This window comes from Cryptomeria japonica, chromosome 2 (assembly GCF_030272615.1).
Source record: "Cryptomeria japonica chromosome 2, Sugi_1.0, whole genome shotgun sequence".
Classification (NCBI taxonomy): Eukaryota; Viridiplantae; Streptophyta; class Pinopsida; order Cupressales; family Cupressaceae; genus Cryptomeria; species Cryptomeria japonica.
This window is the reverse complement of record NC_081406.1, coordinates 168625814-168697902: the sequence shown is the minus strand read 5'-3', so window position 1 is coordinate 168697902 and position 72089 is coordinate 168625814. Positions and strand designations below refer to the sequence as shown.

The following is a 72089-nucleotide window of genomic DNA, read 5'->3' as shown; positions in this document are numbered from 1 at the left end:
TGAAGCACCCAAGGTGAAAGAAGTATACAGGAAAATGAAGAAACAACAAGCACAAAGGACACTTGAAACTATTGAGGAGGAATATACAAATTCTGAAGGTGAGAAGAAAGAGATGAGAGCCAGTGGGAAGAGATCCAAAGTAGTTGGATCTCCTACTGTGAAATCTGTAAAGCAACTGATAAGTAAACTCACTTTACTTGAAAGGATTCTGGAGAAAATAAGAAAGTATGGTATTTTGACTGATGTAAAGAGATATTATAACATTTTTGGTGAAGATGAGCAAATGCAAATTGAAGATACTATTGTTTGGTATATGAATAAGTACAACAAAGCATTGATTGAGGTACAAGGTTTGAAACCTGATTCTTTGTATGATAAATTGGAAGCAAGATGGAAAATTGCTATAAAGCAGGACAAAGAATTGATTGAATTTGTATTGATGCATCTACAACCGGAAACCTCTAGGGAGGACATTCAAGATATTATTTCTAAGACAAGACCATTATTCTTGACAAAGAAAAGGTTGACAAGATTATTGATTGGTGAATCTCAGTCTGTACATGCTGAAACTAAGCAAATTCTGAAGAAGTTTTTAGGACTTATTTCTGAAGAAGAAGAACCAAAGAGATTAAAGAGAGAAGATTTCCCTGACAATTTGAACATTGATGACATTATACCAGATGAGATTTTTATTGCCGACACAAATACTAAGCAAGATCCAATCAGTATCCCTGATGAAGAGACTGTGTTACCAAGAGCTACTTCAACTGGTACAGGTGAACAAAACAAAGATGTAGAGAAGAAAGATGAATAAAACATCGATGAAGAAATGACTAAGCCATCGGTGAATGATAATATACAAAACACTGAGCAACCAAAACAGTCAGATGCACAAGAGCCACTAGTAGTTTCACAAATATAAGATGTGCAAACTACTAGACCACTGGTGAAGGAAAAGGAGAAGGAAGAAGAGAAAGTTGAAGAGAAAGAAGAGGAGTATGAGAAGGATGCAGAGAAACACAAGGAGGAAGAAAAACAAAAGAGAGAGCATGAACAGAAAGTGACTCCCCAGTCACTTACATCAAAGAAGATCCTTGATTATGATGAGGATGATGACATAGTATCCATTCAAGGACCTATTAATATGGATATGTTGAGTCCTACTGAGTTGATGGAGATTGCATCTACTATGCAATCTAAGGCACAAAAAAAATTACGAAAGTACAGATAAAAGAAGCACAAACTATTCAAAGTGTTGTTGATATTCTATCCAATATATTACCGGAGACTAATATAGACAGTCTTCCTAATCCTATTGACAAACTGGAACAACTAGTCACAACAACAGGAGATCGAATGAAAAGCTTGGAGGAAGTTGCAATTAAGAATCTAGAAAAGGAATATGAGAAGAGAAGAATAGAACAATTAATGAAAGGAATTGTTAAAGATAGAGTAGGTCTTACTATCAACATGGACCTCATTAAAGAAGCCTTACAAACCAGAGGTAAAATCCTTTCCACTGTTGCAAACTTTTCATTATTTTGTGATGATCTTGAGAAGAAGAGGTAGGAAGCTCAACAGGAGGTAAAAGTTTTGAGTGAATCATTTAACCTCTTAAATGGTTCAACTATCAATTTTGGTAGATCGATAATTGAATTATAGTAGAGACTTAATGCTTATGAGGCTAAATGGGTGAAAAGGACAACTTCACTACAAGAGTTGCAAACATTATTAGATCCTAAGATAGATATTTTGCAAAGAGGCTACAAGGAGACTCAAGCAATTTTGGCTACACCAGGAATGAGCATACTTGATGCCACAGAGGAGCTTGCATCTTAGATCTAGACACATACTAAGATCACAGGAACACTTTTGGAGACTTGGCACAATGATTTGACACTTTTGAAGTCTAGTTTTGCAGATGTATTTCATAAGATGACATTGTAAAACATTTTTAACTCCTATATATATTTGGTAATGCAAATTTTGATATATATTGCATTTATCTTTTCATGTATTTTCTTACCATTGTCATTGTTGTCAAAGGGGGAGAAGTATTGGTTTGTTAAAATTTTGTAATAGCATGTAATTGCTAAGGGGGAGTTTTGTATGTATTTGAATTATGAGTCATAATTTTTGTAATGTGACACTTAGTCGACAAAATTTTTCCGAAGTGTTGCCATCAATGCCAAAGGGGGAGATTGTTGGCTTGATGATGATGTTTGACTTGTAATTTATGGATTGTATTGTGTTGTCATTGATGGAAACCATGTTTTTTCATTCATCTGAGTCATTTAGTCCAACCGGTAAAGCCTAACCGATAGAGGAGTCAGTTAAATAGTGAACTGGTAAACATGATAGCAAACCAGTAAACAAAGACAATGTTATGATCAAGTGATTGGTACAAAAGATTGGTGAAGAGTTAGATATTGTGGTTTAGAATGAATGTTTATGACATTGGCAAGAGTCTATGATACATTTCATCTGAGTCATTTAGTCCAACTGATAGAGGAGATAGTTAAATAGTGAATTGGTAAACATGATAGCAAACTGGTAAACAGAGACAGTGTTATGATCAAGCGATTGGTACAAAAGATTGGTGAAGAGTTAGATATTGCGGTTTAGAATGAATGTTTATGACATTGGCAAGAGTCTATGATCGAAACCGCATCAGCAGATTCAAAGTTTGGAGTGATTTATGATGTACTGAGTAGTCAATCAAGAAGAACAGTTAACTGGTAAAGTAGAGACACTTAGATCGGTAAACCAGTAGACTTAATGTTTTATTTTTATTTGTGGCCGATATAAGTAAAGCATGTTGAGAAACATTGACCAAATACATTGAACCTAGGAAATTGTTTCAAGCTTATTTTCCAACTTCACAGAGCTATTTATAAAAGGATGAATATTGTGTGATGATGTATCAGATGAAGGATCTAGAATGAGAGTTTGATTGTGCGGTTAAAGGTGAAGCTCTATATTGATGTTTACTTGGTGTTAGTTGCAGAACTAAAGTGGATCTAATCAGGCACAGAGGTGCTCTATACAGATCAACTACCTATTGTTTCCTACTAGTTGCAGCAGTCTAAATCCCTTAACTGGGTAGGTCCTAACAGGCTTGAATGTGTTGTTGGCATTTGCATGAAGATTGAATTAATGATATATATGTTGTCATTGATGTCAATTGAACCGGTAATGATATTGTTGATATTATTGTTAATATTGTTGTTGTAACCGGTAAGAAGAATTTGTGAGTTGTGAGGAGAACTAGTAACCAGTGTAATGGTATAAACCTTATCTATTGATGCAACCGGTAAACCCTACCTGTTGTTTTTTATAAACCCTAACCGATCAAGTTTAATGGTTATATTGGTTTATGATCTGATGATGAGCGGTAATGATTATGACACGTATGATTATTGTATGAAGACAATTTGAAGAGATTTTAGCAAGTTGTTGTAATGGTTTTTGTCTAGGGAATGAGCAAGTTGATTGCATCTAATGCAAAGCACGTGATGAGTTACTGAGATCGATGAAGCGGTGATCAAGGAGTGATCAAGGTTTTATTGATTGATGTGCAGAGATTGCTATGTAATCCAATGGTCATACTTGAACCAAATTTGTTTGTAATCTCGATGAGAATTAGGTTTTTTTTGTGTTACTGACCTAATTGATTTGTATTTAAGGTCGATGAAGTTGTTTTGTTTAGAGTTGGCAAGAGTTAGCAAAGAGATAGACACAGTTCAGTTGAGTGTGTGGTTGCCTAACCAGATGATGTATCTGCAATTTGAGTAAAGGTAGATAGGAGCATGAAATGGATCTGAACAAGCAAGTGTAGTGCTATTCAGACATATCAGCAAACTCCCATTGTTTTCTAACAATTACAGCAAAATTGAAATCCTCTAACCGGGTAAGCTCTAAAAAGCTTGGTGATATTCAAATCCTCTAACAAGGTGGTCCATTAGATTGGATTTTCAAATCCTCTACCGAGGTTACTCCTTACAGGGTATTGCTTCTAACAAGGCATTTGTATTCAATCCCTTAACCGAGTGATTCCTAGTGGGATCGGTTCTTAACAGGACTTTTTGTAAAGCTTTAACAGGCTAGGCTCCTAATAGGGCAAACTTCAGAAGAGTTCAAATATTATCTTGTGTTTCATCTCACCATGGTTTTTACCTATTTGGGTTTCCACGTCAAAAATATTTGTGTCAAGTGGTTATGTTTTCATGGTTGATTTACTTAACTACTTAACTATTTTTGATAAGTCATGATAACTGAAAGCATTGAGAAATGAAGAAGTTGTTTACTATTAAATTGTTGTAATAGACAACCGGTTTATCTTATGAGTTTTATCTTGACGGAGATTATTTCATTATTAGTTCTAAGTTTGCATTGAGAGATTAAATGGTGAAGTTTGTATCAGTTTTTCTATCTACTAATTCAGCCCCCCCTCTCAGTAGTTGATCGGATACTTATTCTTTCATCATATCATCAATTGGTATCAGAGCATATCAGGTCCTCTAAGGTCTAAGCCTAACAGCTTGAGGTAAGGATCTTATAGATCATGATGATAAAGGAAGGTCCAAAGTTTAATAGAGAGAAATACAGGATATGAAGTGACAGAACAAAAATTTATATCAAGAGTTTGGGAATCCAGTATTGGGAACATATCGATACTAAGTATGTTGCACCTACTAGGATATTGACTGATAATCAGAAGAAAGAGCAATAAGAAAATCATCAAGCATTGGAGGCTATTATCAGTTCTTTGTCTGATGTAGAATATGTAGATGTTCATGGTCTTGAAACTGCATATGAGGTATGGAAAAAACTTGAATAGATTTATAGCGGTGATGAACATGTTAATATTTCTAAAGAGGAGAGTTTAAGAGGAAAGTTTGATGACATGTGGATGGCTAAAGGTGAGAATATCCAGTAGCATGGTCAAAGGATAAAAGAGATAGTCGGTGAAATTAAGAGTGCAGGAGGCAAAGTGGAAGATTCTGCTTTGATCAATAAGGTACTGAGAACCCTGCTACTGATCTATGTTATTCAAGTTGTAGCTATTCAGGAGTTGAAGTCCATTGACAAAACTAAGGTAACTCTTGACTCCATCATTGGCAAGCTTACTGTTTTTGAATTAAATGGTTATGATGGTAGTGTACAGAAATTTGAGTCTACATTTAGAGCTTCTGCTTCTAACCCATTTGTAAGAAAAAGTAGAGATGCCAGTCATAGTTATGAATCTAGATCCAGTAGAGAAGCTGACAATGAAGACAGTTTGGTTGAGCTTGAAGAATTGTTGGCTAATCAATTGCCCAGAGGTACCAATAAATATAGAGGTAAATTACCTTTGAAATGTTTTGCATGCAACAAGATTGGACACATAGCTGCTAATTGTCCCAATGGAAATAATAAGTACAAGGGACAAGGCAAAAGAGATTGTCTTATTCTTGTTGATGGTGGTATCACTGATGAGGAATCTAAAGGTGATGCTAACGAAGGCATTGTGTTTGTAGCTATTAAAGAAGAGATGTCAGACCAAAAGGCATTAGTATCCAGGATGGATAACTCTAATGATTGGATTATTGATAGTGGTTGTTCACATCACATGACTGGTGATCAGAGCAAATTTCTTTCTTTGAAGGAATTTGATGGCAGAGTTGTAAAATTTGTTAATGACTCACCCTGCATGGTTAAAGGCAAGGGAACTATTTCTCTTAAAGGAAAGAGTAGTGCAGATGATGTCTACTAGGTTTAAGGTTTAAAGCACAATATTTTGAGTGTGGCACAACTCAATGATAGAGGATACCCTTTGGAATTTAAAAATGGTATGTGCAAGAGCTATGACAACAAAGGTAAACTAATTACAGCTGGGAAGAAAATTAAAGGTAACTTATTTCATCTTAATCCTAAAGTCAACAACTATTTAATTGTAAAGATAGATGATAGTTGGCTTTGGCATAGGAGATTTTGTCATATAAACTTTGATAACAATGTGAAAGTGAGTAAGTCCAAGACAGTGAGAGGTTTACCATAGTTAGACAAACTGATTAATGCTCTATGCAAAGAATGTCAGTTGGGAAAGATGACATCCTCAACTTTCAAGAGAAATTTTTTTTTAGCGGAACATTTGTTAGATTTGGTTCATACAGATCTTTGTGGACCAATAAGAACAAAAAGTATTCAAGGTGACAGATATTTTATGATCTTCACTGATGATTGCTCAAGGATGATGTGGGTCACATTATTGAAGGATAAGATTGAAGCTTTTAGTAAGTTCAAGGCATTCAGGACCTTAGCTGAGAAAGAGAGCAGTAAAAAGATAAATTATCTGAGGACAGATCAGGATGGTGAATTTGCTTATGAGGATTTCACTAGGTATTATGAAGAAAATGGTATCAAATGACAACTTTCCCCACCAAGGACACCACAATAGAATGGTTTCACGGAGAGAAACAACTGGTCAGTTATTGAAGCTTCTAGGATGATGTTGATACAAGGAGGTTTAGCGAAATTTTTTTGGAGAGAAGTTGTCAGCACAATAGTCTACACTATGAACTAGATTTTGGTAAAGAGAGGTAAGGACAAGACTCCTTATGAATATTGCTGTGGTAGATCACCTGATGTTAGTTATTTCAAAATATTTGGAAGCAAATGTTTTATTAAGAGAGGTGATTACATTACCAAATTTGAGGCTAAAAGTGATGAAGGTATATTTCTTGGATATTCCACCAAGAGTAAGGCCTACAAGTGTTTTAACAACCAAACACGGAGAATTGTTGAGAGTGCTGATGTTCGAGTGGATGAATTTCCTGAAGTCTCATAAGGAACTAGTTCAGACAAAAAGGATGAGGATCCTTGCATTTTGATTTTGGAACCAGAAACTGTTAAATTTGAAACCAACGAAGCAAATATTGATGTACAAGTCCAACCGGAACAAATAAATTTAGAAGAAGATGATGATAATGAAGAAGTTGAACCTGAAGATAATGATCATATTATTCCAAGATATATGAGACTGAATCACAATCCTGAACATATTATTGGGGATAAGGATGTTGGAGTACTAACTAGAAGAAGAATCAGAAAGAATTCTTGCATGATCTCCACTATTGAACTAAGATTTGCTAAGGAGGCATTTGGTGATGATCATTGGGTTAAAGCTGTGGAGGAAGAATTAGATCAAATTGAGAAGAACAACAATGGACCCTAGTACCCCAACTAGTAAATAAAAATGTGATAGAGACTAAGTGGGTTTTCAGGAACAAGTTGAATGAAGATGGTGTTGTGGTTTACAACAAACCCAGGCTAGTTTGCAAAGGTTATGCACAAGAGGAAGGAGAAGACTATGGTGAGACTTTTGCACCAATGGCAAGACTGGAAGGTGTCAGAACTTTACTTGCATTTGTAGCACACAAGAAGTTCAAGGTATACCGGATGGATGTTAAGTCAACATTTTTTAATGGGATACTTGAATAAGAAGTATACATTGAACAACCAGATGGTTATGCTTTGATTGATAAGAAAGACATGGTATGTAGATTGCATAAAGCTTTATATGGATTAAAGTAGGCACCTAGAGCATGGTATGAAAGGCTTCATACACATCAGATGAAGATTTCAGAACCTATAAAGATTTTATGAGATAATAAAAGTGCCATAAATATTTCTAAGAACCCTGTTTTGCATGCATGAAGCAAGCATATTGAATTGAAGTATCATTTCTTGAGGGAAAAAGTTCAAAGTAAAGATGTGATCTTAGAGCATGTTTCTACCAAGGAGCAGCTTGTGGATATTTTTACTAAACCTCTGCCTAAGACTACTTTTGAGTATCTTAGAAGTCAATTAGGGGTTGTCCCTCTTCATGAAGTCAGTTAAGTATGATGTATATTACATCAGTCCTGGAGCTACTTGTAGAATTTTACAGGAGGATTGGTGTAGAAGTGGATGTATTCCATAGGGGCAGCATCAAGTTGCAGATTGTTGATGCACAATGAAATTTGACATTACATGTTTTACTTTCAATTTGGCATTGTTGTCAAAGGGGGAGAAGAATTATGTGATAATGGGAAGGAGAACCAGCGACTAGCTAAAGACAGAGAGAGCAGGGTGAATACTTGGTAATGTAAGCCAGGATTCCTATTCACAATCATGCAACAATCAATGGTATTGATATTTGTATTGCCATCAATGCCAAAGGGGGAGATTGTTGGCATTTGCATGTAGATTGAAATAATGATATGTATGTTGTCATTGATGTCAATTGAACGGTAATGATATTGTTGATATTATTGTTAATATTGTTACTGTAACCGATAGGAAGAATTTGTGAGTTGTGAGGAGAACCGGTAACCGGTGTAATGGTATAAACCTTATCTATTGATGTAATTGATAAACCCTACATGTTGTTTTTGATAAACCTAACCGATCAGGTTTATTGGTTATATTGGTTTATGATCTGATGATGAGCGGTAATGATTATGACATGTATGATTATTGTATGAAGACAATTTGAAGAGATTTTGGCAAGTTGTTGTAATGATTTTTGTCTAGGGAATGAGAAAGTTTATTGCATCTAATGCAAAGCACGTGATGAGTTACTAAGATCGATGAAGCAGTGATCAAGGAGCGATCAAGGTTTTCTTGATTGATGTGCAAAGATTGCTAATTTTAGACCTATTTCTTTATGCAACATTATTTATAAGATTTTAATTAAGGTCATTTATTTAAGGTTGGCACCCATTATTCTAAAAATTATCTTAGAAGAGCAAGAGGATTTTGTTTCAACAGAAATGATAGAAGGAGCATTGATTTCTCACAAAGTCCTATATTCAAATTAATCCCACAAGATATTGACAAAGATAATAAAACTAGACCTTGTGAAGCCGTATGCTAAAGTTCATTGAAATTAATTGATGTAAGTTCTCAGACAATTTGGTTTCACTCTCAAATGATGCAAGTGGATTCTATATGTCCTTTAAGGAGATTTTTTTTAATTCTTCTTAATGGAAAAGCTTCAAGTTTCTTTAATTCTACCCAAGGTTTTCAACAAGGAGATCTTTTATCTCCTTTTTTATTTAGCATTCTAGTTGAAGCTCACAATCAAGCTATATCTACTTATCATTAAAATCATATCTAGAAAGGTTTATCAATTACTATAACTAACATTACAATCACACATTATTTCTTTGTTGATGATAATATTCTATTTGGGAAATAATCCTTAGTAGTGAAAAAAGTAATCAAAGCAATTTTATTAAAATGTACTTCAGTTTTAAGATAATAGGTAAATTCAACAAAGTCAAAGATATTTTCCAACTCTTCATCTTTGATTTCAAACCAAATCCTCCATATTTCAGGTTTTATATGGGACAATCTTCCATGCTCGTATTTAGGAATCCCTTTTTTTTGTAGGAGCAAATAATAATTCCCTTAGGAATGAAATTTCAAACAGTTTTCAAAATAGAATATCTTCTTGGAAATAGTGATGGTTCTCTCTAGTAGGAAGAATAACAATGATCAAGGTTGTGCTTTGTCAAATGAGATTTTTTAGTTATTGAAGAATGAGGTGATACAGTAGTGGATTTTGGAGTTTTCATATTTTAGCAAATTATTTATAGTTAATTATGATGCTAATAGTAATGTATATGGGGAAGTTTTAACTCAAGAAGGAATACCCATTTTCACATGAATTTTTAAAGGATAAACAAAATTTTGTCTATGTTAATTATGCCATCAAAGTAGCCTTTAAAGTAAAAAATGATATGATTCTAGAGTGAGAAATTGTTATCCAAAGCAATGTTTTGGGAACCTAGAAAAGGTAGAGCATATAAAGAAATTTTGTAATGTTATAAATTTCGTTATGAATCATGTCCACCATCCCCTAATATTCCAATATCAATATTAAGGCTTGAGCAAAAGAAAACAAGGAAATTCTATCCAAAATGCAATGTAAAGGTTAACATCAAAAAGTGGTTGTTGTTTTTGCTTTCATTTTGTATTCCTCCTCTTTTATGGACGTGTGTCTTCCTTTTAAGGATCTTATTCTAAAAAATGTCTCTAGGTTAGTAATTTCCTCCCACATAGTAGTGATTGAGTTATTTGATATGTAATTTCCTATGAATGTTGAGGATCTACTTCCCTTATGATTTTGATATTTTTCTACCATTTATAATCTAATATTTCACTAGCTTTTGTAATATATATAGGCATTTTTCCTTTAATCTTTAAAAAAAGGCAAATTATGTTGGAATCAGAGTTCAAGGACTCGCCTGGATTTGCTAGGACTTGGTGAGTCCCAGGTCGAGTGACCCTAGGAAAGTCCTAGGGGCTTAGACCTAGACTCAATGAATCCTGGGCGAGTCAAACTGAGTCCTTGGACTCGGTGACTCGGCTTGGACCCAGTGAGTCCTAATGCTAGGACTTGGTCGACGACAATCGATACATAAATAAAACAAAAATCATTTTAAATGATGTTTTAAATTCATTTTTTTTCACTTATATTTGCTTCTAATCTATAAAAGTCATCTCATTTCATTCTATTGAAAAAATAGGAGAAGAGTGAGTCGTGAGGAAAAATAGAAGTGCATAGTAGGGCAACCGACAAGGAGGAGGAGAAAATTTTCTTCAATAAATCACATTGGGGTAGCATAATACTTGCATTTGGTGCATCAAGAGATTGTTAGAGAGGATTGGAAAGAGGTTGCATTTCATTTCAACCTTTTTCTAAGAGGTAAGATTGATTTTTTTTGTTTTTTTTGTTGTTTTAGAAGAAAAATTTACATTATTATTTTTTAAACATTTGTATTCATTTCTTTCAAAGAAATTAGCAAACCCTACCATGCAGATTTTTATTTTCAAAACATAAAGAAATCTGTAAACCCTATAATGTACATTTGTTTTTTCAATATTTAAAATAAAATGTACATTGTAGAGTATGTTGATTTCTTTATGTTTTGAAAAAAAAAATAATCTACATGGTAGTGTTTGATGATTTCTTTGAAAGAAAATGAATACAAATTCTATTACATTGTTTTTTGTTTCAAAATATTGCTATTACTTTTTTTTTGTATTAATTTATAATTTAACAATGCACAAATATTTTTTTTTTTGTAATTGTGTCTTATTACAACAATCTTCAACTTTTGAAAATCATATTTTTCACAATGTCTAATTCCACTCCTACTCATAGAACAATCCCAGGTAGGAGAGATCCAACTTGGAAACATAATGAATATTTTCCCAGGCAAAAAATGAGAGAGGCAAAATGTAAATATTGCAAAATAATCTTTCATGGAGACATAAATAGATTGAAATACCACATTGTTGGCATATGTGGTCATGATGATGACCCTTGCACACTAGCACATCCTAAGGCTATTCATGAGTGCCAAGTGCAAATAGAGATATTTGAGGCTTAAAAAGAAATGAAGAAGAGACAAAGGGATGAATTGGCTAGCATCAGTTCAAGTTGTGTTGGAGATGCTTCTTTCATGCCTCCATATCATCCTAGTGTGAGTGTTAGTGCCACTGCTACTATTTCTATTATTGGTAGTGCCAGTGGTAGTGGGAGTGCAAGCATTGGTCCTATAACTCATAAATATAGGATGGATTCATATTTTTAGCCACACACTACTCCTGGTGCCCTGGATTCACTTGAGATTATGGGTTGGAACAAGGAGGTACATGATAAGGCTAAATGAGCAATTGGGAGATTTTGATACTGGTGCAATATTCTGGATGTAGGAGCATCCCCAGTCTATGAGAAATTTTGCATCAACCAAAAATATGTTGGCAATTGACACTCATCCAGTGACTTTTGACAGTTGCTTATTGGTCTAGGGTTGTCATTTATGGAAACTCTTCTTTAAGATTTGAGTCAGTGGTCGTGATTTCTCTTATTCAGAAGTAGGAGTTAACCGATAGGCAGTTAATCGGTAATTCAGGGCTAGCTCAATAATATTTTGGTCTGGAAAGATTTTTGATGATTGCAGTGACTTTGGTGGTTGATTTTGTATTCTTGGTGAATGGGAAGATCCTTAGGAAGCATGTGATCATACTCTTTTGGTTCGATGTTATGTTTTGTTAGAGACTGAAGCCGACTTGAAGCTACACGTTACACTTATTTGAAGCCGGCTTGAAGGAGATTATTTTTGTTAAGACCGGATATATAAGATTGATTTGGCAATTAGTTTTAGGTGTATTACTATTGTGGCAATCAGTTTTGGTGTGATTGAGCATAATTTCATGTGCACATTTGGTTCACAGATAATCCAGTAGTTGATTGAGGCAAAATAAAGTATTTGCAGAGCGAGTACAGTTAGAGATCTAGTGCTTAATAGAAACTTATTCATGCATTGTTGGATGCTACTTAAGAGTTCATTTTATTGCATTTCCTTATTGTAATACAATTGTAAGTTAGTGAGACTTCCCTGAAGGTTGTAGCCTTCCGGGTTATTGTAATTGAGAAGTGAGCTCTATGCAGTGAGCCTAAATGCATGTGCATTCCCCATCTATGTAATATTTATGTACTCCTAGCCATAGTATATGAATATTGTGGGGTCCAACCCCACCATGGTTTTTCCCTTTTTGGGTTTCCATGGAAAAATTACGGTGTTGTGGATCTATGGTTGATTTATTGCTTGCTTGTGTTCTTTACTATTATACATTGCTAATCGGTGGATAAAGAATAAGTTTGTGGATTTGATTTCAGATAGATCATTGATTCACCCCCCCTCTCAGTGATCCATGATTCTAATAATTGGTATCAGATCCTAGTTCCTTTGAGGAAGCTTAATCACTTGAGGAATATTCGAGAGATTGATTCAATGGATTCTGGTTTTTAGAGACAACTCAATGTGGTACTTGAGGATCTTGATGCAGCTAGAAATGAGATATGTACCTTGAAGAAGAACTTGAATGTTGTTGATGATTTCATTAATGACCTGAAGGATCAAGCAAGCATCTATAGAGAAAAGAGGAAGGAATTAATGGACAAGTTGAAGGAGAAAGAAGATTAGATCATGGAATACTAGGATAAAGCTAATGAAGTTAACAAGATTGAGAGAGAGAATGTTGCTTTGAAGAATGAGATGCAATCCATTGTGGTGAGGCTAACTAAGGAGATTGAGGACTGAAAGAAGAATGAAGAGAATCTGGCATAGTCATTGAAGGAAAGAGCTAATGAATGCTTTAGTCTTACCTATGACAATGATCAGTTGAAGCTTGAGTTGACACAATCAAGGAATAATGGTCAAGAACTTGAAAGACATATTGCTACCTTGAGGGATGAACTTGCTACTACCAATGAATACAAAGACAAATTCAAAGCTAGTTCAAGAAGGTTTGATGAGATGCTGGAAAGTCAGAGACATGGAAAGGATATGAAAGGTCTAGGATTTTAGAAAGGTGAATCCTCTAGATCTAGACAAGGCAATGTAAAACCTAATCAGAAGAAGGGCAAGAATCCCCTGGTAAGACAACATAATGCTCATAAATTCAATGTTAGATGCTTTACTTGCAATAAGTTTGGTCATATGGAAAATCAATGTATAAGTAGGATGAATAATGGAATGATGAACAGTAACAATGTGATGAACAACATGAATAATGTTTCTACCTTTATTGGTCAGTGTTTCATATACAACAAATTTGGTCATAAGTCAAATATGTGTAGAGCAGTAATGAATAACTTCCAAAATAAGAGATGCTATGCTTGTGGAATGTTTGGACATATTTCTAATCAGTGTAGGACAAGACCAAATCAAATGAACTTCAAACCTATGCAGAATAATTTTGTTTGCAGAGAATGCAACAAAATCAGTCACATTGCAATGTACTACATAAGTAAGAATAGTGCCCCGGTAGACAAAAATAAATCAGATGAAAAGGGAAAAGCAAAATTAGAAGAGATCAGAGATCAGCATAAGAAGATGTGGGTAAAGAAAGTTGAATCTAAGATAGATAATGGATCTGTACCTAAATCTAGTGTAGAATCCTCATTTGGTAACTAGGGCTTTTGGCCTTAGGGGGAGGAAAATTCATGCAAAGCTTCCAGTACCCCTTGATGAGATCCATAGTCGATGGATTACATATGGCAGGAATTGAATTTTAGTTGATATCCAAGATTCAGATGGCTGATTTCGGCATCTGGTAGTTAAACAGGGCATTCAGTTGGATATCTAAAGTGCATTTATTTCAAAGTAAAATTAGGGTTTGCAAAGTTAAAAGGGAAAATAAGAGAGTTATACTTCACTTTGTGAATAGATTTTTCAAGCTACAAAACAAGGCAATCAATATTTCTAGGCAATCAAAGAGCTAAAAGCGATCTGGCAAGTGATCTAGGGCATTCGATAGTCAGTTGAGGTATTTATCGAAGAGCATTTCTAAGCTTCAATTTCTAAAAATTTAAAATGACATCCTCTTCTTCCATTGCAACACCATGGTTGTTGAGGTCAAGGATAGAACCCATCTCGTGTTTAAGAATAATCCTTACAAATCCATGGAGGTCAACCTGGTTGGAGCTTTCTCTTCCATTCCACATGAAGTTTTGCATGTAGAGGATATAAGGCCTTATATTCACTATGAGATCGAAGAAACCAGCACTGAAGATATTTTGGATCTTTATACTGACAATATTATGGATGAAATTGGTAACGTTAAGACAAAGTTTGTGCAGTTGCAAAGAAAGGGTTTCACCCAGTTCATGAACTTTTTGTCATTTGATGAAAATGAATTGGTGAGGTATGTGTTGAGCATAATTCATGCAGAGTTTATATGGCTAGATCAGCCCTATAAGACCACTCCAGAGTAAATTAGGGCGGTAAATTGTTTGAATCAAACCGGTGACAAGCTAGGGCTTTGGAATGTCACAAACCATATGGTCGACAAGTTAACCAGTGCAAAATTTGATGGGTGTTTGATGAATATCAACACAATCAAGGATGATGATATAAAGTTTGTTGTGATGGTCATTGGTTATAAGGTATATCATTCTAACCGACTGAATTCAGTATCTGGTACAACCATCCATGCAGCATATTGAATGCTTAAAGAAGATGCTCGTTATGATCTGTGTAGTGTTGTGTTGGAGGAATTAATGATAAATTTAAAGAAAATTAAGCAAGAGAAAAAGCATGTCTTCAAATTTGGTTCCATGGTTATTTGTTTGGCACTTTACTTCTTGAATCAGATTCCTGAAACCGATAGAGTGTAGTGGGCTTTTGACAGACCGATGGCCCAATAGATAAAGAAGGGTCTTGATAATCTTGGGAATAGGGAAATTAAAATGTTGCATTGAGGGATTTCTTAAAGACTTTCTAGGACAAGATGAAGAAGAGGCTCAGAATCTTCAAGGAAATTGTCAAGAAATATGAGGGGACAATCTGTTTTATGGTGAATAAAGATGAATGTCTCATGGAGGTAGTTGAACCTTGTATCGTGTGGATGATCCCTATGGGCTATAAGGTTGATGCAAGAACTTTAGATACCTATGCACAATACCTATTGAATGCTTTGGTAGACTCCAAAGCAAAAAGCTTCGGAACTTGCAAAGAAAAATCCATGGAACTTCACACCAAGTTTACTGAACCAGCAAGGAAAAGGAAGGTGGCTAAGATAGTGGAGTAAATCCTCATTGAGGAAGGTCTCCCAAGAGAAATTCAGAGCTCCAGTCAAAGAAAAGGTGATAGGGTCTTCTCCTGCTTCGGTGAAGACACCTTTGGCTGAATCAGAACCCTCTAGTTCATCTGTTAAGGGCAAAGGTGTTTTGAGAAAGAAGCAAAAACCCTAGAGAGAGTATGTTGCAATTTCCCTGGTGGCATCTAAAACTAAGTTAGATGCAAACATTCCAATGGTCCCTAAGAAAGGAGAATTTGCAAGGGTGATCTGGAAACCTCAACCGGGTGCTAAGAAGAAAGGGCTAAAGGAGAAGAAGACAAATTCTGATCCTATTCCACTAAGCAAGCCTAAGCAAGGAACAAATATATAAAATTTGATTTGGATGAGGTAGTTGAATCCGGTAAGATGGATACCACCCAAACCAAGTATCGTATTATTTCTCCTTTGTCTACTCAAGAGTTAATTGATGAAATCATTAAAGATGGAAATTTGAAGAACATTTATATATATTATGGGAATTTAGATGATAAGGATAAAAGGAAGATGGAAGAAGAAGTAGTTTGGTAAATGGATGTATTTAGTAAAGCATAAATTGAATTAAAAAAATGTCTTCTGAAAGATCCGTATAGCCTAATTGATGCTAGAAGAAAATTTGCAAGTCAGATGGATAGTGAAATAAAGGAAAGTGAATTGGTCAATCAGTGCACCAGTATCACTATTGAAGAAATAGATAGACTAATTTTGCAAGAAAATAAAAAGGAATTTAGGAGAAAACATAGAGTCAATAGCCTAATGGTTGGCAGAATAGAGTAAATAAGGAGAGAAACCATTGAAATCTGGAAAAAGTTTCTCACTAAGAACCGGCTAGTAGATTTGGATTCACATGATGTAACCACTCAGTCAGAGAATCCTCTAGTGCATGATGTAAATAAGGAGGAAGACACTCAGGATGTTGCAGAGCAACAAATTTTGGATTTTATAGAGGTTGAGGCAGAGGATGGTGCACCAAGTGGTGACACCAGTGCACAAGAGGCACCCATAGAGGATAAAGGTAAAGTAGGGACGGAGGCTAAGAAAAAGGAAGAGGAAAAACATGAGGAACAAATCAAAGGGAAATAAAAAATAACAGAAACTCCAATCCTTATGGCAATTAACACTTCAAAAATTCAAAGCCAAGGGATTTTTCCTCAATTTAACATTAGTTTTGACAAGCCCTTCAATCAAATGTCTCTAGCAGAAAGGATGACTTTTGTTGTTGCTCTCTAAGCTCAAGCTAGTTAAGAGTTAGCGCAATCTGAATCAAAAGAGAAGGAACTCATTGAGAAAATAGTTTTAGTTTTGGAACAGGTGGTACAAGAACTACAACTCAATGTTGATACCAGTTCATCTGGTAAGCTTCAACACCTAATAGATAACATATCTTCTCAATTTGATTCTTTGACCAAGGCATCAACTAGGCAAGCTACAAAGAAATTCAAAGATGCCAAAGTACAAACATTTTTGTAAATGATTAGCAATGATAAGGCCAATCTTGATAAATAATTAAAACTAATTATTGGGGCCTTAATGGAAGGTGGTAAGATTTATAAGTCTTATCTAGTATTGAAATTTTTTTCCACTAAAATAGACAAGCAAATAGATAATTGCAGAAATCAGTTAGCTTAGATTTCTAAGACTTATTACCCTACGACTAACTTAACCGACAATATTGAAGGACAAATTTTGACTATTAAGGAGCAGATTAGAAATTTTGAGAAAGAGAAGGAGAAAATGGTTAGGCAGATAGGTGAACTCCGGAACCTAATCGGTCCCTGGTTAGACACCTTAGTGTACCATAAGATGGACTATATTCAAAATATGTATCAGGAGACTCCAACTGAGATTGCGGCAATACAATTTCATGCTTATGTTTTGAATGGTTTTGATTCAATTTCAGAGAAATTATGGGCAGGTTGGAACACCTATTTTGGGTTCCTTAAGGTTGCATATGCAGATGTACTTAAATATGTATAGATCTAATCACCCGATGTGTATACATCTATAGAATATTTTGTTGCATGCCCTATCTTTGGCATTGTTGTCAAAGGGGGAGAGATAAGGTGAAAAATGTACAGGATGGTTGTGTATGGAGTGTATAGTTCAGTGATGCAGATTTTTGGAATGTTGATCTAAGGGGGAGGCTTAAAATTCTTTTTGATCTGGTGTACAAGTTTCACAGGCTTCAACACTTAGCCATTTTTCACGAGTGTTGCCATCAAAGCCAAAGGGGGAGATTGTTGGCAATTTGACACTCATCTAGTTACTTTCAATAATTTCTTATTGGTTTAGGGTTGTCATTGATGACAACTCTTCCTGGAGATTCAATTCAGCGGTCATGATTTCTCTTATCCGGAAGCAAGAGTTAACCGGTAGGCAGTTAACTAGTAATTCAGGGATATCTTAGTAATTTTTTGGTCCGGAAATATTTACATTGTTTGTGGTGACTTTGGTGGTTAATTTTGTGTTCTCGGTGAATGGGAAGATCCTTAGGAAGCATGTGATCATACTCTTTTGGTTTGGTGCTATGTTTTGTTAGAGATTGAAGCCGACTTGAAGCTACATCTTATACTTCTTTGAAGCCAACTTGAAGGAGATTATTTTTGTTAAGACAAGATAGATAAGATTGATTTGGCGATTGTTTTTGGTGTATTACTGTTGTGGCGATCAATTTTGGTGTGATTGAGCAGTTTCACATGTGCATTTGGTTCACAGATAATCCGTTAGATGACTGAGGCAAAAATAGAGTATTTGCAAAGTGAGTGTAGTCAAAGATCTAGTGCTTAACTGGAACTCATTCATGCATTGTTGGATTCTACTTCAGAGTTCATTTTATTGCATTTCCTCATTGTAATCAAATTGTAAGTCAGTGAGACTTCCCTAAAGGTTGTAGCCTTTTGGGTCATCGTAATTGAGCAGTTAGCTCTAGGCAGTGAGCTTGAATGCATGTACATTACCCATCTACATAATATTTATGTACTCCTGGCCATAGTATATGAATATTGTGGGTTCCAACCCCACTGTGGTTTTTCCCTTTTCGGGCTTCCACGTAGAAATTCTGGTGTTGTGAATCTGTGGTTTATTTATTGCTTGCTTGTGTTCTTTACTGTTATACATTGCTAACTAGTGGATAATGAATAAGTTTGTGGATTTGATTTTTGGTAGATCACTGATTCACCCCCCCTCTCAGTGATCCATGATTCTAACAAAATATTTGTTTTAGTTTTGTTCCTATTCAATTCTATGTTGAAATTTCAGTGTTTCTGTTAGCATTTTCTGGTAGTTGTTCATTTTCCATTGCGGATCAGATTTATGACTTCCCAACATGTTCTCGTTCCTTATCGCAGACTTTCCATTCATTTAGATTCATTTTCAGTAAGTTATTCCTTCTGGAGTGTCTATTTCTTGGTTCGTGGAGGAGTTTGATTTTATTGGTTAGTTGGAGATTTCTTCTCTTGTGGAGTGATTTCTTGACTTGTAGATCTAATTGGTTCCTTGCATGTTTTTCTTTGGCCCTTGGTAGACCTTCCTTGGTGGCCCGCACTTCATTCTTGTTCTTAGTAGAGGAGATCTTCACATTTTGGTTCTGACCTATACTACACATTTTATTTTCCTATCTTGGAGAATCCGATCTTTTGTGGTTGACCTAGATATGTTCCAGATGATATATATATTGTTGTAGTTGATCCTTTGATAGATATGGAAGTAGTATTAGGATATTGATTCATGATTTGTAATTAGGACACCTCTTGGAGGTTCAAATGGATTGTATTCTGGAATGTATTCAGTGACTAGGTCTATAACCTTGTATGTTTACCAGATGTTGCCAGATAATTTATGATGAATCTATGATGTTGCAGATGTCTGATATTGTATTTTCTATGTTGTATTATTAATTTTGTTGTATTACTCTTGCTACATGACCTGGATTGTTCTCTTTGAGGACCCTCTAAATCATGGTTGTGTCAGATGGTATTAGAGCTAGTTGCAAACCTTGAGGCATTCCTTTGGGTGAACATATCATCGATTTAAGGCAGGCTGCAAGTGTGTTCAATAGATCACCAATGAAGAGGAAATTGGAACCTTTTAGTCAGACCGTCGAGTTGAGGTAGTTGCACTAGATCATAGGAGGAGATGTTGCCAAGAAGGATGAACCCAAGAAGGGTAGAGCAGATGATGGAGGATTTCAAAAATGAGATGAGGAATGAGATCTGGAAGGTATTGGCTGGTTTGCGAAGGAATCCAAAATTTGAAGAAGAGTATGAAGAGGTTGGGGAAGAGCTGGAGGTCAAAGAGGGTGAAGGCTTGACATATGAGAGAGAAGATAGGTTTCTTAGAGCAATGGCACAAGTGAGTAAAGTTCATAAAGTTGAAGTTTCTAACTTTTCCAATACCTTGAATCCGGGAGATCTGATTGGTTGGATTGGGGAATTGGAGGAATACTTTGAGTTTGGAGATATTAGAGATACGTAGAGGGTTAGGTTAGCACAAACTAAGTTGAAAGGGCATGCTTCTTTATGGTGGAAAGAGTTGCAGAAAGATAGAGTGGAGAATGGTGAAATGAAAATCCCTTGGTGGAGGAATATGGTTGCAAGATTTAAATTTAAATTCATTCTAGGAGACTATGAGTTATAATTGTTCAAGAAGTTGAAGAAATTTCTGATGTAGGAGCATCCCTAGTCTACAAGCAATCTTGCATCAACCAAAAATATTTGTTATAGTTTTGTTCCTATTTACTTCTGTGTTGCAGTTTCAATGTTTATGTCAGCATTTTTAGGTAGTTGTTCATTTTCCATTGTGGATCATATTTATGGCTTCCTGACATGTTCTTGTTCCTTATCCTAGACTTGCAGTTCATCTGGATTCATTTTTGGCAAGTTATTCCTTCTGAAGTGTCTATTTCTTGGTTCCTAAAGCAGTTTGAGCTTATCAGTTAGTTGAGTTTTCTTCTCTTGCAGAGTGATTTCTTGACTTGCGGATCTAATTGGCACCTTGCATATCGTTCTTTGCCCTTAGCCAACATTCCTTGGTATTTCACACCTCATTCTTGTTCTTGGTGGAGGATATCTTCACTTTTTGGGTCTAACCTATATTACACGTTTCATTTTCTTGTCTTGGAGAATGTGATCTTTTGTGGCTGACAGGGATATTTTCTGAATGATATATATTATTGTAGTTGATCCTTTGATAGATATGGAAGTAGTACAAGGATATTTATTCATGATTTATAATTAGGACACCTCTTGGAGGTCTAGATGGATTTTATTCTAGAATGTATTTAGTGACTAGGCCTGTAAGCCAGTATGTTTACCAGATGTTGCTAGATAATTTATGATGAATCTATGATGTTGCGGATGTCTGATCTTACATTTTCTATGTTGTGTTGTTGCTTCTATTGTGTTACTCTTACTGCATGACCTATATTTTTCTCTTTGAGGACCCTCTCGATCATGGCTGCATCAATTTCATTCTTTGCAGCTAGGTAATTCCTTTTAGTTTCTATTTGATTATTTTAATTTTTAAATTTTTTAATATTTACAGTTTGTTTTGTCTAATGAATTTTTACTGGGCATAGAGTTAGACATGCTTATCTTATTTAATTTATTTATGATGCGGGAGTGTCCTCGATCGATGAGCAATCTTGCATCAACCAAAAATATTTCCTTTTTGTTTTGTTCTTGTCTAGTTCTTTTATGTGTTCTTACCGGTTGGCACTGGTAGTTGTTTTCTTTTCATGGCAGATCTTATTTTTGACTTCCAGGCTAGTTCATGTACTTAATTCCATATTTTTAGTTCATTTGGGTTCTTTTTCGGTCATTTATCGCTTCCGGTTGATTGTTTTTTGGGTTTCAAGATAATTCTTGTGCTTACCAGTCGGTTTTCCTTCATTACCGATGTGATTCTTGACATGTGGATCTATTTTGGACCTTGTCCGATGTTCTTTGGTGTGTGGCCAACCTTCCTGGTGAACTGCACTTTGTGGTTGTTATTTTCTAGAAAGATTTCTTTAATTCTTAGGGTCGACCTATTTACATGTTTCATTTTCTTGCATTGGTAAATGTAATCTTATGAGGCTGACCTAGATATGTTCTAGTGGGTATACATATAATGTTATGTAATCATTTTTAGGGGCAGAGGAAGTCGAATTGAGAATAAGGATTGAGATTTTCATGTTGTGATCTGGTTGATTCTTAGAGTCCCAGTTGGATTGTATCTAGTTGATAGCCTGCATGTAACTAGTGAACTACCGGATATTCTCTGATGATTATATGATGATAGCTGGATGGTTACTAGAAGTTCTAAAGAAATAATATGATCTATTTATGTTTTCTTGTTGCTTTAGTTGTGTTACTCTTGTTGCATAATTCAGTTGATTCTCTTTGAGGGTTTTACTGGTTATGGCTGCATCAATTTATGATAGGTCTCCTTATTGGCAGAGCATGGTTGATGCCATCACTATTTGTGGGGTGGAGTTCAAAGCCCCTTCTAATTCTGAGTTAAGTGGCCAAAATTTGACAAATACAGTGGTTGATGTAAAAGCCACATTAGAGGACCAGTGAGAGAAATGGAAGAAGGGTTGCACCATAATGACCGATGGTTGGACCAATAGGAGAAACTGAACGCTCCTAAATTTTCTTGTTTCTTCTACAAGTAATTGAGTAAATTGAATTTGATTTAATGATTTGTATTATATTTTTAATTTAAGATTTATTGAATGATCATTGATCATTGATTTTGCTTCTTCTTTTTTCAAATTTTAGGCGACACCATGTTGTTGAAGTCCATTGATGCTTATGCACATTTCAAAAATTCCACTTACCTATGTGAGGTTATAGAGAAGGTCATATATGAAGTGGGTGAGGAGAATATAGTACAAGTGGTGACCGGTAATGTAACAAATTATGTTGTTGCAGGTAAACTTTTGATGGAGAGGCACCCATCTATATTTTGGTCTCCATGTGTTGCCCATTGTATTGACCTCATGTTAGAGGACACTAGTAAGATTGCATGGATCAGGGCATGTGTAGAGAAGGAAAAAAGTATTTGAAAATTTGTATACAATCATGCATGGGTCCTTAACCTAATGAGGCAATGATGTTGGCATATTGGCATAATTGATTGAGATGATGACGTATCGATAAAGGACTGTTGGTGATGATATATTGATGGACTGTTGGTGATGAGTAATTGTGATATGATGATCAATTATTTCTATTTTCATTGATGGCAACCATGTTTGTTTATGTTTGGTATATCATCTAAGTTATCTATGCCTACCTGGTAATGGTATGTTTGCTAAGTTGACAGTGAATCAGTAAACAAGAACAATGAAGGAGATGGTTGCAGTAGAGATCCGTGTTGAGTTAGGTATTGTGGTTTGGAATGTGTGCTTATGACATTGTAATGAGTCTATGAATAGAACCGCATCATGTTTGGAGAACCGAAAGTCATGTTTGTTATTGACTGTTGTATATCCAGCTAGGGTTTGAGAACTAGTAACAGGATCTTTGATCGGTGATGTTTTATGGTTTGGCGGTGATTGTTTTCATGTTCATAAGTTGGTGATGACATGTCAGAATCCATGTGAAGAGATAATATGTTGTTTTAGTGCGTACATGGAGTGAATTTCTTGGGAAGCAGCAAAGTTCTTGGCAGAATGTGTTAAGGGTTTGACAACTTATCAGATCGATGTGTGGTGATGTGTTATGATCATTCAGTGGCTCTAATTGTCTTGAGATTTATTGTAATGATCTGTAAATGATTTGTAATGATCTAATATTATTTATGATGTAGATTCACTGTAGGTTAGGGTTTTGTAACCAATTTAATTTTAAAGGCTATATAGGTCACATTTTAGAAATTTTTTTGTGTCGGTGATCAGAGAAGTGTCTTTTCCGAACTAGATTGAGATGTTTGCATGAGTGAAGCAAATTGGAGATAAAGTGTATCTATACTAGCAAGAAGAGAGTGCATTGATCAGATCATTTATCTATTGTTTCCTAACACTTGCAGCAATATTAAGATCCCTTAACCGGGTAGGTCCTAACAAGCCTATTCTTGTAAATCCCTTCACTAGGTGGCTCATTCATTTGGGTTTAAATCCTTTAGCAAGGTTATTCTTAATAGGGTAGATCTCCTAACAGAGATGAGGTTGAAATCCCTTCATCAAGTGACTCCTAATAGGGTCTTAGCTTAATCGGGCATTATTGTAAAGCTCCTAACCGAACTAGCTCTTTAACAGAGCGCATTCCAAAAGAGTGCAAATATTTTTTGGGTACCAATTCCCACCGTGGTTTTTCCCATTTGGGTTTCCACATGAAAAATCCTTGTGTTCATGTTGTGGATGGATTGTTCATTTGATGTCTTTACTATATTTTCTTAATGATGAACAGTTAAGTTGCTATTGATATTAGTTTGGTAAATTTGTTTTGGAGACTATTTGATCAGCTACCAGTACTGGTTATGAACTGTTTTTGGTGAAGTGTTTTCAAATTGGTGAATGATTGCACTTTATTGTTATCACTGATTCAGCCCCCTCTCTGAGTGTTAATCGGATCCTCACATTAACAAATACATGGGCTAGAAGGAGCTGGCTCATCCTAGAATCACAAGGTTTGCCACCAACTTCATCACATTGCAATTGTTGATTCAGAGTAAGACATCTTTGAGACGTATGTTTGTTGGTGAGGACCAAACTTCCTCATCCTATGCTACGACTATTGCAAGGGTTGATGTGGCAGGCTTCATTTTTTATGAGCCAGGTTTTTGGACCCCTTGTGCTGAGATTGTGAAGGTAAATTTTTTAAGCATTCTACATTATGTTTTAACTTTTATTTTTTATTCGTATTTTTCTTTTATTTTCTTTTTTTTATTCACAATTTCACACTTAAGTTAACTGATATTAGATCATGTTTCACAACATTTGCAGTTCATTGAGACCTTGGTAGTTCTCCTATGTGTTGTTGATGAGGAGAAGGCCGCAATTGGCTACATATATGAGGGCATCAAATATTCCCATGGAGGGGATGAGAGTAAGCATCATCCCATTTTGGATATCATTGATAGGATATGGTAGGTCCAACTTCACAAGCCCCTCCATGTAGTTGCTTATTACCTCAATTCGACATACCATTTCTACCTTGATTTCAAGGCAAATGAGGCGGTTCTTAGTGGACTCTACTCAGTGATAGAGAGAATGTCATCTGGTCATAGAAGCACTATAATCCACAAGCTAGAGGCCTTTTCTAATGTAGAAGGGGAGGTCTTCTCTCATCAACTTTACAAAGACAATCGAACAAAAATGCAGCTAGGTAAAAATATATATTTTAAGAAATTAAGAGTGTAATTTTAATTATTAAATGAGGCTGATTTTTTTTATTTTTCTTATCTTAGATAGATGGTGGTAGATGTTTGGTCCTAAAACACCAAATTTTCAGCAGATAGCCATTCATATTTTGAGCCAACCATGCAATGCTTCCGATTGTGAGTGCAATTGGAGTATGTTTGAGCACATACACTCCAAGAGGTGCAATAGACTATTTGTAAAGAGGTTGAATTATGTAGTCTTTGTTCGTTACAACCTCCATCTTCTATAGAGATAGGTTATGGACCATGACACCACCACAATCATGCTAGAGGAGGTCGATCCATAATTTGAGTGGATTAGTGAGGCTAAATATCCTATCTTTAGTGGCAAGGACTTAGATTGGATTGACTAGGCAGATAGAGAGGTTGAGGTTGTAGCCATGGCAGAGGAGGAGGTTAGAGCCAGTGCCAGAGCCAAACATAGACACAATTAATGTTGGTGAGGGTGGAATGGAGTCACGAGGAGAGACTATGGATATTGAATCATCTAGGACCTACCTTAGACGCCTTAGTAGGAAGGATGCAGGCTCCTCTAAGCCATAGACTTGTAGTTGTTTTGATATTTGTGTGGAACATTAGATGTCATGGATTTCATATTCCATGAGTTTTGTAATATTTTTACATTTGACACTATGAATATTTATATGTCTATGTTTGTTATTTCCTTCAACTACAATTTGTATTTAACTTTATACTAATGTGATCAATGTATACATGTGTACGTAATCAAATTAAATTCTATTTGATGATCTTATTGTGTATTTAAGGTTTATTTAATAAAGGGTGCATGAAACAAGTTTTAAATCTTTAAAAATATCTAAATTTCTTGGGTTTTTCAATTTGTCGAGTCCTAGCCGAGTTTTTTATGCCAGATCCAAAGTCTCGAGTCGAGTCACCTTAGCTGAGTTCAAGTCTCATTTCTATGGTTGGAATAGAAAATATAGGAGGTTTGTTATAAATATACATGGATATGTTTATATAATTTGGGTTATTTCTAGATTTAATAAATGTGTCTACTATTGCACTCATCAATCTATATTGTTCCTTTCCAAAGTAATAAAAGGTACACATGCAATTGCCACTCCAAAAAAAATTGGTTTTTTCCTCTAATGGTTTTTCTTAGATAAAAATATCCTAAGATGTGTGATTTTTCCTAACTTTTTTATAAGATTTATTTCTATTTTTGTTCACAATGTTCATACCTTTTAAGTAAACATTAGTTGTTATAAGTATCATTGAAATAGAATTTTGTTATTATTTGTAAATTCTATTGGGTAAAAGTTTCATGTATCAATTATTTATTAGTTTCATTTATGTTTGTAGCTATTACATTACTTTAATATTTTTTCATTGAGCCCCATCCAAGTGTTTTGGTTTGTGCATTAGATGTCTATGACTAAGATCCTAAACTAAAAAATATCTCTTAAATACTATGTGCAAAGATATCCATGAATATGAACATTTAGTAACCATGGTTTTAACCATGTATTTGAATGCAAAAAATGAGCTATCTAATGTTGGACTCAATAGATCAAGGTATATAAATAATGATAATCTTTATTGTCTATAAACAAGGAAATTATAATTCCGAAAGAACCCATGTTTATAGAAATGAGAACGCTTCAAAATGATTTTTTCTTTCACCATTATACCCAATTAAATAAGATTGAAAACTTTATATGAATTCTTTAATGTAGTTTAAGGATGCACTAAAATCTACAAAATGTTTTTTTAATTTATAGATCGAGGTGCTTATGTTAGAACATCTTGTTGCAGAGATCTATCATACAATTATTTTTCAGGCGAGTTTCCTTCATGGATGAAAAATACAAAACAAATGTAAGCATATTAAATAAATTTCTCTAATTTTTACCATACATGCTGACAAACCAAATTTTATTGCAAATATTTATGTATATTTTCTAATTTTTTTATTAATATAATAAAATATCTTTAATAAAATATAATAATTTTAAATTTGGATTTATAGAATCTTTGAGCTAGTCTAATCATATTTACAAGAGCCTTCCATAAGATATCTTTATTAATTCAAGAGAAAAATAAAATACCCTTATTAAATATATTTTCCATAGATATATGTATTTCAATAGGATTTAGCATCTTAGCATCATTATAGATTTTCTTTTATTTTGATCTAAATTATAACTATCATATATTTGATGGTTAATTACTAATCCCTTCGATTCTACAGGAATTTGATAGAGAATTCATTTAGCAAAAATCCTACATATGAAAGGTTTTCTTCTAATCTATTTCAACTTTCAAGAAAATATATATCTAATTTTATTTGGTTCTCGATAATATAAGAATATGAATACTTAATTTAATCCTATTTATAAATTTTTTTATATTTCTCAACAATCACTAAAAATATGTGTGTTTGTATTGAAAATGAATTGCTTCCAGTGTTCAAGATTATCTTCAAAGAGGCTTCAAGTGCAAAGATACACTATGTGAGTCCATAAATAGTATATTTTATGCTCTATTATCATAATGAATTGCATATATACTTATAATAATTGACATAATATTAGCCTTAATTAAAAAACTAACATGAGAAATGTGGTGGTATGATAAATGTATAATTATTTCTTTCATTTATTAGGGCATCAAATAAAATGGTTAATAAGAATATCATGTGACTAATATTAGTGGCTGACTTACCAATGGGAGGTAGGTTAATTGGAAGAAAATTGGCCCACCATTTGTCCTCTTCTACGTAGTGTAAGTTACCAAGGTAGTGGGAGTTATAGAGGCAATATTTGAAAATTAGATTTATAAATTCTCCTTTGAACTATTATGTGAACCATTTGACAACTGGGTCCCTAAAAATTGATGATTAGTAATTTTTTCCCTTACTAGCTATTACCCTAGATTTTTTAAATTTTTGGTCCCTCACTTTAGAATGCAAGTTCTTGTTTGAAAATTGTCCTTTAGCATATTCTTGCCTTTTGTATGCCAATAAGTCATGTCTCTAGGTTGCCCCTTTTTCCAAATGTTGTACCAAGTTAGCAAACATTTGAGTTTCTGAACTCAATGCTTATGGTACAAAAGTTCACAAAATTGTTGACCAATCGAATACTCTTTTCTTGAAGTCTTATTGTTGGTTATGTATGCTAAGAAGCCTTTGCATCAATTAGTTGGGTGTGTTTTGAACCTTTACCTCCTTTCATTTATATGGTTCATGAGTTCTTAAGTCCATTGACCATCTGACTACTCTTTAGGATGTCTTGTCTCTCTAGTCAGAAAATTGATAGTTTTTTGAACCCCATCACCCCTTATCACTTATTGTTCAAGAGTTCAAAAAGTCACCGACTCCCCAACTTAAGAGGTTTCTCATCCTGCAAGGAGAGATCATTCTAAAGTACTTACAAGTACAAGGCATTAATGATCAATTGTGGTGGAAGTTATTTACACAATTTTTGAAGGAGAATGAAGGTGCTCCTGCTGCTAGAATTAAATAAATTTAATGCCCCTTCTTAAAAAGAGAGATATCATTTTAAAACAGTCATTTCGCCTTAAGAACTAGTAGGAAGAAGCTTTGAGTTTTCATGGTAGAAGTAAATTGCACATTAAAAACACACATGAATAGGTCAAGTTAAAAGATTTCTTTTATTTTCCTCTCTTTCTTGAGTTAAAGGTGAAGCCTCCTAATAAGTCTAGCCACTATGCTAAATTGAGAATCTCCTCATGAGTCTACTTGACAAGGCTCTATTATATGGTCACCCCCTTCCAACCAGTGTTGCAGATCTTTTTGTAAATTGCCTTTTATATCACTAGTTCAAAACCCTTGTTTCCTCGATGCCTCCTAGTATAGAAAATGGCTTGGAGGATCTAGCTAACATAGAGCTAGGTGATGTGAGTCTGCATGACATTCTATGAAGAATGAGAGAAGAATTTTCCTCTCCTATTACCAAGAAAGTCATAGAAAGTGGCCTCCTTGAAGTTGGTGGTTTCCCACATGTCCTCCCTTGTCCTAAGTTAATTGTCTCTCATGCTAATCACTACCACCCCGAATCCCACAAAATTAGAACCTTCAATGGTTTGTTGCTTGCCAAAATTGATTTTGAAATTGTGACTCAAGTGCTTAGGCTTCCTGAATATGACTAGTTTGTGATTATATCTTTGGCATCTGAGTGGGATTATTTTTTAGATAAAAAGGAATTGTGCCACAACCGAATTACAACTAGTTGGTTAAAGGTTAAGAACAAGGGTAAATCAAAACTCCCCTCATTGTTAAAAAGGGATCATTTCTAGAATGAGATATCTAATGCCATTACCCTTTTACATCAAGTTGTGGGAAGTGTCAAAGTGGAGGAGTTTCTATTCTAGATGTACCAATTTATAATTGTTATTTGTGGTGATAATTCATATATTTATTGGGCAAGACTTATAAGCCAACATTTATATGAGCAGCTAGTCAGTTATCAATGAAGGGCATCTTTTCATATGTGTTCATTGTTGAAATATATCCTTGCTAGAAGAGAAGTGTCTTGGCCAAGATCGCAAACCCTAAGCTCCTCGATGGCACATGTGCTCGTATATGATTATTTCTCATAGTCGCAAATGAAGTTAAGGATGAAATATTATCTTTGTGTCAATGACGCTTTCTTGTGGATAGTGATTAAAAGAATTAAAGGTTCACTTGAATGGAGGTTATCTTTAGAAGCTACAACTCTTGTAACCTGATTCACTAGCTATTTTATTCAATTTGATAGCTTCTCATATATAAGGATTGGGGGTTATGAAGATTGTTGGCATTTGATGTTCCAGTGATGCTCCAGTGAAGATTGGTGGTTCCTGATGATTGTAGATTATTAGGAGTTGTCATTGATGGAAACTCGGCCTTCTAATTTGATCTAGTATGGAGTTTTGGTTAACTAATTATCTTGAGAATGTCTTCTGATATTAGTTTGCTCGGTGATGCTCAGTGTATAGTTTTGTGATTGTTCTCACTTCTGGTGAAGCAAATTTTGGTTTTGTTTATCAGTTATTAGTTGGTCTGGTATATGAGGTATATTATCACAATAATCTACCCTCCAGTGTTAATTCCTATGTCTGTTTGAAGATCTAGTATCTGGTAGAATAGTAAAGAAGAGTATTCTTCATGTTTGGTGGTGTATCATATATTTGGATTCTTTAAGTTGATTCTGGTGATTGGAAATGTGTTTGGGGAGATATGTGAGACCTATAGGAAGCATGTGATATTGTATTTTGGGTTTGAAATATGGTTCGGTAATAGATCTAAGCTGACTTGCAGCTACACATTTCATATTTTTATAATTGGTAAAGCTGACTTGTGGAAGATTAATTTTTGTATGTGCAAATATATAAGACCGATTTGGATGATGCATTTGGAGTGAGATATGATGTGGTAGACTATTTTGAAGCAATTGAACACAGTTTCACATGTGTATCTTGATCTTGGTTGATTCAGTAAGTAGTTGCAGAGCAGAACATAGAAGATAAGCAAATCAGTTACAGTGGATCATTTTGCACTTAATCAGAACTAATTTTTGGCATAATCAAATGCTATTTTCCAATTCACCACCTTTTTTAATCAATTTTTAATCTCTTGTAAGGTAGCGAGCCTTCCTCTGGGGTTGTTGCCCTATTTTTGTAACTTGAGCAGTCAGCTCTAGGCAATGTGCCTGAATGCAAGTGCATTCCCCTTATGTAATATTGTTTTTCTATTGACCATATTGGAATAATATTGTGGGTTCAAATCCCACTGTGGTTTTTCCCTTTTGGGTTTCCACATAAAAATATTGGTGTTATGGTTGCTTGGTTATTTGTTTTGTGCTGCTACACTTTACTTTCTTTCTTATACATTCGGTGGTTGAAGAATAAGCTTATCAAGTTTGAAATTTGTAAAACACTGATTCACCCCCCCTCTCATTGTTCATTGATTCCAACAATTGGTATCAGATATCAGTTCCTCTAAGGAAGCCTAATCACTTGAGGAAGGTCTAGGAGATTGAATCAATGGATTCTAGTTTGCAGAGACAACTTTGTGTGGCACTTAAGGATCTTGATGCAACAAGAAATGAAATAAGTTCCTTAAAGAGAAACTTGAATGCAGATAGAGAGAATGTTGTATTGAATAATGAAATGCAATCCATTGTGATGAAGCTGACTAAGGAGATTCAAGACCAGAAGAAGAATGAAGAAAGTTTGACTCAATCATTGAAAGTCAGATCAGATGAATGCCTTAGACTTACTTATGAGAATGATCAATTGAAGCTTGAGTTGATGCAATCAAGGAATGATGGACAAGAGCTTGAATGATAAATTGTTGCCTTAAGAGATGAACTTGCTATTGCAAATTAATGCAAGGAAAAATTTAATGCTAGCTTAGCAAGGCTTGATGAGATGCTGGATAGTTAGAGACATGGAAAGGACACATGAGGACTTGGATATGAGAAAGAAAAATCCTCTAGCTTTGGACCGAGCAATGCAAAACCTAATCATTAGAAGAGAAAGAATCCCCTAATAAGACAACCTAATGCTTATAAATTCAATGGTAGATGTTTTACTTGCAATAAATCTGATGATATGGAAACTCAATGTAGAAGTAGGATAAATAATTATTGAACACAATGTACCACTGAGAGTGGGGTGAATCAATGGTTCTAAAATCTTTTACTCATAATCAAAATTTAAGAATCGGTTAGCAATCTAAACACTAAAAGGGGTATGTTGGTAAGCAAAGAGAAGAAAATAAAAAATAAAACACACAAAGGCATACAATGACACAACACCAAATGTATGAGGAAAACCCAATGTGGGAAAAACCTCAGTGAGTAATGCTACTGGAGACTACTACTCCAATCCAGCCTCACAAAAAATAATTGATTATAAATATTTTAGGGCACCAGCCCAAGGAGTACCAACCCCTATTGATTTAGGGCACCAAGCACCAACTCGGTGTTAAATAATGGATAAATTTAATACAACAGTTATTGCCTCATAACAAATGGATTTTGTAACTCCTATTCAATTTCTATCCACTAGTTATACTATGCTCTGTTTCACCAGTTTCTTCACTACCGATTATCTGTTAGCTCTCTCTGATCTCCTACCAATCACTGTTGGCTTTCTTCTCTTCTTCTGATCCTCACCCTACACTATCTCACTCACAAATTATTTTCCACCGGTACACACTTTGTTGATATATTCGTCCGATAACTCTGTATTAGTTCATCGGTTTCTCTATCACTGCTAGTAAATGCCTCTTACCGATTTACTCTACTAACACTTTTTCTCTTTGATTCTCAGTGAGGAGTCTCTAAAGCTGATTTCTCTCTCCTTGCTCAAGCCTTTTTTTTTTTCTAACAACTTGCATCCAGTATCAAGTGTCCTAGCCTTTAGTCTGCATATTTAAATCTGAAGTTTCCCACCAAAAGCATCATTCAAATGATAGCGTGTTAGGGTTTTCTACCACCAATACAATCTGCATCCAATCTAATCAGATCTTCAATTCTTGGAATGATAATCTGGATCACATCAATCAGCACCGCTATATCCTCATCTTCCAATATACATTTTCTATTTTTAGACATCTGCAACTGGTTTTTCAAGATTTCTCTGTCTATCACCATTTATGGCTCAACTATTTCTTTCGACCACTGTGCGCAAGGATCGGATTGTTCTGCATGACCAGATTAATCACCTATCTCTCTATCTTCCTCAAGCTGCAACAATCTATAATTGATCCGTGATTTGTGTGTTTTTCCATTAATATCGACCTACTCATTACCTACCATGTCAATGACTACTCCACCGACCTCTACAAGCTTTCCACTTGTCATCCTTATCGACATCCACCTCTTCTTAGACTGCTGAGTCGGTTTGGCATCCTTCACCAACCAAGACTCACTATCAATTCAAATCACCTTGCTAGTATAACCTAACTAGTTCACCTTTTTGCCTCCTAAATTCTTCTCTATTGGGGGATAAGCTTGGCCTTCCATCAAACACACTGATCCATCTATTTAGATTGTTATTCTTTGCATGCTAGTGATCCTACTTGCTGGTAGATGCATTATCTCATATGTACCAGTACCATACCTTATTTGTCTTCTTGCATAGTCCTCCTATATATCGGTGGCCTGGACATACTCCACCTGTAGTGTTGATGTGATTCTTTTAATAGTCTACCTCTTCATCACAATCAACACCCACCATACCGATTAACTGTACATAACAACTTGATTTATCTACTTGCATACATTGATCATTGTTACTCACCGGTCACTATTACTTACTCACCGGTGACCATACTATACCATTTGACATCAATGACAACTTAATACCAATCATGCCAAGGAATGAACAAAGTGAACAATGGTCCTACCTTTAACAGTCAATGTTTCATATGCAACAATTTTGGTCATAAGTCAAACATGTGCAAAGCAGTAATAAATAATTTTCAGAACAAGAGATGTTATGTTTGTGGGATGTTTGGAAATACCTCTAACCAATGCAGAATGAGACCAAACTAGATGAATTTTAGACCTATGTAGAGAAATGTTGTTTACCATGCATGCAACAAGCCAGGTCACATTGCAAGGTATTGCAAAAGAAAGAATAATGGTCAGGTAAACAAAGGCAAATTAGATGAGAAAGGCAAAGAAAAAGTAGATGAAATCAGATATTAGCATAAGAAAATGTGGGTTAAGAAATAAAATTCTAATGTGAAGAATAGATCCACACCTGAATCCGATGATGGAACCTCATCAAGTAACTAGGGCTTTTCGGCCTTAGGGGGCCTTTTACATGCAGATTCATAGAACCCCCTCTTTGGTGATTTGTAACTGATTTTGGAAGGTTGCAAAAGGTTTAAATCATGTACGTAGATGTTATTCGAAAGATCTGATGAAGATTAGAGGGTCTGGTAAGCAATTTCATGAAAATCAAGGTAACCAGTTGAAGCATTTTTTACAACACAGAATTAGGTTTTCAAAGGTTGAAAAGGCATTTCAAAGGTTTTTTTTTCACAATGTGATCAAGAGTAAAGAGCAGTGCAACGAAGAAAGGAGATTTGGCAATCTAAATTGAGCTTCTAGCAACCCAAAAGCAATTTCTTGCGCTCGGTTGAATCAAAAGGTATTTATCTATTTTGTGAAGCTATCCGTTTTCAAACCCTAGATTCAAAATGGCATCCACATCTGGAATTGCTACTCCATTGGTTGTTGAGATTAAGGATAGGGCTAGACATGTTTTCAAGAAACACCCCTGAAGTCTATCTAAGGTGATCTGGAAGGAGCATTTTCTTTGGTACCCTACGAATTTCTTCACAATGAGGAAATCAGGGCACATATCCATTGTAATCTTGAGGAGCTTGGAAGTGTTGATATATTGTCCCTATACAACAAACTGATAACTCAATGATGAAAAGTTAGTACCAAACCGATACTGAGAGGGGGGGGTGAATCAGTATAGACAAAAGCACTTTCCTCTAACCGGTTAGACAACAAACACTGCAAATGACTAGCAAACACTAACACTGATTTGAAACAGAGTACAATCGGTAAAGTTAAGAATGATTGTGACAAGCATTAACCAGTTAATCACTTAGCTTTCCACTTAACCTAATACCATACTTCCATTTCACCCTTATACATGAACAGGTAATCTATCATCAAAAATATAATAATAGCTAGTTCAGCATGATTTACCTTCAAACACAAATCACTTAAACCATCACATGAAAAACACCACACATGACACATAGATTTTTCACGTGGAAACCCAACTGGGAAAAAACCATGGTGGGGATGAATACCCACAAGCTATTTTTGAACTCTTTAGAAGTCTGCTCTATTAGGAGCCTAGTCCGGTTAAAGACTTATTAAAATAGGTTCTGTTAGGAACCGATCCTGCTAGGGATCACCTGGTTAAGGGATGGCTAAATACCCGGTTAAGGGTTAAACCTTGTTAGAGGATTTCAAGAAATCAATGAATTTGAGTCACCCTATTAAAGGATTTACAACAAGCTGGTTAAAGCTACCTTGTTAAGGGATTTCTCAACTATTGAGGTGGTTAGAGATCAATAGGTATTACAATGATCTGGTAATAGCACTCAATGCCAATGCAGATCCGCTTTAGTTCCTCTTCTCCTTCTACACTCACACTCTGCAAGTATCAATCATCTTATCCGATTTGGCAAGAATCACGTATCTCTACACTTAGATACACACATAATATTTGCCAACAACCTCAGAAAGAAACATAACATGCACCTTATAGGAAATAGATAGGTCGGTAGCATAAACCCTGAACCCTAAACTTTTTAGCGTAAGCATTTCAAACGGTTCAATCCTAACCATTAAGCATATTGCATTAAATGCAACAGTCTTGAACCGATCTCAAGACTTTCTCCATCGTTCGTTCTCCACCGCATTCATGGTGGCTGATAATCCATCACACGTTTTCACCATTTACAAACTTCGCACATTCCCGAGGTAGATAGGAGAAATCTCCTTCATGCAAGATCCTTCATGCACACAAGGCTGACGTGGCAACATGATTTGTTCTTCATTACAGTGCTAACTCATCACACAATATCATTGGTTGAGTCACATAGGCTTGGAACACATCAACTGGAAACCCTGTAGTTGAGACTACCAACCAGTAGTCATACAAAGCTTTCATGTAGCGGTTCCCATACCAACATACCAGTTCACCATCATACCGCTTCACTTTAGCACATATACCGGTTCACAATCATACTGGTTTGCCAATTGCAAACTTCAATATACCGGTTCATTCTTCAACATATTAACATCAATGACAACATACAGTGTCATCATGTCTTCATACTACCGGTTCACATAATGCCAACAATCTCCCCCTTTGGCATTGATGGAAATATACCAAGACATCTCTCCACTTCACATCTTCTCCCCCTTTGACAACAATGCCAAAGTGGAGGCACAAGCTTCCCTGATCCATTATGCTACTCCCCCTAAGGAGTAGCATCCTTAAACACATCAATCCTGAAGAGATTTGGCAATGCAATACCTGACTGATGTGGATCACATACCTTAGTTCACCTCCTAAAGGGGCAGCATCCCTAATTCACCTCTTAAGTAGGTAAATGTAGCCTTTAGGAGAGGCTTGGTGAATATGTCTGCTAACTGCTCCTTGCTGGAAACATGTTCCAGTGCAATCTCTTTGTTCTGAACCTTTTCCCTCAAGAAATGATACTTAAGCTCAAAGTGCTTGGTTCTAGAATGCAAAACCGGATTCTTGGAAATATTAATAGCACTTGTGTTATTACAAAATATGCTTACCGGTTCAGATACAGGAACTTTGAAGCCATTTGGTACATGCTTCATCCAGATTGTCTGAGTGCAGTTCATGAAAGCTGCAACATACTCCACTTCTACTATAGATTGAGAGATACAACTCTGCTTCTTACTCATCCATGAGACTAGTCTGCCACTGAGAAAGAATGCACCACCGGTTGTACTCTTCCGGTCATCCACATTACCAGCCCAATCAACATCTATGAATACTTTCAAGTTGAAATTATTGTTATAAGGATACCACAATCCATAGTTAACAGTTCCCTTTAGATATCTAAGAATCCGCTTGATTGCAACCAAGTGGGATTCTCTTGTGCTTTTCTAGAACCTTGCAGTAATGCCAACTACATGTGCAATATCTAGTCTACTATGCACTACATAGAGTAACTTACCAATCATTGATTGGTATTCCTTCTCATCAACCAAGGTTGAGTCATCCTCTTTGGATAATTTACAACCGGTCACCATTGGTGTACCAACCGGTTTGCTATCTTCCATGCCAAAGGTCTTCAACACTTCTTTGACATACTTGGACTGAGTAATAAAGATTCCATCTTTCATTTGCTGAATCTGTAGTCCAATGAAGAACTTAATCTCCCCTATGAGTGACATTTCAAATTCTTCTTTCCTCTCATCTGCAAACTCATGACTCATCTTGTCATCTCCACCAAAGATTATGTCATCAACAAATACTTCACAGATCAGAATCTAATCTCCTTCTTCTTTCAAGTAGATATTGCTATGTTCATTTGTTCTCGCAAATCCAATCTTCACAAGATGGGAGTGCAGGCATTCATACCATGCTCTAGGTGCCTGCTTTAGACCATATAAGGCTTTATGTAGCCTACACACCATGTCAGTGTCTTCAGATAGGGCAAACCCATCTGGTTTCTCTATATACACCTCCTCTTCAAGTACTCCATTTAGAAATGTAGATTTTACATCCATTTGATATACTTTGAATCCTTTAAAAGCTGCATATGCAAGAAGCATATGAACTCCTTCCAATCTTGCTACTGGAGAAAAGGTTTCTCCATAGTCTTCTCCTTCTTCTTGGGCATATCCTTTACATACTAATCTGGCTTTGTTCCTTACCACTGTGCCATCCTCATTTAGCTTATTTCTAAAGACCCATTTGGTTCCAATGACATTTTTATGCTCAGTCTGGGTACCAAGGACCATGTACCATTCTTTTCTATCTGATCAAGTTCCTCTTCCATTGCCTTGATCCAATCTTCATCTTTATGTGCCTCTCTGAATGATTTAGGCTCAAATTCAGAGATCATACATGAGTTTTCTCTGATCTTTCTTCTTGTAAGAATTCCTGCATCCTTGTCTCCTATGATCTGCTTTGGATCATGATTGAGTTTGACATACCCGGGTATGTTCTTAACAACTTCCTCTTTCTTTTCTTCATTATCCTCATCTTCATTATCATCAACATCTACTGGTCTAGGAACGCTATTACTGGTGCTGGGCTGATTTGCAACTGGTTCCCAGAAGGTTACTATCGATTCATTTCTCACTTGCTCACTGTCGGTTTCCTTTAGTTTCTCAGAGTTTTCATCAACCCTAACATTGATGCTTTCAACGATTCTCTGAGTCCTATTATTGAAACATTTGAGAGCTTTACTTTTGGTGGAATATCCTAGAAATATTCCTTCATCACATTTTGCATCGAACTTGCTTTGATGTTCACTTCTCTTGATATAGAATTTGCTACCAAATACTTTAAAGTAGCTTACCACTAGTGTCTTACCGGTCCAGTACTCATAAGGAGTCTTACCCTTTCCTTTCTTGATGAGTACCCGGTTCATTGTGTAGACTGCAGTGCTCACCGCTTCTCTCCAAAATGTGTGAGCAACCTTTCCTTGGATTAACATAGTTCTAGCCGCTTCAACCATAGTCCAATTGTTCCTCTTTGCTAAGCCATTCTACTAAGGAGTTCGAGGGGCAGACAGTTGCCTCTTGATGCCATTCTCTTCACAATATTTGTTGAATTCACCGGAAGTGAATTCCCCTCCTTGATCAGTTCTAAGGCATTTGATTCTTCTACTGCTTTCCTTTTCTACCAGTGCTCTGAAAGCTTTGAACTTTCCAAAGGCTTCAGGCTTGTCCTTCAAGAATGTGACCCACATCATTCTTGAGTAATCATTTGTAAGAATCATAAAATACCTATCTCCTTGCACACTCCTAGTTTTCATAGGACCACACAAATCAGTATGCACAAGATCAAGTAAATTGTTTGCAGTGAAAGATATACCTTTGAAAGTTGAGGAAGACATTTTCCCCAGTTGACACTCTCTACACAAAGGATTTTCTAGTTTACTCAGCACCAGCAATCCTCTAACTACCTTGATCTTACTGGCCTTCACAATGTTATCAAAGTTTACATGGCAAAGTCTCCTATGCCATATCCATCTATCATCAAACTTAGCCATAAGACAGGTACTGATATTTGCATTCAGCTGAAATAGGTTACCTTTGGTCTGCATACCGGTGGCCACCAATTCGCCATTCTTTCCTTTGATTCTGCACACTCCATTATTGAATTTCAGAGTGAGTCCATTATCATTCAGTTGGGAAACACTCAAAAGGTTGTGTCTGAGACCATCAACCCAATACACATTGTCAGCATTGCTCTTTCCATTTAGAGAGATGGACCCTCTTCCTTTGACCATACATGGTGCATCATTACCAAAGTGAACCACACCACCATCATACTCTTCCAAAGATAGAAACTTGCTCCGGTCACTAGTCATATGGTGAGAGCAGCCACTATCAATAATCCACTCATTGGAATTGTCAAAGTGGGAGACAAGAGCCTTCTTGTTTGACACATCTTCCTTTACTGCAACAAACACAATATCTTCATTTTCTTCATCTTCTGATTCCTCATCTGTGACACCTTCATCAACTGCTACAAAACAGTTTCTCTGGTTTCCTCCTTTGAATTTCTTGAATCTTTCTGGTTTGTCCTTGTTGTCATCATTAGGATAGTTTATAGCAATATGTCCTATCTGGTTACAGGAAAATCATTTCAAAGGAAGTTTACCTCTGTATTTACCGGTTCCCTTTGGAAGTCTCTTGGCAAGAAGACCTTCAAATTCCATCAAAATCTCCTCATCATTCATTTCTCTGCTCTGTTTTGGTTCACCGCTGGTGCTTGCTTCTTTGCCTTTTCTAGATGGTGTAGCTAATGCTCTAAAGGCTAATTCAGTCTTCTGCACACTACCATCAAAATGGTTTAACTCATAAGCAGTCAACTTTGCAATGATGGAGTCTAGGGATACCTTAGTCTTGTCTATTGACCTCAACTCCTGAATAGCTACAACCCTTATTGCATAGACTGGCAATAAGGATCTCAAGACTTTGCTTACAATAGTGGAGTCTTCTATTTTTCCTCCTGCACTCTTGATGTCTCCAACAACGGTTTTGATTCTTATTCCATATTGTTGAATGGTCTCTCCTTCAACCATCTACATGTCTTCAAACTTACCCCTAAGGCTTTCTTCTTTAGCCTGTTTTACATGCTCATCTCTGCCATAGATATTTTCAAGAGTATCCCATACTTCTTTGGGATTTACTTTATCTTGGACATCAATAAACTCAATGTCAGATAAACTACTAATTAGGGCTTCCATGACCTGCCCATTCTCTTGCATCTCTCTCTTTTGGTCATCGGTAAGAGTACTGGTAGGGGCAACATAAGCATTCTCAACATAGCTCCAGTGTTGAGCACCCATGATTCTGATGTATATCTTCATTCTGTCTTTCCATATATTGAAATTATCTCTGTTGAACTTTGGACCTTCCCTCTTCATCATTTCAAGAGGATCTTTCCCTCAAGCGGTTAAGCTTACAACACAGAGGACCTGGAAGGTGGCTATAATACCAATTGATAACTCAATGATGAAAAGTTAGTACCAAACCGATACTGAGAGGTGGGGGGGTGAATCAGTATAGACAAAAGCACTTTCCTCTAACCGGTTAGACAACAAACACTGCAAATGACTAGCAAACACTAACACCGATCTGAAACAGAGTACAATCAGTAAAGCTAAGAATGACTATGACAAGCATTAACAAGTTAATCACTTAGCTTTCCACTTAACCTAATACCATACTTCCATTTCACCCTTATACATGAATAGGTAATCTATCATCAGAAATATAATAACAGCTAGTTCAACATGATTTACCTTCAAACACAAATCACTTAAACCATCACATGAAAAACACCACACATGACACAAATTTTTCACGTGGAAACCCAACTGGGAAAAAACCACAGTGGGGATGAATACCCACAAGCTGTTTTTGAACTCTTTAGAAGTCTGCTCTATTAGGAGCCTAGTCCGGTTAAAGACTTATTACAACAAAATCTGTTAGGAACCGATCTTGCTAGGGATCGCTCGGTTAAGGGATAGCTAAATACCCGATTAAGGGTTAAACCCTGTCAGAGGTTACCTTGTTAGAGGATTTCAAGAACTCAATGAATTTGAGTCACCTTGTTAAAGGATTTACAACAAGCTAGTTAAAGCTACCCTGTTAAGGGATTTCTCAACTGTTGAGATGGTTAGAGATCAACAGGTATTACAATGATCTAGTAACAACACTCAATGCCAATGCAGATCCACTTTAGTTCCTCTTCTCCTTCTGTACTCACACTCTGCAAGTATCAATCATCTTATCTGGTCTAGCAAGAATCACGTATCTCTACACTTAGATACACACACAATATTTGCCAACAACCTCAGAAAGAAACACAACATCCACCTTATAGGAAACAGATAGGTCAGTAGCATAAACCCTAAACCCTAAAATTTTTAGGTTAAGCAATTCAAATGGTTCAATCCTGACTGTTAAGCATATTGCATTAAAAGCAACAGTCTTGAACTGATCTCAAGACATTTTCCATCGTTCATTCTCCACCGCATTCATGGTGGCTGATAACCCATCATGCATTTTCACTGTTTACAGAATTCGCACATTCCCAAGGTAGATAGGAGAAATCTCCTTCATGCAAGATCCTTCACGGGCACAAGGCTGACATGGCAACATGACCTGTTCTTCGTTACAGTGCTAACTCATCACACAATGTCATCGATTGAGTCGCATAGGCTTGGAACACATCAACCGGAAACCCTAATGTTGAGACTATCAACCGGTAGTCATATAAAGCTTTCATGTACTAGTTCCCATACCAACATACCGGTTCACCATCATACTGCTTCACTTTAGCATATTTACCAGTTCACAATCATACTGGTTTGCCAATTGCAAACTTCAATATACCGGTTCACTCTTCAGCATATTGACATCAATGACAACATACAACATCATCATGTCTTCATACTACTGGTTCACATAATGCCAACACAAATATTTGGTGGATAGCCTGGGGAACCTTAAACCAGAATATCATAATCTATAGGATAAGGGTTTTGTACAGTTTGTCCATTTCTCGTTATTTAATGAAGTGGAATGGATCTAGTACGTCCTCAGTTGAGTCCATGATAAATTTATTGTTGGCTTGATGATGATGATGATATAGTTGTAATAGGTTGTTTTATGACTTTATTTGTGTTGTCATTGATGGAAACCATGTTTTTTAAGTCATCTAGGTCATCTAGACCAACTGGTATAGCCTAACCAGTAGTGGAATCAATTAGACAACAAAACTGCTAAGTTGTTGTCAACCAGTAAATATGAACAAAGTGATGATCAAGTGACCGGTATGGACAATTGGTGAAGAGTTAGATGTTGCAGTTTTTCAGGAGTGATGGAGACATGAACATGCACCTATTTTCCAAACCACATCATTAGATTCAGTGTATTGAGTGAGTTATGATGGATTTTCTAATCACTGTCAGGAAGAACAGAGAACTCGTATAGTAGAGTTAGTTTGATCGATAACCAATAGACTTATTGTTATGTTTTTAAGTTATGAATTATTTTTCCAATAAGAGAAAAGTGTAATGAGTGGGAAAATATAAAAGGTGACTATATTCAATGAACCTAGGGAATTGTTCCAAGGTTCTTAACCAACTTAATAGAGTTATTTATAAGGAGATGTAAGCTGCTTGATTTCATATATCAAGTGTGAGAATTTGATCGTGGGCTTGAAGGAGAAGTTAGGTATTGATGTCTAGTCAGTGATAGAAGTTGAATAGAAGTAGATCTAATCAGGCACAAAGGTGCTAACTTCAGATCATTTTAACTTGTTGTCTTCCTTTAATAGTTGCAGCAAGAAAATCCTCTAACAAGATCACTCCTAACAGGGTGCGGTAGGATCCTAGTAGGTCTGAAGGTGAAATCCTCTAACTAGGTGACACATTAGCTTGTGTTTGTAAATCCTAGTAACGTGGGTAGCTCCTACAAGAGCTGGGTCCTAACAAGCCTTACTGTATAGCTCTTAACCGGGCTAAAACACTCTTAACTGGGTGTGCCCCTAACAGGGTGGTTGTATGACCTTAACTGATCAGATCTCTATACTGCAGTTAGAAGATCCTTGTGGGTACTAATTCCCACCGTGTTTTTTCCCAGTTGGGTTTCCATGTTAAAAATCATTGTGTTATGGTTTGCATGCTTTGTTGGATGTTTGCTTATGTGGTTATATTTCCTGCATGCTTATTGATTTTCAAGTTGGTAAAAATAGTTATCAGATTTATTAAGTTTTTTCTTGCATTGATTCACCCCCCCTCTTGGTGCCTTATAAGTTTATTAATTGGTATCAGAGCCTAATTCCCTTAAGGATTAATCATTTGGGAAGGATCTCTAAATCTAACATGGGGGAAGGTTCAATGATTTATAGAGAGCTTTGAAATAGGCTTGCAAAATCTAAAGAAGCCCTTGATGAACTAAAGGTCAATTACATAGCTTCATTGGCTAAGAGAAGAGAGTTGGTTGAGCAGTTGTTGGAACTCAGTGAAAGCAGTTCATCTGAGGAATCAACCATTGATTCCTTGTCTAATGAGGTGGAAAAGGTGAATGATGAAAATAAAAATCTGAGGAGAGAGTTCGAAGCTCTTACCCTCAGGATGAGCCAAGAGTTGGAAGCCAGGAGGGCAACTGAAGACAAAATAAGAGATAAGGAGCATGAGATCTTTAAGATGAACCAGGAGATTGGTACCCCGCATGCACATCTTCATGAGACAAAAGAAGAAAAAGAGGAAATGCAAGTTGATCTAGACATGGCCATGTCTCTTAGAGAAAGTCTCACAAAGAAGAATGAGGAGCTTACCAAGGAATTGGCTGATGCAAATGAGTTACTAGCTAAATTAAAAACGAGCACTGTTATTCTTGATGAGCATATTCAAACACAAAGGTAGAAAGGAGATACACATGGCTTGGGATACACAACCTTTGAACAAGGGGAGCCATCTGGTACCAAGGAAACCATGCATGAAGCCAAATATGTACCAAAGACCAAGAAGAACACTAGTAAGAGAACCTACAAACCAGTTAAGGGTTTTGGTGAATAATTGATCACAAAGAGGGGAGATTGGAGACCCTATGCACCCTTGGAAGGAGGTTTGGAGCCATAACAAATAAGAATAACCCATGTAGAGATGATTGCCTGAATGATCTTCATGTCATAGTCACAGGACTACCAATACTAGAGTTTGGAAGATAAGATGGTGGTTGAAATCCAAAGTCAGAGTAGGTCAAAAGATAGAAGGAACACCCCTGACAACAATTTTACTCATTAAAGAACATAGGGTTTTGGTAACAAGTAGTAGCAGAGTGGCCTTTAGCCAAATATATTCCTTGTCATAACTAGGACCGTGTCTCCGTCCTAAAGTTACTAGTCCCAAATACAGTATAAGGAAACCTGAATGGAGTTTCTCACCATTATTAGTTCAAAGTGGGATGTTGGATGTTGTGTAGGGATCTCTCAAATAAGTTTTGAGCATTGCTAATAGAGGGTATTTTGTGTTTGGTACTCTTAATCATCCACAAGATAGTCCAAAGTGTTAATGTCTACATTGTGATAGTAAAGGGTAAGAGAGGAATGTTCCACATGGTTTCTTGTTGGGTTAAGGGAAACATATGAGCCCATTGTTGTGAAATATGCCTACATTGTGTTGATTGGAACCCCACCTACTGCATAAATTGGTATTAGAGCTTAGAAGGTCTGGGCAAGAGAGTTTGGTGTTTGTGTGTTGTCTTGTGCAAGTTGAGAAGAGAACCTAGTTACCAAAAGACTAGGTAGAGAAGAAGAGAGAAAGACCTAGGTGAGCCAAGGACAAAGTGGAAGCAAGGTTAACGGGACTTGCTTGAAGAGATGGATTTGTTGAAGAGGTATATTCTGGGTGAGGGTTCAACAAAGAAGAAACAAGAAAAGAAAAGAGAAGAAAAAGAGAGGAAGAGGAAAGAGGAAAAAATGAGGCCAACAGAGTTGAGAAAGATAAGAGAAATAAGGCAAGTCATGGAGGAGTTGGAAAGCAGAATAGAATGAGAGATGAAAAAATGGAATATACCAATCAAGAAGAAGATCACATGGACCATTAGAAAGATTGTTCAAAGGAGATAAAGACAAGAAAGGACCGCATCAATAAAGGAGGTAAGCAATGAGAGGGAAAGTACACATATGATTATCTTAACATCAAGAGGACAAGGTAGATATGGTTGTGGATGAGTCTCTATGACATTTTCAGTTGATTGAATCTAATGATCAAGTTGGACAAGTTGAAGGGCATGATGATGTTGATGTTAATGATCATGTTTCTAATGAAGAGGTTGCATATTTGTTTGTTGATGAGGAATATGCAAGTTTGCAAGGACATGTTGATATGGTAGTATATGATTCCATAAACGAAGATATTTGTTCTCATGCATGGGGAGGCAAAACCATTGAAGAGTCTCCATATTGGCAGTTAGAATATGAAGGTGAGGCCTCCTATGTGTTTGTATTGATCGAGAAGATTAGTAAAGAGGAAGATGATGGACCCAATTCCAAACAAGGGGTTCCATATTTTGTTTTGCAAGTGTGGTGCAAGGAGATGTTGAAAGATGGGTATGATATTAGTCAAACAACCCTATTAGATGGAAGGGTAAGTAGATACAAAGAAATGATATGCAATACTCTTTTTGAAATAGAAGCCTCAAGGAGGGATAGGCCAAGATTCAAGATGAAGCAGGTAGGGGAAGGCAACAGGGTAGATGGGAACCAAGTTTGTTTGGACAAGTTGAAACCAAAAGTGAAAATGAAGACCAATTGGAGTTGTTACAAAAAGGATAAGGGGTAGTGCATGATGGACATCACAAAGGTGCATACAAAGGATGATGACCTATTACTACCCTCAATCCAAGAGGGCTTGGACTTTCTTTTGGCTGGAAGTAAGGTGTAGTAGCACCCAATGATCTTCATGCATCCATAAGGAAAAAATTAAAATTCGGTTTTTTTTTGTGTCAAATAAGGTTTTATGGACCATTTTGGTGATGATTTGTAGTCAATCAATGTAATAGGGAACCCTTTTGGGTTCATGGTGCAAAGTTGTTAGGAATTTGTCAATATTCTCATAAGAGGGTCAAAAGTCGTCAATATGCCTCCAATGGAATTTAATCATGTATGAAGGTCTATTTGACCTCTTTGAACCTATTTGTAATCAGTTGGAGTCATAGGGGATCCTTTTAGGGTCCCTTAGCAAGTTTTGTCAAAAGTTGTCATTAGAACTTTTCTTGAAAAGTGTCACATTGAGCAAAGTTGTTAATTTTGGGCTATTTAGTGTCCAAATATCAGTTATGGACATTAGAGGGTTGAGCCAACCTATAAATAACTTTGTTTCATCGACCATGGGTTTGGTTGGTGGATTTTTGAAGGTTTTTGCTAATAAAGTTGAAGTTTTTGTGTATTCCAATACGTTGCAGACTGTCTTTTACTTTTTTTATCATTGAAAACATTCATATTTGAATCTTAAGTCTATTGTAAATGAAATAATAATGATTCTACTTTATTTTGCCTTTTATTTTATCAAGATCCATTGATATTTGACTAAGATACAATCATTTTTGTAAGAACTGCTATAAACCTTGGTTAGGGTATCCAGTCACAAAAATAAATGTATAACTCTTCCTCCCATCAGTGAAAGATCACCCCAATGGGTGGGAAAGTGTATTATGATGTTCCATTTCTTTCCTTTTTGGTTGCAAGACTCCAAATTAAATATGGTATGTGTTTGGGCATGAAGACAATTTGATATGCTCATGTATTAGATCTAGTAGAGTAGTAAGGGTGGAGAAGTTGGTTGGAAAACCAGTGAAGCATTTTGGTGATTGGTTGATGACAGAGAGGGGAGAGTGGAGACCATATTCACCCTTGGAAAGAGGTTTGGATCCATAACAAATAAGAATAACCAATGTAGAGATGATTGTCCTAATGATCTTCTTGTCATAGTCATAGGGTTGTCAATACGAGAGTTTGGCAAATAAGATGGTGGTTGAAATCCAAAGTCAAAGTAGGTAAAAAGGTGGAATGAACACCCCTAATATCAGTTTTACTCATCAAAGAACATAGGGTTTGGGTAACAAGTAGTAGTGGAGTGGCCTTTAGCCAAAGATATTGTCTGTCATAAATAGGACCATGTCTCAGTCCTAAAGTTACCAGTCCCAAATATGGTATAAGGAAACCTAAATGGAGTTTGTCACCATTATTAGTTCAAAGTGGGATGTTGGATGTTGTGTAGGGATCTCCCCAATAAGTTTTGAGCATTACTGTGTTTGGAACTCTTGATCATCCATAGGATAGTCCAAAGTGTTAATGTCTACATTGTGATAGTAAAGGGTAAGAGGGGAATGTTCCACATGGTTTCTTGTTGGGTTAAGGGAAAGATATGAGCCCATTGTTGTGAAATATGCTTACATTATGTTGAGTTGAATCCTACCTCTGCATCACAATGTCAGATTCATTTCTGGGTTACTTTTCTAACCCTTCTAGGCTTCATTTTGCTATCTCTAGCATTTTTTAATAAATCTCTCTTGCAATCTTAAATGATCTCTAGCACTCTATTTGATCTCTCTCACAACCTCAAGTATTCTAAGAAATATTTGAAGTATTCTAGAGGATTTTGTGTTTCTTCTTCTCCAACAAGCATTTCTTCTTTTTAGGTGGGGAAGGGGAGTCTCTTTCCTCTTGCTTTGTTCTCCGTAGTGTACCTATCATTTTGTTTACTTTGTATCTTGTTTATCAATTTATCTATTATCTATCTTGGCTATCCATGGAGGTGAAAACACCAAAATGAGGGTCTGATTATGGCAAACCTCTAAAACACAGCCCCAATATTTTTGTCTCTCTATTTTGTACATAAGTTACTGAAGAGCTATCTTTGTTCAAGGCTTGAATCGTGGAACCGTTGTGAACTTCTTTCCTTTAAATCTTTTTAAGATTTAAAAATTTCTTTAATTAATAAAAATCAATTGAATAATATTATCTTGTTATATGATTCTAATATACTTTGATTTTTATATTTAATTATTATAAATGATTCAAGTAGAGGTAATCAATCATGTATTTATACTTGTATTTCTAAATAACTAAAAACTACTTATATACTACAAGTTTTCCACACTTTATTTCTATGTTTGAAAGTTTGAGACATTGTCATAACTTCATGTTATGCTGCTGTAACTACTTTAGCATTAATCTCCAAACAATTAAGTTCTATTTTATGAGTATTTGAATAGCAACATTCCAAATAAGAAATATAAGAACTGATAATAAGAGTGAAACGGTGATCCCCACAACAATCAATTGAAGCAAACAACTTTAACAGTATTTGTAGATGAATTAAATGAAATTCAAAGTATAAATACGGTCAAAATGTGCTTTCATGCCTTACTAAAAATGATATTTTTCTTGCTCTTTGCTTGGCAGATACTTCTTTGGCCATTAATTGTGGAGGTAATCCATGGAGTCCTTACGAGGGGGATACCAATCCATTAGGCCCTTCCTCATACTATTCGAGCTCTAATGGGAAATGGGCAGTCAGTAATACAGGATTTTCTGTGGATGCTGAAAACCATCCATACATAGTGGCAGACGATAAATCTCAATTTGCCAAAGGAATAAATACAGAAGTGTACGGAACAGCACGTTGTGCTCCTAGCTCCTTGAGATACTATGCATTGTGCCTTCATAATGGAGAATATAATGTACAACTCCACTTTGCTGAGATAGTAATATCCAACGGAATGACCTTTGCAAGTCTAGGAAGGCGCATCTTTGATGTGTATATTCAGGTATATATTACAATATGCTCTTTTCTTTTATGTTATTGTTATTGTTATCTAGGTTTTCCTTGATCTTGTCCAGATTTTTACTAGAAATTAACATAAACTTTGACAGCATTTCATATACTGTTTTTTTATGGGTGCATTATTATACTTTAAAAACTTATGTAGGGAACTAGAAGATTGAAAGATTTTAACATCAAGGATGTTGCTGGAGGCTCATATAAGGTAGTAATAAAGAATTTCACTGTAAATGTGACTGAGAACTATCTGGAGATTCACTTCTTTTGGGCTGGAAAGGGAACTTATGAAGTACCAGTGAAGGGAACATATGGACCTTTGGTATCAGCTATCGTAATCAGTCCAAGTAAGATTCCTTTGCAAATTTGTTTAAGGAATGTCCGAGTCTTTCTATATAATGGTATAGTAAAGTTTGTTTATAAATGCAATTAAATAACCTGCTTTCTATTGACTTAAAATGTTAGCAGGCCTTTAGAATCTACTTTGTGTAATCTGAACAGTTTCCGTTACAGACAATTCTTTTTCTAATACTTCTGATAAAAATGTATTTTGGTTATAGCCAAACCCTTAGCTTTGTATATCGCATATGAGTTGCGTGTCTGATATAAAAAAGTGATGGTCTTTAAGATCTGTCTTCTAAGTTCATCTTTCTTCATTTTGACAGACTTCAAAACCAACAGGACAAATAAAAGCAACAAAGGTAAGATTATCGGTATAGTTTCTGGGGCAGTAATTGCTCTAGGCTTGGCAGTGTGCTTGGCATTCATCCTTTTTAGAAAAAGAAATAAAACGAAGAGCAGATCCTTCGAAGCCAAAGATAATACAGGTAATGATAAATGACTATCCATTTATGCCGCATTTCATACTCCACTGCACTGACACAAGTTTGTCTAAATGCTGCATACAGAATTGACAGATATAGACACAATTTCCAATATGTTCAGTCTAGAGGTGATAAAAAAAGCCACAGATGACTTCAACCCTGAGAATAAAATAGGAGAAGGCGGATTTGGTGCTGTTTTCAAGGTATATAGAGAACTCACACCGATATTTGGCTTCAGTTGTCATGTCTAGCATTAGCTGAAATGGGCCTGAGACAGAGTGCCATGTCTAGCAATTTCTTTAATGCTTTTTGCTTCTCATCAGGGTATACTTCCAGATGGAAAAATGATTGCAGTGAAGCAGATGTTTCCCAAGTCAAGACAAGGAAATCGGGAGTTTCTTAATGAAGTGGGTACAATATCTGCAGTGCAGCATCCCAATCTTGTTGAATTGTATGGATGGTGCATAGAGGGAAAACAGCTACTCTTGGTCTATGAATACATGGAGAACAACAGTCTAGCCCGTAGTTTATTTGGTATATCCATAATCTTGAAAGCCTGTTTAATTCTCTTCATATAACGATGTTTTATATAGATCAATGTTTCAATCTTCCCTCGATGATAACTTAATGTATTCTGTAACCATGCAATCACAGTATCATGAGCTTCCTTCACACTTGGAAACTTTGAAAGCATCTACTGAAAAGAGTTTTTAATGTAATTTTTAGGTCCTGAAGAATTCAGAGTCAAGCTTGAGTGGCCTGAACGATACAACATTTGCCTTGGAGTTGCACGTGGGCTGGCATATTTGCACGAAGAATCAAGACTGAGAATTATACATCGAGATATCAAAGCCACAAACATCCTTCTAGATCAACATTTGAATCCAAAGATCTCCGACTTTGGACTGGCCAAGCTATTTGACAAAGAGAAAACTCATGTCAGCACCAGAGTGGCAGGAACAATGTAAGATTTTCCCTCCCCAAATAAAATTCAATCATTCATTACTTCTATCAACAAAACTATGAAAATGTGCCATGATGTTTACAAATCCAAATTTTTTATTTTTTTTCAGTGGATATATGGCACCAGAATATGCTTTAAAAGGTCAACTCACGGAGAAGGCAGATGTGTACAGTTTTGGAGTGGTAGTCCTTGAAGTTGTAAGTGGCAGAACTCACACAGAGAAGACATTGGACGAAGAGATGGTTTATCTTTTGGAATGGGTAAAAGAAACATTCTTCTAATAAACAATAATGTTTAATAATGCTTAGAAAATAATTTGCAACAGGGAAAAAGCCATAAACAATCATTTCTAATAATACTCAGAAAATAAATTATCATGGAAACATTCTTTCTCATTATTGATGATAATTATTTTGTGATTGCAAATTACAGACTTGGCATTTGTATGAGAAGAAAAGGTTGCTGGATTTGGTTGATGTGAATCTAAAATGCTCAAACTATTCTGTGGAAGAAGTTTCAAGGGTGATCAATGTGGGCCTATTATGCACCCATGGAACTCCTATGTTGCGACCTTCAATGTCGACAGTTATTGGAAGGCTAGAAGGAAAAATAGAAGCTCATGTTTCACATTCTAGACCACCATATTTAGGAAAACAGCAGGTCGATATGGATAGAGAAGAGCCGTCATCATACACTGAGATATTAAGTTTGGAAGGACCATCCAATACCAGTTCCTCTACCTAAGAAAACTTTGGTAATAAGAAACAAGCAAAGGGACAATTTAATGTCTTATATTATAAAGTATCTTCTATTTTTAATAGAATTTCACCTAGACTATCCTGGATTAAAATATGGATCATGATAAGCCTATATTGATTATTAGATGTTCATTCTTAATAAATGTCATATTATTGGACCACTTCCAAAATATACATCAATAAAATGAGTACTATATTTTTTAAAAGCTTCTTAAGAAACACATGAATAGATGTTAGTACTTGTTAAGAAATATAAAAAATGAGACACTAAAATGATAAGTAATATAGAGTTTTTTTTAATAAATGATTCCATCCTTTCTTTCACTAGAGGAAGAAAGAAAGGACTGTATGCTCATGTTTCGCTATTCTTTAAGTTTTTTCTTTTTCATAAATCAAGTGTGAGTGAATTATATTTTATATATTTACATGAAAAAGAAAATAAAAATAATGTCAAAAAATGATTTTAAAATATGAATAAATTAATAGGATTTTCTATAATTTTTTTGGTCAATATGTTTCTTTCCCTTCAACCCCCCTTGCAAGAATATTAATGAATTTTCACTAATATTACATGCTATTTCTTTATAGTCAATAAATTTGAATATGTTTGAATATAATATTAAATAGTAGGTTTGTGGTTTATGTTTTTAGGTTAATAGTGTATCTTCATTACTATCAATTCAAACTCAAAAACTAGAACTATTTTTTCGTCATTTAATAGTGTGATATATTCGCATACAATGATTGCATCAGCCACATATAATGGAACTATAATCTTCATATAATATATTCTAGATATATAAACATTTGAATTGACTTACTTTTTTACAAAACCAACAAAATAGAGATGCATGCAAGTTTATTTGTACTGAGCTCCTACTGATTGCCTCAATCTATATATGGCCTTTTAAAGCTCACATCCCAATCCTTTTGTAAAGGGGGAAAATGATTCCCTATGATTTTCACCCAAGGAATGAAAACCGCTAGAGATATTTTCCACTTGGGGCCTTTACATTCAAAAGAGGAAGAAGAATTCACTAGATCTAGTAATGAATCAGATAAAGATTAAATGCTAAATGAATTTGGGTGAATAATGTTTCCTCTTATGTGAGTTGAAGTGCTGAAATTAGGTAAAATGCTGAAAATTGAAGGTAAAAGTATAAAAATAGTGAGCTACACACATGGGATTTTCGCATGCACTTGGAATTAAGCAATGCAAATCGAATCGGATCTGGTCCCTGAAACTGCTCAAAAATTGTCGGGGCCATGGCGCATCACAACGGTCCTTCGAAGTTTTCGCACACCAAAGGGAGATGATTTGTCATTGTGAATGAAGCCTAATCTGAAGAATATAGCTCTGTACTTATTTCCTACATAGAAAAAAAAAGGGAAATGTGTTGGGAATAAGGTTTGGCCATAGGCAAAACCCCATTTTTGGAATTAACCATGAAATTGAGATAAATGTAATCGAAATGACTGAAAGTAAAGGATCCCCATTTGAGGAAGATGTTGAATTATGACTTAACGTTGAATTGTGATACCTCCTTGTGAAGTTTTGCTTGCCTCAACATAGAATTAGGGTTTATGAAGTCTTCAACAAATTATGATGAATAATATCTCCTTCAATGCTTGAAACTTGTTTACTATTGAGCTCCTAAGATGAAAGAAGACTGGTGATGCTAAATTGCTTGAATACTTGAATGCTTGATATCATGTGTGCTTGATATCATGTGTGTATATGATAGATCTTCAAATGAGAGGGGAAATCCTCTTTATATAATTGCTCGTTGGTGAAATTGGCTAATTTTTTGACATGAGCCGACACAAAGAGGGAAATCCTGCTCAATTTTGAAATAGGACCAAGGGGTCAAATTGAGCCCAATTTAGGGAGGACCATGGTGTGGTACCATGTTCCTGCCCTATTTTGGGGTAGGCACAAGGTGTATGTTGATGCACCATTTGAGTTAGATGCCATTTGTGATGTGCAAGAGCATAATCAAGTCTTCAATCAGGCTGAGGGGCGCATACACTAAGGTGAAGACCCAAATGCAGTTGAAATTGCAAAGGGTGCAATTTTAGGATAGACCCCACTTTAGCAGGAGTATGAAGTCAATCATAATCTCTGTAAAGTACAAAGGGTTCAAATTGAAAACTTTCACCAAGTCATCAAGGAGGCAAGATAAACCAAGCCCCCAATGGACTTTAGGATCCTACAATTTTGATAACAAGATAAAAGGGACATTGATGCAAGAGCATCCCTGGTTGATGAGCAATATTGCATTAACCAAAAATATTTCCTTTCAGTTTTGTTCTTGTTTAGTTCTTTGTGCAGTTTTTTGTGTTCTTATCGGTTGGTACCGTTAGTTCCTTGCTTTTTGTGGCAGATCTTATTTTTGGTTTCCACGATGGTTCGTGTGCTTAATTCCATATTTTTCAGTTCATTTGGGTTCTTTTCCGGTCAGTTATCACTTCTGCTTGACTATTTTTGGGTTTTGGGATAGTTCTTGTGCTTACCAGTTGGTTTTCCTTCATTATCAGCGCGATTCTTGGCATGTGGATCTATTTCGGGTCTTGTTTGATGTTCTTTGGCATGTGGCCAACCTTCCTATTGAACCGCAATTCGTGGTTGTTTTTTTTTGGAAAGATTTCTTTATTCTTAAGGCTGACCTAATTACACATTTCATTTTCCTACATTGGTAAATATAATATTATGAGGCTGACCAAATATGTTCCGGCGGGTATAAATATGATATTATGTAATCATTTGTAGTGGCAAAGGAAGTAGAATTGAGAATAAGGATTGTGATTTGCATTTAGTGATCCGGTTGATTCTTAGAGTCTCAGTTGGATTGTATTTGGCTTGAAGCCTGCATGTAACTAGTTAACTACCAGATATTCTTTAATGAATATATGATGATAACTAGATGGTTGCTGAAATTTCTAAATCAATAATATGATATGTTTATGTCTTCTTGTTATTTTTTTAGGTTGCTTTCATTGTGTTACTCTTTCTCCATAAGCCAGTCAGCTCTCTTTTGAGGGTTTCACCGATTATGGTTGAATCAAATGCTATTAGAGCTGGTTATGAACTGGCTAGTGGAAGAGTTTGTGAACCCTGAGGCTTTCCTTTGGGTGGATAGATCATTGATTGGAGGCAGGTTGTGTGTGTGTTCAATAGATCATTGAGGAGAGGCAATTGACATCGGTAGTCAGATCATCGAGTTGAGGCAGTTCACCGGAGTGGAAGAGGAGATGCCACCTAGAAGGACAAACCCTCGAAGGGTAGAGAAGATTATGGAGGACTTCAAGAATGAAGTGAGGAACAAAATCTAGAATGCTTTGGCTGGTTTGCGGAGGAACCTTGAATCTGAGGATGAGTATGAGGAAGCCAGTGAAGAGCTTGAAGAAGCTGAAGGACCAGAAGATGAAAGAGAGGAAAGATTCCTGAGAGTAGTGGCACAAGTGAGTAAAGTTCACAAAATTAAAGTTTCAAACTATTCTGGAATGCTGAACCCAGAGGATTTGATCGATTGGATTAGAGATTTGAAGGATTACTTCAAGTTTGAGGATGTCAAGGACTCATAGAGAGCCTGGTTGGAACAGATTAAGTTGAAAGGGCATGTTGCCTTATGGTGGAAAGAATTGCAGAAAGATAGAATAGAGAATGGTGAATTGAAGATCACTCAGTGGAGATAGATGGTTGCAATATTGAAGGCCAAGTTCATACTAGGAGACTATGAGTTGGAATTGTTTAAGAAGTTGCAGAACCTGAAACAGAGAAACATGTATGTGAAAGAATATATTGAGGAATTCCACAAGATAATGATTAGGTCTGGACATAGAGAGATGGACAGAGAAAAGGTGGCGAGGTAAATAAGTGGACTTGCATTTAACATATAGGATGAGATGGGTATGTTGAGGATTTCCATAGTGGAAGAAGCTTACCAGTATGCTTTGAAGGCTGAGGATAAGGTAAGAAGAAGACAACCAAATAACCCTAGAGTGAAGGATAAATTCAAAGGGCAAATGAGTATAGAGAAATAGAAACCGGTTGAGGAAGATAAGTCAAAACCTAAGTGGAGTAAAGAAATAGAATACAAAACATAGAGGAAAGGTAGTAGCAGTATCGGTAGAGAATTCCCCGACAAATGTTTTAAGTGTGGAGAGAAAAAACATAGATTCTATGAATGTAAGAAGGGAATGGCGAGAAGTTGTGTGGCAAACGAGAAACCAAAAGGTGAAGGTACCGGATCTGATTGTACACCAGAGAAAGGAGAATCCCTTATGTTTAGAAGAAAGGATATCAGATCTACTCAAAGGAAGAATCTATTCTCGACTATATGCAAATCAAGTGGTAAGTGTTTCAAGGTTATTGTGGATACTGAGAGTTTTGATAATTTAGTATCTAAGGAGATGGTTATGAAGCTTGGATTGAAGAGGATTGAGCGTCCTTGTCCTTATGAGGTAAGTTGGTTACAAAATCATCAAAAGATTGAAGTAAAGGAGCAGTGTTTGGTGAATTTTAATATTGGGCCTTTTAGGGATGAGGTCTTGTGTGATGTTGTATCTATGAGTGCTTGTCATTTCTTGTTAGGAAGACCTTGGCAGTTTGATAAAGGAACTATTTATGAGTGTAGAAGAAACCTAGTCACTATTGAGAAGGATGGGCAGAAGTTCACTTTGATCTCGTTGAAGGAGAAAGAGAAGGAGGTGAAGAATCTGAACCTTGGCAAAAGTTACAATACTGAGAAATCGGTTGCAGAGGTTATACCAGAAGGATTGTAGAAAGATCTGATGAAACCAGTTGCAGAAGTTATATCGAAGGGTGACATGAGTCTGCAGATGGATCTGATAGATGATCTTGATGGATAGATGGAACTGGATAACAGAGAGATTGTGGAGACAAATCGGATGAAGTCTTGTGGCAAAAAAAAATCAGAGTTGCAGAAGAAAGAGAGCAATAAATAGAGACAATGTGCAGATCTAAAGCAAGGGAAGATAAGCAAAGAGAGTTAGGGGTTAGAGAATCCGGTTGAGATTTTGGAGGAGCTAAAGAAGAGGTTGGAAAATAAGGAAGTTGTTTGGATCGGAAATGAGAATGGGATCTTTATTCTGAATCTTTTAATATGTTCATGAGTTGCCTCTCATAGAACATCTTCTTTCTACCTCGGGTGTCTGATGTAGGAGCATCCCTGGTCGATGAGCAATATTGCATCAACCAAAAATATTTCCTTCCTATTTTGTTCTTGTTTAGTTCATTGTGTAGTTTTCTGTGTTCTTATCTGTTGGTACCGGTAGTTGCTTGCTTTTTGTGGCAGATCTTATTTTCGGTTTCTAGGCTGGTTCATGTGCTTAATTCCATATTTTCAGTTCATTTGGGTTCTTTTCCGGTCAGTTATTTCTTTCGGTTGACTATTTATGGGTTTCGAGACAGTTCTTGTTCTTACTAGTTGGTTTTCCTTCATTACCAACGCGATTCTTGGTATGTGGATCTATTTCGGGTCTTGTCGGATGTTCTTTGGTGTGTGGCCGACCTTCCTGCTAAACCGCACTTCATGGTTATTTTCCAAAAATATTTCTTAATTCTTAGGGCCGACCTAATTACATGTTTCATTTTCCTGCATTGGTAAATGTAATATTATGAGGCCGACCCGGATATGTTCCGACAGGTATAAATATGATATTATATAATCATTTGTAGTGGCAGAGGAAGTAGAATTAAGAATAAGGATTGAGATTCGCATTTAGTGATCCAGTTGATTCTTAGAGTCCCGGTTGGATTGTATCTGGCTTGAAGCCTCCATGTAATCAGTTAACTACCGAATGTTCTTTGATGAATATATGATGATAACAAAATGGTTGCCGGAAGTTCTAAAAAAATAATATGATTTTTTTATATCTTCTTGTTATGATTTCTGGTTGCTTTCGTTGTATTACTATTGCTGCATAAGTCGGTCAACTCTCTTTTGAGGGTTTCACTAGTTATGGTTGCATCAGACATTATGAGAGAGAGAGAGAGAGAGAGAGAGAGAGATGACTAGAAACTAGTAAAGTTATCTTACTATGAGTCATGAAAAGAAAAATACCAAAATTACAAAGCAAAAGACAAAGTTCAGTAAGTAACTTAAGTATCAAGATAGAAATCCATTGAGTAGAGTATATGCCCCCACATTAAAGGGATTGTGCACGCCTTATCAGGAGCAATTTCTTTAAGGTAGAATACACCCCAAGAAGGTAAGCACCGTATCACAATGATTTAGCCCCCAAGAAGGGATAAGTCAAAGGACAATAATCACAAGACATAAAATGGGGGGTGGTTTCACATAACCCTAGGGTCAGTATACTTTTGTATGATAACCAATGTATTTCATGTATATATATATATATATATATATATATATATATATATATATATATATATATATATATATATATATATATATATATATATATATATATATATATATATATATATATATATATATATATATATATATATATATATATGCATAGAATTTTCCTCATTCCCCAAAGAAAGGAAACCACCTTGAAAGAAGGGCGCATGTGTCTTTTGAGTCTACATAGGAGAGACTGGAAGATATCTCAATATTTTGCATCATCCTCAAGTAGACAACACTAGGGACAACAAATAGAAGAAATGAGAGACAAATAGAAGAATGTCACAAAAAAGAAAGAGAGGAGAGGGAGAGAGAATCTGCAATGCTAATGAAGTTGCTCAAGAACCTTATCTACCTCCCAATCTTTCTCATCATTGTTTTACGAAGGTGGACAATATGCAAGAGGAGCCACATTAAGCACAATATATGGAGCTATCACAAGTTCCAAACAAGGACCATGCTCTAATGATGAATCGCTTTGTTTGTTACTAGGAGCTAGGATTAATGCTTGCAAAAATCCCTTAGATAAATCATTGTCAACATCAACATATTCATATTCATCATGAGAAATATTAGGATCAACATTCTCATCATTAACAAAATTCTCACCTATTTCTTCATCAAGATTAATAAAAATAGGAGATCTAATAGGAATAGAACTTGAACCATCAGTTGTCTTAATCATTTTGTGTCTTGGAGATTTAGGTTGAACCTCTTGTTTTGGAGAAGTTTGATCAACTAGATTTATATCAAGAGTTGGTTTCTTAGGAGAACAAATGGTTTGAGAAGCAAGTTCACGAGCTCTAGCACGACATCTTCGTCGGTGTTCTCTCACACAATGGTTTCATTTAGTTTTAGCCAAAGGTTGTGAAGGTGTAGGTTCAACTAGTGTAGGCTCTTTTTTCTTATTTTAAGGAAGGATGAATGGGCTAAGGTCTTTTAGGTTGAACAATAGAGGATGCTTGGTGCTTCTCTTTATAAGTTGTAGGAGGCGGAACCACACCATATAAAGGAGGAATAGAAGGTGTATCAAGGAGACCAGGTCCATCATGATGAGGTGGAATATGTCTATCCTTAGGAGGAATAATATGTTTATCCTTTGGAGAAGCAATAGACTTGGCTTTTAGAGGAGGAGTATTTCTATCCTTTGGAGGAATAATAGTCTCATGAGAAGGGATTGATTCCTCTTTGGGAAGAAGATTATTTCTTTCCTTAGGAGGAAGAATAATCTTATCCTCAAGAAGAGGTACATATGATCATCAGTTGGAGGAAGAATGAGTGTTGGATTTCTAGGTTTACTCAAGGATAAAATCATCTCATTTTTCCAATTTTGATAAGATTTAAAAAGAGCATCACTTCTAGGTTGAAGAGGTTGGAATTGTTCAGACCAAAAATAATCAAGACAAACATCTCCATGACTCTTTATAGGTTGATATATGCTATGATTAACAGTTATGATTTATCATCATGAGGAAATTTCAAACACTTAATAGTAGAAAGTGATCGCTTTCATGGAAGAAAGACAGGGATGTCCCAACGTCACACGAAATTGATTAAATGTAGGAACGATAGCAAATACAACATCTAAGAATTTAATGCTAACCTCAATAGGAAGTATAATAGAACCAATAGAAGGATAAGAGAAACCATTTAACATTAAAAAATTATCATTAAATAATATTAAATTGTATCATTTAATAATATTAAAATATAATATTTATGTTAATTGGTTAAATTGCATTTTGATGTATTTGCAAGGAACTAATATAGGCATTTGCAAATTGAAAAGAAAGAATAAAATCAAATATTTATTATTTGTTAATTCTTGGGAATTAACCCCTATGTTAATAGGATTTTGTGGAATTAAAATATTATGTTAATTTGGAAAATTTTTACCTATTTTGTTCTAGCTCCTTTCTAAGGGTATCTTTCCATTTTTGGGAACTATATGCTTGTTTGAAGAAGTGAGATTGGGTTATGTTATTTCAAAAGAGAATATCAATAATGTTTTATTTGAAGATGAAATAGTATATTTATTCGGTTAATGTTATTTAATTATATTTATGTGAACTTGGTTTAAGAGCTCATAATGACGCATTTATGTATGTTCAATGCTAATGAGCCTTAGAGAGTTAGAAAACCAAGAATAACCTATACTTAGATGAGGTAGATAACTGCAATCTAATATAGATCATGTAGAAAACTTGATCAACTTTTAACATTTAGATCAATTCGAAAAAGATTGTATCTGCTGGATATTGCCTATGCGAGTTTAATTTCTATATTCGCTTTTGCTTATGTAATGGCAAGCTTTGACTTGTTTCATTGGACCCTGTCGCATGGTTGATTTGGGTACCTATTTCTGTCCTTGGTTTCGAGTTGACTGTTATTTTGTTGTGGTGTTGTATTGTCATATCCTTTTTGGGGTGTCGAATGATGATTCGTGGTTGACCATAGTTGGTCAGGTCTCTAGTTAGAGTACCGTCAGTTAGTGCACCTCATATAAGTCGTGTTTGACCAAATGGTTGTTTCCTTCATTTTGAACTCTGATTGCTTGACCTTGTGTATTCCTTGGTTTTTGAGTTTGTCTGAGTATAGTCTAGTGTCGTATGGGAAAGTGGCTTTCGATTGGGGGCCGCACCCAAAGTGGCTACTAGGTAACCCATCAAAAGTGAGTCTAATAAGTGATAACCTAATAGTAGATTAGAATGTAATCTCTAAGTAAGATAATTGTACCTCACACATGGCACGAGTGCTAATACAGACTCGACATGCTGTGAGAAGGCCTGAAATGGCAAACCATCATCCTTGTCTTCACGAAAGGATGTGTGGGTCCACGTGAAGCTTGGATGGGCCGGAGGTACGGATTAGGTTACCAGGGTAACCCAATGTATGGGGCCAGAACCTATGAAGACCTGTCAGGGTAGCCATACCAAGTTGTGTGATGACACTTGTCCCTATGTTCGCTAGTGTTTTATTGTCTGGTCTTGATAGGGGCACTTTTGTGGAGTCATCTTGTTGCTTATGCCCTTGTGAGTATCTAGTTCATGTTATACCTTGGGTTGCGATGACTTAGTTTGCAAATGCTCCAGTGGACCTTTGTATTTGATTCGTTTATGTTCAACTGGATCCTTTCCTTTTCAGGGATCGTTTATATCTTAATTGATCGATGTGGTCGTTTGTATATTGATTATGTTTCACCTTGATGGCAGGATTGTAAATTATGAGAACCTCATGTATTCATAACTTTATTAATTATCAGAGGGGTCGTGCAGTTGAGTAGACTCGGAGATGCAGCCCTTTAGGGGTGAACTCTGAGATCATCTTGGTGTTATGTGATGCTTTTATTTCTTATATTTCATGTTTAGTGTTAGTATGTATGAATGCCATTTTGATCGAATGCATAAGTGGTTTAGATGAGATTTACCATAGATGCATGTATGTAATCATCTTTTAAAATGCAGTAAATTGTATCATGAAGGAATGTACTTAGAGTAGTGGGATATATTCAGTTGTTGTTAAGAAAATTAAGTTTTCATGAAAAGATCTCATACGTTTATGATGAAATTCTTGTGTGTTAGAATATTAGATGCATGGCTTATACTTTAAGGAAAAGCTTGAATGAAGATTATGAATAGATCTTAATGGATGAATCTTTTCTTGTGATTTATATTTCCATCTTCTGAAAGAAATTATCCTTGTTTAAGAATTATCTCGTTTTTAAGATAATCAGCTTATTGGATTAATTGATTGTGTTAAATGAAATTTGTTATTAAGTAATCACATTGGGAAACTCTTTAGGTTTTAGTTGATGTCTTCCGCTATGTAATCTGAATCTTTGATATCTTGATGTATCTTAGTGTTATGTTTATCTAAAAATAAAAAATAAAAAAATTATTGCACTCTATTCTTGTGTTATGGCCTAATCCCTTCGGGGTTTCCTGGCGGGGCTTTACAAACCATCAAAGACTTTAAATATCACATCAAATTTATCATATGTCACTTGATGCAATTGCAAAGTATAAACAAATTCTTTAGTGATAATATTAACTGTACAAGCAGGATCAATAAGAATCCATCATGAGGGCATGCCCTTGATCTTTATAGCAATATATAGAGGCCCATCAGGTGATTCAATAGTCTCACTAGGATCAAATGCAATGCATAAGTCCTTAGGTGGTTCATTATTATCAATAAGGTTCCCCACATTATTAGATTCAAGGCCAACAACATTAGGAGAATAGGCACATTGGTCAATTTCAATCACATTATCAGAATGAGAAGGTAAAGTATTAGTGAAGATTTGAATATTTTAGTTAGGAGGAGCGACAAATTTGTTTCCTTTATCATTCAAACTAGCCACAAAAATGGTATTATTATCAATCAATTCCTAAATATTACTCCTTGAAGAATAACACTTTTCAGTATCATGACCAGTTTGATGATGGTATTGGAAAAAGGATTTGGAATCAAAGGAAGGTGACACAAGATTTGTTGTACCAATTGGTTTAATAAGGGGAAGATTCAACACATTCCTTTGTAATAATTAAGACATAATACTATGCAAAGCTTCATTAAGTAGAGTAAATTCCTTTCTGAAATATTTAGACAAAGGAGACACACTTGTAGTTGCAAATGCTACATGATTATTTTTATTGTTGTCATTGAACTTGATGAATCCCTTATTTAGTTTGAACTTCACAAAAGTTTGTTGAGCACTTTCACTTTTAACACTAGGATCCATTGAAGAGGATGATTGTTCCAATTGACTCATGGTAAGATGATAATTGTGAAGTACTGCACACAACTGCATAAAGGAAGTAATCTTAGAAAAAAGAAATGTATCCCTAATATCTTTTTGCAAATTGGCAATAAATATTCTTTGAATATCATGATCAGGCACAAGAAAATTAATTTGAGAATATAAATGTTTATATCTACCAATAAAACTAGTTTTTTTCTTTAACACCTCACTTACAATGCATCAAAGAAGTTAAGGTAATTTTGTGACTAATATTATTGTGAAATTGTTGAATAAAAGCATTAGCCAATTGTTGAAATGAATTAATAGAATAAGGAGGCAAAGAACAATACCATTGTAAAGCTTTATCCCTTAACGTTCTAGTAAACAACTTAGCCAAAAGCCTTTGGTCATGAGCAAAGTCACTACACAAAGTTTGAAATGTTTTCACATGAGTCAAGCGATCAGCTTTTCCATTATAAAGCTCCAATTGAGGTACTTCCACATGTTTAGGAGGGATGTAACACAAACAATGTCACTAGATAATGGGCTCACTACATCAAATGTGGGAACACTATACTTAGATTGGTTCATGGAAGCCATTTGTTGTTGTAAAGAAGACACTACTTGGGCTAGAATATTGAGGGTATATTCATTGGAAGAGTTGAAATTGGACATTTTAGATTGAGGAGGAGGGGTAACATTGTTGAAAGAGGGAGGGGTAATGTTGTTGTATGAAGGTGGTGGTTGAGAATAAGGAGGGATGTATGAAGGTGGTGGTTGAGAATAAGGAGGTGGAACACTATTGTAAGTGGGAATGAGAGAGGATTGGGTAACAAATGGAAGACTCGTAGTAGGAGGAAGGAAATAATTATGGTTAGAGGAGTTTCCCCCTTAACTAACATGTGTAGGTATGATATTTTGAGTAGAAGTGGTCACGATATTGGATGGAAAAGTGGGAACACTAGCCATAAGAGTATTCAAAGAAATGGAGTGGTTGTTTTGATTGGGAGGTTGTGTTTAACCAAGAACTTTGGCACAACTCTTTATGAACATGATATTAATGTCAACAATATGAGAAATACCACGCAAGACATCAACACCAAGTTTATCACTTTGAACCATTCTTTTTAATTGTTCAATCAATGGGAAAGCCTCACTTTCTGGGTATTGTTGACTCATCCATTATTTAAGATCTTCAAATTGATTGTCAATCTTCACCAATTGGTCAACGATTCAAACCCTAGTTAGTGATTCATCCACATCATGAGAATTATGTAAAGAATGAGGATAAACATGATCATGTGAAGGATTGGAAGAACCGCCAACATCCTCATGAAACAAAGTTTCCAAATTAGGCTCCATCTCCTCGGTAATTAAACCTTGAGAAGCCTTAATTCTACAACTTCTTCACATGGGGATATTATAGGTTAGACTAATAGTAGTAAAACTCATACACTGAGGGAGGGAAATTGGTCCAAATTAGAAATTTGATTTTTGAAATTTGGATCTAATTTTTGAAACTTGCAACAATAATTGAATAATGCAAAAAAATTTAGAAAATATGATTATCCAATTAAATAGGAAAATTTGTTGGAAAGATAGAAATAATCATGAAAAATCACGCAACCCACAAATAAATTTAAATTTAAAAATTAGGGCCTTGTGAAAATAACCTCTTAATTTAAAAAAAAAAGTAATTTAAAATTATCCAAAAGAAATTTAAGTTTAAAATCAAGGATTTGTAAAAAGAACCTCTTAATTTTAAAATTAAAATTTAAAATTATGCGTGCAAGAGATTAAATTTAAGATTAGGGTCTTGTAAAAAGAACCACTTAATTTTAAAATGCAATGTTGAAATTTGGAAATTAAAATGATTAATTAAATTTAAAAATTAGGGCTCTTTTAATTAACCACTTAATTTAAAAATTAAAATCTAAAATTATCCACGAGAAATTGAAATTTAAACTAGGGTCTTGTAAAAAAGAACCTCTTAATTTAAAATTAGATCTAAGATTGAAATTTGGAAATTAAAATAATTGATGCAAAATTGGGAAATGCACAAGATTAATTTAAATTTAAAAATTAGGGTAATTTTAATTAACTACTTGATTTTAAAATTTAAATTTGAAATAAAATCCAAAATTGCAATTTTGAATTTGAATTAAAATTAACTACAAATTTGAGGAGGGAAACTCAAAATTTAAACAACCCACAAGCTCAATTTTAAATTTAAAAACTAGGTTTTTTTAAATAAACCACTTAATTTAAAATTTAATTGGAAAATTAAACTTGCCAATGAAATTTTTTATTTTGAAATATGAACGATAGACAAATCTGAAAATGATTAATCCAAATTAGGCCACTCACAAGTTCAATTTTAAGATTCAAAATTAGGGTTTTAATGAATTTAACCACTAAATTTTCATAATTTGCATGAAAATGAAACTTGTAACTGAAAATTTGAATTGTAAATTACATAAACACTCAGATCTGAAAACAAAAGTCAAAAGAAAGTATATGACATGTTGGCTTCACCAAAATGTAAAGAGGAAAAAATGATTCCCTAGGGTGTCCACCCAAGGAATGAAAACCGCTAGAGATTTTTTTTGCTTGGGGCCATTACATTCAAAAGAGTATGGAGAATTCAATAGATCTAGTCATGAATTAGATAAAGACTAAATTCTAAGTGAATTTGGGTTGATAATATTTCCTCTTTTGTGAGTTGAAGTGATGAAATTAGGTAAAATGCTAAAAATTGAAGGTAAAAGTATGAAAACAGTGAGCTACAAAAATAGGATTTTCACATGCACCTAGAATTAAGTAATGTAAGTCAAATCGGATCTGCTCCCCAAAACTGCTAAAAAATTGTCAGGACTATGGTGCATCACAATGGTCCTCTGAACTTTTCACACACCAAAGGGAGATGATTCGTCACTGTGAATGAAGTCTAATTTGAAGAGTACAACTATGTACCTATTTTCTGCAGACAAAAAGAAAGGGAAATGTGTTGGGAATAGGAGTTGGCCATAGGTCAAACCCCGGTTTTGGAATTAACCATGAAATTGAGATAAATGTAATTGAAATGACTTAAAGTAAAGGATCTCCTTTTGAGGGAGATGCTGAATTATGACTTAAAATTGAATTATGATACCTCCTTGTAAAGTTTTTCTTGCCTCTAGATGGAACTAGGGTTTATGAAGTTTTTAAGAAAACAGGATTAATAATGTCTCCTTCAATGCTTGAAACTTGACTTTACTGTTGCTCCTAAGCTGAAAGAAGATTGATGGTCCTCAATTGCTTGATTAATTTAATTCTTGATCTCATGTGTGCTTGATATCCTATGTGTATATGATAAATATTCAAATGAGAGGGGAAATCCTCTTTATATACTTTCTCGTCAGTGAAATTGGCTAATTTTCTGACATGAGCCGAAACAAAGAGGAAAATACTGCTCAATTTTGAAATAGGACCAAGGGGTCAAATTGGGCCCAATTTAGGGAGAACCATGGCTGGCGCCATGGTCCCAATGAGGACCATGGTGTGGCGCCATGATCCTGCCCTATTTTGGGGCAAGCACAAGGTGTATGTTGAGGTGCCATTTGAGTTAGATGCCATTTGTGATGTGCAAGAGCATAATCAGGTCTTCAATTAGGCTGAGGGGCATAGACACTAAGGTGAAGATCCAAATGTAGTCAAAATTGCAAAGGGTGCAATTTTAGGATGCTACTGTTTCATTCCTTAAATTCATGCATCTGGTCTATATAGAAATCTTCTTCCATTTATCCATTGAAGAATGTAATTTTTATGTCCATAGAATAGATTTGTGAGTCCTCAATTTGACTAAGAAAAAATTAAGTAAATGTACCTTAGTCATGGATGAAAATATATCATGGTGAGATTAATACTTTCTAGAGTATTTATTTTTTATAACTTAAGCCTTGTTGTGATTGATGTGTCCATTTTCTTTGATTTTTTAATTGAACAACCATTTACACCCAATAGTTTTCTCCTTGTATGAAATGTGGTTAATCTCCAAATCTTGTTGGTAAAAAATGGCTTGTCTTTATAAGTCATTGCATCTTTTTATTTAGTTTCTTGAAGACTCTTCAATACTTCAAATAAGCTATTAGGTTAAATTGCAAATTATGTTAAAAAAATAATGAAATGATTAGATTCCCTTACTTAAAGTAATTATTTTCAAATACTTATCAACTTTAAAAGTTATAGGAATTTCATTGTCTACCACTTTATTTCGTATGCTCATGCTTTATGAAATATTACATCTTTGTCAATTATCATCAAGAATACACCAATGCTATAAATCTTATAGCTTTTACTCTAAATGAATGTCCCAAAAATATGCACTTTTGACTTTTCATCTCCATTTTCTTCCTTTTCTCATTAGAAATGTGTAGATATGATATACATGAAAATATATGAACGTGGGTTACCACTAGATTGATCCTTTAACAAACTTATTTTGATATTTTTTTCAATCATTACCTTGGTTGGAACTCTATTTAGCTAGGTCACAAAAACAACAATATTATCCTAGAAATTATTTGATAGTCTAGCATGGTTCAATATGCTCCTTACTTTCAATTACCTTTTAGTTTTTGGACTCAAAAATCTTATTTTCTGTACGTTGTATGGGGATTTCCATTATCTTTGGACATAAATTTATATATAATTATTCAAACTCTTTTAAGATAAACTCTCCACCATTATCACTCTTAAGCTTATTTATGCATTTTCTAGTATGTTTCTACACAAGATTCTTAAATGATTTTAACTTACTAAAAACCTTTAACTTTTGTTTAATGAAGAACATGAAAGTATGTCTTAGTTAATCATTGACTTTATATTTTGCATCTTTGCTTGACGTGGTCTATAGATCAACCCACATATATAAAAATATATAAGCTTGAGCAATTTTTTAATTGAATGCCTCCTTCATTTGGAAATTTTGTCCTTTTATGCTCACCTAATATGCATGATTCATGAGTCTTAAACTTTGATCCAAATCCACCATGAGTTTCTAGCTATCCTTGAGCTTTAGATTTTTCATGGTTTTTATACATGAATCTTTGATGTCATAAATTTGTCTTATGTAATTTGTGTAATGTTCTTGTAACAAAAGCATACTCTTCCATATCTAATGAACATAAAGTTTATATACAACACCACATTGTACTCAATTTGCTATGATATACCCATTGCTATTATTTATCATGCATAGGCTTTAATCAAACTCCACTTTTGTTCTTTCATATACAATTTTAAAATAAATAACAATTTTTATGTTAACCTTAGAGCATGTACAACAATTTAGATGATATACATACACTATTTGAGAGATCTACTAGATCACTCCTATGTAAGGAAGTTAAGTAGCGGAAACAACTTCCTACACTAACCTTGAGAGGAGGGTAATGCAAAACTTTTTCAGATCATTACAACAGTTACAGAAAATAGAAATAAATATAATAGCATTCATACCACAACACAATGATTTACGTGGGGAAAACCCTTTCGGGAGAAAAACCCCACCCTCCAAAAGCAGCTCAATATTTTATTCAGCAATCAAAAACATATTACAAAATACTTGCAGAGCAAGCTGTTCGCAAGAGTAGCACTAAACAGAGATTCAGAGGCAACTCAATAGCCACAAGACTCTTACACACAACCTCTATCTCACACACCTCATAAATAGGAGATACAATACAGGAAACCATCAAACGGTATTACAAAACCATGGGCTAAAACCACCCAATAAGGTGTAGCCGACCTTATCTCCCTTGTATGACATGTTAAAGCACACATCAACATGTGTCGCTCCCTTTTACAGCTCATTTATGTATTCGATACAAATTATTTTTCCTATTTCAGGAGTACAAACTTCCGGAGGCCATAACTTGAGAACCGGGTGTCCGATTGACGAACCGTTTGAAGCGCCGGAAAGCTCGCAAAGTTCTCTATCACCTCGTAACCCGCTTCGTCGGTTACGGCCACTTTTCAGGGTGTTTCGGAGCCTCTAAAGTCCTCAAAATTAAGTTTAAACATTTTATTGCATCCCTCCAAGATGAAAACTTTAATATCTTCAAAACTAGCTGTGACCTTGCGACGCAACTTTACCGGAATGCTTATCTAGCCAACCAGAAGCTTCAGGGAGAGTTTCGCACCATTTTGTGCTCAAATGAAAACTTACTATAAATAGTAACATCACATAAATGCAAGGTTGAGACACCATTTTTCCCAACAAATCTCCCACTTGTCGAACACCTTGCATGAGCGGAAGGGAATGTCAACACAATGAATCAATTGCTAGGGGCCATAAGGCCCATAGACTCTGAACACCATCTGAACTTCTCTGTGCTCACAGCCTTAGTTAAAGCATCTGCAACATTCATCAAAGTTTCCACCTTAACCAGCTTCACCCTACCATCTTCGACCATATCTCTAACAAAATGATACTGAATATCAATATGTTTGGTCCGGGCATGAAATGTCGGGTTCTTAGCTAGGCTAATTGCACTCTGACTGTCACAGTAAACTGTCACTGTACCTTGTTTTATTCCAATATCCGAACACAGTCTCTTAAGCCAAATGGCCTCTTTACAAGCATGAGTAGCTGCCATATACTCTGCTTCAGTAGTGGATAGAGCAACCACAGCCTGTCGCTTACTCATCCAACTAATTGCACCACCAAACAAAGTAAACACATAAGCACTGGTGGATCTTCTGCTATCAATATCACCTGCCCAATCTGAATCCACATAACCATAGATATCAAGGGAAGTCATGTCTCCAACTGAATTACCATGATAACACAAAGAATACTCTGAAGTACCCTTCAAATATCTGAAGACTCTTTTGACTGCATCCCAATGAACTCTACCAGGATTAGACATATATCTAGAAAGTACTCCCACTGCTTGGGCAATGTCTGGTCTAGTACAGACCATAGCATACATCAAGCTTCCAACCGCACTCTGGTAAGGCACTCTGCTCATGTCTTCCATCTCCAATGGGGATGAAGGACAATCTGAAATAGATAGTTTCGTTCCAACTGTAAAAGGAACACTCAATGGTCTACAATTCTGCATGTTGAATCTCTGTAACACTGAATTCACATACTTACTCTGGCCTAGCCATAGCTTTCTGTTTACCCTATCTCTTCTAATTTCCATCCCAAGAATGTGCTTTGCTGCACCAAGATCTTTCATTTCAAATTTAGCAGCGAGCTGAGACTTCAGTTCTGAAATCATACCTTTCCCTTTACCAATGAATAACATATCATCAACATACAATGCAATGAATAAGAAATGATCACCATAAGATTTATAATAAACACAGTGATCTGATTTAGAACGTTCAAATCCCAAACTCAACACATATGTATCAAATTTCTGGTACCACATCCTAGGACTTTGTTTGAGGCCATACAAAGATTTCTTCAATTTACAGACCAAATTACTTTTGCCTTTCACCACATAGTGCTCCGGCTGTGTCATATAAATATCTTCCTCCAAATCACCATGAAGGAAAGCAGTTTTCACATCCATTTGCTCAACCTCTAAATCATAAGCAGTAGCAATAGAAAGCAAAAATCTAATGGACGTCATTTTTGCAACAGGAGAAAATATCTCACCGTAATCAACACCCTCAACCTGAGAGTAGCCTTTTGCAACCAACCTTGCTTTATACTTCTCAATGCTTCCATCTGAACCAATCTTTTTCTTGAACACCCATTTACAACCAACAGGTTTTCATCCTTCAGGCAATGGTACAAGATCCCATGTATCATTCTTTTTCAAAGCTGTCATTTCTTCCTCCATAGCAATCTTCCAGGATTCTGCATCATTCATACCCAATGCCTCTTCTACAGATTTCGGTTCATCCACACTAGTATTCAGAGCAAAAATACATCTCCAATCATCAGGTGAATACCTTTCAGGTGGTTGTCTATGTCTTGTAGACCTTCGAACAAGCTGAGTTGGAGGTTCTTCCTCCTCTTCTGAAGATTCAGAGCTAGACGAGCTCTCCTCAAATTCTTGCCTATCTAGGGGTCTCGATTCAACTCTTTCAGGTGTAGAAGGAAGTTGAATCACATCTTCTTTTTTAGTCTGTTCTGGCTACAATGTAACAGAAGGAGACTTAATTTCTCTAAAAATAACACTTCTACTGTGAATTACCTTTTGTGCAACAGGGTCCCAAAGCTTGTATCCTTTCACACCATAACTATACCCGATGAAGATACATTTCACAGCCTTGTTCTCCAACTTTGTTCGCTTCTCCTTTGGCACATGTGCATATGCCTCGCAACCAAAAACTCTAAGATGTCTCAATGAAGGCTTGTGACCTGACCATGCTTCCATAGGCGTTTTATCAACAAGAGCTGATGTAGGAGACCTGTTAATCAGGTAGCAAGCAGTGGCAACAGCTTCAGCCCAAAACTTTTGTTCAAGACCAGCACCACTCAACATACTCCTAGCCTTTTCCATCAGTGTCCTATTCATTCTTTCTGCAACTCCATTCTGCTGTGGAGAATACGGAGTTGTCTTCTGCCTGTTAATTCCATAGTCTTTACAAAATCTATCAAAATCATTAGAGCAAAACTCACCGCCATTATCAGTTCTCAAACATTTTATTTTCTTTCTAGTCTGCAACTCAACCATTGCTTTAAATTCTTTAAAACGACTAAAAACTTCAGATTTACTCTTTAGAAAATAAACCCATGTCCTTCTACTAAAACCATCAATAAATGAAACATAATATGTGGATTTTCCAATCGAAGAGACATCTACTGGACCAAACACATCAGAATGGATAAGGTCCAAAACACCACAAGTTTTATGAGAACTCGAGTAAAACTGAACGCGGTTTTGTTTTCCATAAATGCAATGCTCACAGAAATCAAAGTCAAGGTTACAGTCATTCAAACCTTCAACAAGGTTTTTATTTTTCAAGGTCCTTAGACCCTTTTCTCCAATGTGGCCAAGTCTCTGGTGCCATAACATAGTCTTCTCTGCAGGTAACTTTGCTTCAGATGAAAGAGCACCCTTAGGTACCCAAAAACCATTTCCATCTGCTGAAGGTGAAACCTTCAAATCTTCCAGTGAAGTATCCGCAGATTTACTTTTTACAGAAGTGCTATTACACTCAACAGTGTATGCTTCAAGCTTATACAAAGTGCCAAACCTGACACCTCTAGCAACTACCATAGCACCCTTAATCATCTTACATCCTGTTTCAGAAAAGACTACCTGCACACCCGCATCTATCAGTTTGCTCACAGATAACAAGTTTCGTTATAATCCAGGGATATGCAGCACACCATTAATCCTTTTTATTCTACCATCAGAAAACCTGATTCTAACTTTACCTCAACCAACAATGTCTAGATGTGAATCATCACCCAAGTACACCTTACCTCCATTAAATCCTTCATATTTAGAAAACCAATCTCTATTGGAAGTCATATGAAAAGATGCACCTGAGTCAATTAGCCAGGCATCATTACCTGTATGAGTCGCCAAAGCCGCAATAAATGCATCGCCATCTTCCTTGTCGGACTCAGAATCAGAATCGAACTTTTTCTTTTTCTTCTTCTTTTCTTCTTTGCAGTCCTTACGGATGTGACCCAGTTTACCGCAATTCCAGCAAATGACTTTGGACTTTCCAGGAGATTTCGATCTCCCTTTGGATTTGGACTTGCTGCGCTTCTCATTCTTCTTGCCTTTCTCCTTAGGTCTTCCACGAACGGTTAGGGCTTCCTTTGAACTGATGGA

At 35.6% G+C, this 72089-nt stretch overlaps 1 protein-coding gene across 1 annotated transcript; it reads left to right on the top strand.

The window, feature by feature from the left end:
* The first annotated feature begins 26805 nt into the window (after nt 1–26805).
* LOC131065958 (probable LRR receptor-like serine/threonine-protein kinase At1g53430) lies at nt 26806–51317 on the top strand. The gene is made up of 11 exons (XM_058000571.2): nt 26806–26862; nt 27236–27280; nt 27451–27497; nt 48235–48599; nt 48762–48957; nt 49276–49437; nt 49519–49637; nt 49758–49968; nt 50161–50398; nt 50508–50658; nt 50831–51317. Exons 1-11 carry the CDS (start codon nt 26843–26845, stop codon nt 51140–51142), a joined length of 1866 nt encoding a protein of 621 aa, XP_057856554.2. The 5' UTR covers nt 26806–26842; the 3' UTR covers nt 51143–51317.
* The last annotated feature ends 20772 nt before the right edge of the window (nt 51318–72089 follow it).

Coding starts and splice junctions, on each gene's coding strand:
- LOC131065958 (XM_058000571.2), top strand. CDS start 26,843: ATGAAAAATACAAAACAAAT. Junction 27,281..27,450: donor AAAAATCCTACATATGAAAG/GTTTTCTTCTAA, acceptor AATTGCTTCCAG/TGTTCAAGATTATCTTCAAA. Junction 50,659..50,830: donor TGGTTTATCTTTTGGAATGG/GTAAAAGAAACA, acceptor TGCAAATTACAG/ACTTGGCATTTGTATGAGAA.